Raw genomic sequence first — 72,089 nt, 5'->3', positions numbered from 1 at the left:
ACTGGCAGATTTATGGGTACTGATCCAGATTCAGGCTCCTCCACAGTAAATTCGGTCATCTGGAACACTGAAGTGCAGCACAAAGAGGTGTATTTCATTAACAGTAATATTTAAAATAAAAACACCATCCTAGTTACTGAATTATATATTTTATTTCACTTGATTGCATTCATTTGCACAATTAAAAAAATGTTAATCAGGTTTAAACTTCAAATTGAACTTTCAGTATCATTTTATCTGCAAATAAAATTGGCATGAAAATTCAGCCCCCACCCAAGAGTTTATTCCAACGTATCCATTGTTCAAGGCTAGCCATGATCTAAGTTTTTAGAAGACGGTCAGAAGGTAATTTTTCCCAGTGAGGAAATTTTTTATCATTTTTTATGTCACGTATGGAAAAAATGTGTCAACATATTCCATCTAAATTGTTTCAAATATAAGTCTTTCTTGTATAAAATCTTTAGTTGTTAAGAATGAAGTTAATGAATTATCCATGTGGAATTATTTACTTTTGTCAATTTCCTTTACATTTTGCTGATAAAATGGAATAACTGAAATAAAGTAGGGTACTAAAGGGAGAAAGAGTAAGTCAAATAAAATGGCTGGAAAACATACACCAGAAATACTGAAATAGAAAAAATAAATAGAAAAGATAAATTTCTAAAATGTCATTAAATTTTTGAAATTACCATTTTTTTCTCAAAACCTGTGTAATGAAACTATTTTTGGAAAGTGTCCACAATCCATTTTACTGATAATGATAGAAAGAAGAAAAACTACAATAACTAACAACCAGAACATACAAGAATGCAATTTAAGTCATATTTGTACTTTCCAATTTCCCCAGATATTTAAACCTGCTTTGCCTGATTATTTTGTAAAACAATGACACTGCACTATCTAAACAGGTTTTGGCATGTAAACTTAAGCTTCAAGCTATTGCAGAAATGCAACATTTAGAATAGATAAAAAAATACAAATTAAATTAAAATCCATCCCCATTAGGAGACTCCAAAATCCACCTTCGTCTCACAAAATCTTGATATATAAGTTGACTGAATGCTTCAATTTCGCTATATAAGGGCACCATTTGCCCTTACTTACACGTTTTAATTTAGTTTATCTTATTTTGTCCTTTACTGTGTTCATCCAGACTTCCCTTTTTGTATTCTGAAAATTTTTATTCCATTGCCCAGTAATAACTCACCCACAAATCAGCAGATTGCTACTGGACAAGAGAAAATATGCAAATAAGACTCATTTACCAAAGGATCCAAACGGGTCATCAGAAGCCTCAATGGTTATGACTGCCCTCGTCAAAGATCCAAGCAAGGCTCCTCCTGTCGTTTGATTCAGCAGCTGAACATAAAAGGACTCCTCAACTTCAGGATTGATATCATTAATTATATAAATTGGCACAGCTTTACTTGTTTCTCCTTCTAGTAAGACAACATCTGATGAGGCTACACTGTAGTCCTCACCTAGATTTGTACATGAAAAAATAACAAAACAATCAAAACACAGAAGAATATTAAGGCATTCTGGTTCATTATGAAACATCACTAATGTTTATCAGCACTAATATTTATCTGTTCTTTTTGCATTCCCTTGTGTTCATATGTTGGTGTGTTTTTTTGTGTTTTTTTTTTCTTTATCTTCATACCCAGAAAATACAATTGTTTATTTCCTAGTGCCTTTTAGATATCTGGATGGATGAAAATAAATCTCATCTTGGCCAAAACAGAGTTTACACTGTCAGTCCAAGAAGCAATTACAAAAGGTCCATTATTATCTTCCATTGAGAAGATCACACAACTGTGACATTTCTATATTTGATTTCTGATAGTTGTCTGGCTTTCCAAGAGATAAAATGAAACAGAAGTACCTTTTTCAAAGGAGATTTTACTAAAGGACATAAGGTCACTCCTTCCCTCGTGGAGCTTTTCAGGGATCACCTGAGAGCTTTACCTTTCATTTGCAAAGTAAAAGTCTTCTTGAATTGTGCTTAACATTTGTCTGTTTCACAGAGGAGTCACCAGCTCTCAATTTCCCTCCAAGAAACTCAAATAAGCCATGTATGGTAGGTTGAAATATGTACAAAGGACTAAGTACTAGCTATATATACTACTACAGGATTTTTTATTTTATTTTATTTTTTTGAGAAAGTGAGTGGCCACCAGGGAAACAAACAGCCAATTCCTTTCCTTAGTTTTCTTGCTAGATTCTTCAGTGATGATATCTCTGAGTTTTTTTAAATTTGATGTAAGGTCTCTTCTATAGGACCTGAATTCCTGTCTCCTAAGTACACTCAGTAAGTATCTCACACTTTGGTATTTTTTCTACTTGTTTTACTAGACTGCATTCAATACACACTTGCTTGCTTTGGTTACTCGAAGCATACAGTATGCTCTTTCTGGTTTAACACAGAATGTGTATTTCTGCTATTTTGATTTCTTACCAGCTGTTGCAGTTATTGGCATAGCTTTGAATTTCACAGAAACATCTGCAAAAATTCCCCCAGTTCTGGTCACGTTAATGATTGGTCCAACATAATTTTCAGCAACTCGCACAGCTGAAGCTGAAAGCTGAAGTGTTCCAAAAGCATCATCATTGGCATTGATAATTACATGAGCTATAGTCTCACCCACTGATCCAAGACGAGGAGAATTTACAACTGAAATATGAAAAAAACCTCTTAGAGCAAGCCTGAAATGCCTCCTATATATGGCTATACTGTTCATATACATACACCTGAGTTTAGTGGATGGCCACTACTAGCTTTCAATAAAATTTTCATTTTAGATTTGGACAAAATATAACTACAAACTGCACAAGCATATTTTTGATGTTTGAATTATATTATGTCAGAAAATCCACATTCTTACTAACTTATTATTCTACCCTGCTGTGGAGCATACAAAACACCAGTTCTTTGAAGAGGTGAGGTACTAGCAAAATTACTTATTTATTTGTCCATAGGACAATAGAATTTTACACTAGCAATGATGAACTATAAGTAACCTTTCAGTTTCCCAGTAGAATTTTTTGTAGTGTTTCCCTTAAAAATCAAGATTAATGTGGGAGAGTCATGGGGGAGAGGGAAGGGAAATTAGGCATGCCAAGAAGCTCTTAAGCATAAATAAGGCTGTAATGACCTGAATTTATCTGATCGGGCAAACATCCTCTACGCTAAAAAGCCAGCATGAAGCTGCAATTCTACACCACTTAATGTTTAAAAGGCTTTTTTCGCTTTCAGTAAGTGCAACTAGCTTATTTCCTATCATTGTGCTTTACAGAAACAACAGGTGAGCAGGTATTAGCACACAAAACCAATACAGTAATACAGTTGGCCTAAAACACCTGGGATAAAGCAGATGCAGAAGGGAGAAAGAAATGTCCACCCCTGACAAAATTTTGTGGTAAAGGAAATATATGCTGACACACAGAATCTTCATACTTAATGTGAGATACTCTGACATATAACTTACAGGATTCTTAACTATACAGAGTTAGGCAGAGGTAAAATTTTACTGTAATTTCAATTGCTGCATTTTATCCTATTAAATATAAATATTAGCCTACATATTTAAGCTTTGGGTTTACATATGAAAGACACTTACTTGGCCGATCCTGTACTTTGTCGATCAAAACAGTATTGTTTAGCTCCACAAAAACAGATTCTGACCTCTCAGGATCATAATCATCCAAAATAGGCAAAGATATTGTGGCTTCGCTTTCATTGGCTGCGAAGATCACATAACCAGTAATGGGTATATAATCTTCTCCTTGTATTGCTCTAACAACATCAGGTGGAAGAAAGGGTGACTTTTCATCATCACCTAAAGTTCTGTATGTAACCACTACTGTACCAAGAAGACCACCAAGCCTTACTATTGTCAGGGAGATATTTTTTGTTTCTTCCTCAACTTTTATTGGTCTGTTTCTCTCAGAAAAGATGAACAGTCCATATGGATCATCATTAGCTAAAACTGTTAATGTTGCATTAGTGTGATTTCCAAGACGACCACTGGACACATTGATGATCAAAACTGAAAACACCTGATCCAGTTCAGGCACGTTGTCAGGAGAAACTTGTATGGTAATATTTGCTCTCACTTGGCCAACATCAAATGTTACATTCCCATATGCAGAGACCAGGTCTTCTGTAAGATCACAGACTATGACCCAATACAGAGTCACCTCAGACAGGGCCCCATGAGTTCTCACAACCTAAGTGGAAAACACAAAGATTTATGTATTTCTTTGTACTATAAGAAAGAAGAACATAAAAGTGTAAAATGGCATACAGCAAAGTCACAGAATCACAGAATATCCTGAGTTACAAAAGATCCACAGGGATTATCAGGTCCAACACCTGACTCCACACAGGACCACCCAAAATCAAATCGCATGTCTGACAGAGTAGTCCAAATGCTTCTTGAACTCTGGCAGCTCAGTGCTGTGACCACGTCCCTGGGGAGCCTGTCCCAGTGCCCGACCACCTCTGGGTGCAGAACCTTTCCCTAACCCCCAGCCTGACCCTCCCCTGTCCCAGCCCCATGCCGTTCCCTCGGGTCCTGTCGCTGTCCCCAGAGAGCAGAGCTCAGCGCCTGCCCCTCCGCTCCCCTCGTGAGGGAGCTGCAGGCCGCCATGAGGCCTGCCCTCGGCCTGCTCTGCTCTGGGCTGAACAAACCCAGGGACCTCAGCCGCTCCTCATACTTCTTGCCCTCTAGACCCTTCACCACCATAGTAGCCCTCCTTTGGATGCTCTCTAATAGTTTATGTCCTTCATATATTGTAGCACACACAGTGCTAGAGGTGAGGCTTCGCCAGCACAGAGCAGAGCAGGACAATCCCTTCCCTTGACCATCCAGCATTGCTGTGCCTTATGCTCCAGAACACAGTTGACCATTTTGGCTGCTAAGGCACACTGCTGGTTCATATTTCTCTTGCTGTCAAGCAAAACCCCCAGATCCCTTTCCATGGGGCTGCTCTTCAGCCTCTTGTCCCCAGGCCTGTCCGTACAGCCAGCATTGCCCCTTGCCAGGTGCAGAATCCAGCACTTCCTCGTTTAACTTAATTCCAGTCAACTGTGACCTCTCCAGACTCCAAGACTATTGAAAAATTATTGAGAGAGGTCTTGCAATGACATCAGCCAGCTCTTTCTGTACTTTGGGATTAATCCCACTGGACCCCATAGACTTATATGCATCCAGCTGGAGCAGCAAATCCTGCACAAGTTCAAAGTTGGCTGGGAGTTTATCATCATCACAGTCCTGAAATTCAGAGCTTTGGGTGTCCCCGAGCCCATCATTGGTGTTAAAGACAGAGGCAAAGAAGGCATTAACCTCTGCTTTATTGGCGTACTTATTTGTGAGGTTACCAACCTCAACAAGTAATGGATCAATGTTTTCTCTGCTCCTCCTTTTGCTGTTAGCATACTTTAAAAAAAGCACTTTTTGTTGTCCCCACAGTACTGGCCAGCTTCAACTCTGAGTGAACATCACCTCTGTAGTCCTTGTTCAACTGACCTTGCTTCCAATGCCCACAGATTTTCCTTTTTCGCCTAAATTCTAGAATAAGATCCCTGCTCAGCCAAGCTGGCCTTCTGCCCAGCTTGCTCAACTTCTGACTCTTTGGAATTGCCTGTTCCTGTGCTCTTAAGAGGTGTTACTTAACTAACCAGCACTGATGGACTCCAATACCTTCAAAAGCAGGTTCCAAGGGGACCTCACAAACTAGTTCACTGAGTAGTCTGAAGTCTGCTGTCTCCATAGCTAGGGCTGAACTTTTGCTGGCAGTTTTCCTCCTATTACCAAAGATTTTAAACTCAGCCATCTCATGGTCACTATGGCCAGGACAGCCTCCAATCACCACTTCACCCACAAGACCCTCACTGTTTACAAGCAACAAATCTGGAGGGCACCTTTCTTAGTCAGCTTCCAGAGTAACTGTACCAACAAGTTATTGTTAACGTGCCTCAGGAATTTCCAGTACCTGTTTGTATTGGCTGTATGGTATTCCCAGCTAACATCTGGGAAGTTGAAGTCACCCACAGGGACAAGGGCAGATGACCTAGAGATATCCCTTAGTTCATTATAGAATAATTTGGCAATGTTGTCCTCCTGGCTGGGTGGTCTATAGCAGACTCCCACAACAACTTCATCTTATTGTTATAACTTATTTCCATGTCCCTTAATCCTTACCCGGAGGATCTTAAGCATGTCATTGCCAACTGCAAGCTGCACACAATCCAGCCCCTCCATTATATACAGTGCAAAGTCATTGACATGATGAGTTAAAAATAAACTAATTTTAAAAACAGTGTAATCTTTATCATCTTAGCTTTGCTGTATTTGTTGTGTCATCAGCACTTACTTTAAAATATTCATACCTCAAATGTAAACAAGTAGAAGTAAATTTAAACTTATATAAAACATTTTAGTTTTAAGCTGAAAGATACACTTTAGAAAGTGAAGTATAAAATGTCAAGACAAATGTACATGATAAAGTTAAGTTAAAATGCTGTAGACCTATTATAAAAATATTGCAGAATGCTCTGTAAAATAGACATAAAAGAGGATTGCATAGCAATATGAGACCCAAAACTTTCTAACCTGCAACATAATATTGCTATCTCCATCTTCAGGCTCAGTTCCATTTACCGAGAGTGACTCAGTACTGAACTCAAAGACGCCATGAGCATCATCAGAAGCCTCAATAGTCACAACGATGTGGGATGCAATTCCCAAGCTGGCTGTAAGTGCAAGTGCCAAAATGAGTTATTTTTTTATACCATCTTTTCTTAAAAGCTAAGGAAGTTTGTTACAAAAAGCACACAGAAAAGCATAACTGGAATATTTCTGCTGTTTTGCATTTTGTGGTGTGTTTTTTTTTTGTTTTAAATGTGGAATAATTATCCACATGGATAAGGAACTCACTTTCAATAATGCAGTCCTGGCAGCCCTTCTATGGAACAACACTCCAAAGCAACATATAAAATGCAAATATTTTAAGAGAGGATCAAAAATAAAATTACTTGTCTAATTAAGGAAAATGAACTAGAATTTAGGGTAGGGGAGAGTTACGTGGTAAAACACAGTGTAAGCAGTGCAGACAGGACAAAAGCAGGTACTATTTTAACTGAAGCTGGAACAAAGAAAAAGCTAGTCCAGGAAATTCTACTACTGTAATGATCATCTTGTGTGAGATAACTTGCTGCTTAGAAAGAGAAAGAGCCTGGCATTTTAAAAAAAATCTGGAAACACAGAAGAGGAAACAACACTTCCCAGGAAGTTCCAAAAAGTGGTTAAACCACAGACTTACTCTCAGGTTCAAACTGAACTCCTTTGTATTTTCAAATAAAACAGAAAATCAGGCTGTCACTGTGGAATAAATTATTTGATTTCGATAATGGGTGCTAACACAATATTTTCAGGTCTCTAGGGTTTAATTCAAAATCCGCCATCATTAGCGTTTCCCTCATAGTAGGTGCTTTTGTTTTCATCTTATTTCTGCATATTGTATGTTTTTAATTTTCTCAAGATTAAATTATCTTTGTTTTCTGTATGTTGTGACAAAAATAGACTTCAAAAATGAAAAATAATCAAAGCATTCTTTTAGAAAAAAAAGAGCTAACACCACTTTTTATTAAGAGTATTTTTGAGATGCAGAGATCAAAGCATAAAGCAAGTGGCAAAAGAAAGTATCAAAACACACAGTCAGGTAATTTTTAAATTACCTTAAATTTAAAAAGTTTCTCTCCTCTTTGCTCTCCAGAAAATTTTACAAAATTTACAAACAAAGCTAATTTTTCTAACTACTTCTGGAATAACTACATTGTGTTCTATAAAAATACAGCTTTGAAGATAGAGAAGCTGTTATTTTCTGTATTACGGTTAGTATTGACTGTTGTTGAAATTAAGCCTTTTTTAAAATGGGAAAGAATGTTTTGACAGGACTCTATGATATATCTCAAACCACAAGCAAAATAACACTATGATAAACTGTGTCAGTAGTGTAGTTCATGAGGGATATTACAGTTAGCATAAAGAAATAAAGATTAATCCAAAATGCTTACCATGCTGATGGACAGTTGGAAGGAAGAAATCCATGTTCCCATCACCACTACCACTGCCATCATTTCTAAAGAGCTCAGCAACTTTAAGATGACAGACATACAGATATATACACATATATACATTTATAAATCAGAGCGCAAGCAAAGAGAAATTTAAACTATTCTGGACAACAGGAAAAAAAGAGGGAAGCACTCTAGGAAGGTATCAACTTTGCTTCTGAAAGTGTACAGGAGTTCTAATAAAGACTGAAATATTTACATATGCCACCTCTTACTTAATTTATGACATTGGAAATAGCAATGGGAAGTCAGAATGAAAGAAAACACATACACATAGTTTATCTTTCCTCTCTTTCCCTCTTTGTGTCCCCATTTTGTATTTCCCCTTTCTCACTCCTAACTGAGGCTTGTCATGGAGGAATCTAAATTGAAAAAAAAAAAAAAAAAAAAGGTAGGGGAGACGATAAAGTCCCTCAAGCTCCTTATTCTAATATTTTCTCACAAAGTGAAAATGTTGGGAAAATCTGCAGAAAACTTAACTAATGGGGGCTTCATAAGCTTTGTGTTTGTGTTGGAAAGGCCAAAAAGAAGGCTCATTTTAAAAAGGCTATATAGTTACTGGATTACTAAAGTTAGTTGTAAATTTTCTGTCACAACAATTTGAAAGAGAAAAGTTTGACTCCTTTTAACAAAACAACTATTCAACCAAAAAGACAAAATACGTGAAAAGTCTCAAGACTTTACCAAAAGAATCACTGAGACCATGTTGCACCATAGACACATACAATCATAGCAGAGAGCTGGATTAATTCAAGGAAATCTGATACATCCTCCCAGAAGGGACCACACTTGCAATTTCTGAATTGTTTAAAAAAATAACATCAGTTTAAAAAAAAAAAATCAATTTATGGCTGTCAGTGTTTCTAATTACTTTTCCCTCCAACAAGCTTTACAATCTCCGTTAAAATTTTTCTCAAATGGAAAAAAAAATCTGTAAGGTATTCAGGGGTTTATGTGGCAGCACCACTATGCTTTGCCGTCCCTTCAGACTAGCCCTTCAAACCAATAATTCTTTCAAGTGTTTGTCTTGTTCTTACAGACAGTTATCTACGAGCTACCTCTGCAGCTACAGCTCAGCAAACTCCCTATGGCCCTCAACATCCACAGCCTATTACTGCTATAATCCATTTGACCTATGTATTGCAGTTCTTCTGATTTCACTCATGTGGAAGAAAAAACAAAACAAAACAAAAAAAACCCAAAACAAACAAACAAAAACACAACACTTTGACTGTTTAGCCTTAAATATTTTATAAATATTCCATATTTTTGAAATGCAACATATTGCTAATATATTTTTGCATTATTTTAGTTCTCATTACCAACCATGAAGTTATACAAAGTGAAAAGCAGCAATTGCCTTTAGATGACCTAACAGATGGCAGTGATACACTTTCCCTAATACATGGTAATAATATACTTGCTATGGGATCTGGTTGTTTCCACCAAGGATTAAGAAAAGAACTGAGGAACAGTTCTTCCCTACGAAAAAAGACAGCTGTATGGGGGTGGGGATGTAGAGGTGCTTTTTGTTTGTTTTCAGAAATAACATAGAAAATAATGCCAAGAAAGACAAGATTTTTATGAACGAGTAGAGGTCATGAAAATACAACTAAGGGACTGATATATGTGCCTTACCTCCTCCCTCTGGGTTCAACAGCTCCACTTTAAACGTTTTTTCTAATTCAGGAATAGTATTATCAGTGATGTTAACAGTAATGTACTTGTATCTTTCTCCTGGCTGAAATTCCAGTGTACCCACAACAGCCTGCAATATAAGAGCTCTTCATATTTTTGTTCAAGTCTAATGTTTTCATCCATATAAAAAAAAGAAACAGAACCTTCATTTTGTCTTTTTCAAAACATCTACTTTTCCTCACTTAAGCTTTAAAAAAAAATCTGAAAAATCTGTTTTACAAAAGAAAAAAAAAAAGAAGAAGACATCTAAGTTGACATACTGGTGAGCATCTGCATTCATGTACATTTTTCTTATTTTTCTGCACAAATGATCAGTTGGACAAGCAAGTGCAGATACATGCAGGTTATTTTGCTAGGCATATACAAATCCCAGTATGTACAAGCATAATGTTAACCTGTACATGCACTTGAATAATATGGTCTGTAACAACAGCAAAACTCACAAATTGCTACACTGAAAACTCTGTTAAGAAAAAAAAAAAAAGTTCAAAACCAGAGGCTTTTCCTAGACAATGCAACTTACTGCAGAGAAAAGAATGGAGAAGTCACATGATGTATATTTTTAAGTGAATATTACATATCCATTTGCCACATCACCTTGTAAAGTAGTCTTTCTGTGAAAGAATCATAGCTGGGCTAGAGCAGTCAAACTGAAAGCTATCTCCACGATAAATAACTCTAATTAATTCCAAAACAATTATACCACCTTGGCAGTTGCCATACCTGATAATCTTTGGGACTGAAAGCTGTGACTGGCACTGTTCTGTATTCCACCAGAACTGTTCCAAGAAGGCCTTGTGCACGAACTACCAGTAATCTGACGTGTCCAGCTTCTTCTTTAATAGTAATATGGGGCACAGAAGAGGCTGGAAGAATCATTTTATCACCTGGCTGAGGAGGTGGCCCCACAGAGAACTGGAGCAGACCTGGAAGACAAGAATTACTACTTACATGGCTTTTCATAACAAATTTTAAAGATGATAAACAATTTAAATAAAGTGATTGATAACATATCTTGTGATGGTTCTGAAATTAAAAACCACATATACCAGTATACCCTTAAGCCTCAATCACACTATTTCCAGAGATGTGCTGTGTGCCTTACCCTCTCTCACTGATATTCTTGTCAGTCTTGATAAAAGGCACAGCACAATAATAAAACCTTCTCTTCCCAAAAGAGCCTCACAGGCCACGGTTTTGCGTATTTACTGGTACAAGACATATGGAGAAATGACTCTCATTGTCAGGAATTCTCATTTGATGAAAAACCTGGACAGGATCAACTACATGCAGAGCCTTTATTTGCCCTCACAAGAGAATCATTGCTTGTTTGGGCAGGGAAGATTTGAGGCCTTTTTGTAAAATTATAAAAGAAAACTAATTCAGTATTCATTCATGTATATAAACAATGAATTAATTCAAGTTAGATAAAGTGGAATATATGAGATTGCTTCCTCAACTATTACAACCAAGCAAAGTTTTCATCTGACTGGAAAGAACTACACAATAATCTGAAACAAAGCTGTATAATTCCCATCATTGTTACCGTATGGGTGGTCACTGGCTTTGATGCTGATATCAGTAGTTTCCTTTTCTGGATCTATACTTGCTCCACTGGTAGGAGTTGAACCTAGTTTCCCATCTCCAGACACTGCAGAGACTAATGTCACACGGAAATATTCATTTAACTCCGGAATGTCATCATCAATAACATGCAAATTTAACACCTAGAGAAGGACCAAATCATGGAGAAATCAAACCATGCAACATTCTTTGATTAGTCAGTCAGCTGTATCTGCTGTATAGTTCTGAAAGCAAAGGACACTATTTTTGCTCTCCACATAAATTCAACTAATTTCTAAGATAACATTTTATGTCTAGAATATGCTTTCCAAAAACAATGCTTCCAAGCTACTGGAAATGGAAGGCATATTTTCTGAATTGTTTCAAACTACATAAATAAGTGATAATAAATACTTGTTTGGTTGGTTTTGTATATCTTCACAAAAGCAGAGTTTAATTTCCATGTACTGAACATGAAATATCTGATAAATTTTAAAATCTTTTTGAAATTATGCTTATGAAGAGACATTACAGTGATTAATCCAATTTAGAGAGCAAATAAATTGAGCTTATTATACCACCTGACACTTTGACCTGCAGATCATACGATTTACTAACATAACCTTGCTCTAAACACGCTAACACATTCACTTCAGAAAATTCCATCTTTCTTTATGTTTCGATATGGTCGGACAAACATATAGAAAACATTTAAGTAGCTGATCATATTTAGAGGCATGGTAATGAGTAGATTACAAATGTCAGTTGAAAGTCCCTTAGGATATCCCACCTGAAGAGCAGCTTGCTACCAGCCCGTTTCTTAGAGCCATGCACATTAGCTCCTCTGTATGTATGCAGTAAATTGGACCAGTAAGCTGTGTAGCAAGAGCCTACATCAGCCATTTTCTGCCACTAGATAGAGTAATGTGGGCCTCGTCTATGTTGCCATGCTAGAAAAGCTTTGGAAATTTCTGCTATATATGATTGTATGAAATGCAGTAATATCATTTCACAGAGAAATAAAGCTGAATGAACAAACTATTATAACATGAATGAACTATTTTCAGATACCACACGCTTTTGCCAGTCATCACATTATCCAGATTCACAGTTCTAGTGAAGTCACTGGGATCCCTGCAAATGACTTCAGCGAATTTGAGTCCACATTGACTTCTGCAGCCTGATATAAGTGAAACTGAGGATGGTATTTTCTACTCACAATTCATCCTTATTATACAAACAATAATAGAAAGTGTATGTTGTTTCTACAGTACTGTGGTCCCGCACCACTTCTTCAAATAAATTTAACAATTCTGTGCTGTACATCAGGATTGAATTCATTGAAACAGATTATTTTTATTTCTATTTCTAGCACACGCTGTTTATTACCACAGAATTTTAATCATAGGACAGCCCACGTTGGATGGGACATCAAAAGATGAAGTTCAATGTTTCATGGAAAAAAAAAAATAGATGAAATAATCCAGCACCATGTTCAACTGCATCTTAAGCACCCCTGGTGATGGGAATTCTACCATAGAACCATACATTGGTTTGGGCTGGAAGGGACCTTAAAGCCCACCCAGCGCCACCCCCTGCCATGGGCAGGGACACCTCCCCCCAGCCCAGGCTGCCCTCAGCCCCATCCAGCCTGGCCTTGGGCTCTGCCAGGGATGGGGCAGCCGCAGCTCCTCTGGGCAGCCTGGGCCTGGGCCTCACCGCCCTCTGAGGGAAGAATTTCCTCCTTCGCCCCCTCCCTCGCCCTGCTGCCCACGCTGCTGTTGGTGCAGCCCAGGGTACGGGTGGCTTTCTGGGCTGCAAGCACACATTGCCGGCTCATGTCGAGCTTCTCATCAACCACCACGCCCAGGTCCTTCCCCCCCCAAGGGGTGCTCTCAGTGCTTTCTCTGCCCAGCCTGTGTTTGTGCTTGGGATTGCCCTGGCCCAGATGCTGAGGTCGGGACAACCCGACCCTGTCCCTAAGGAAGTCGTTCCAGTAGTTGTAAAAAATTTCAAGACAAAACCTCTCCCACTCTATCTTTGTACTCTTTGCCCTCTGTCTTCTCCTGTGGTTTCTTGAGAAGAGAGAGCCTCTGTCAACTCTGGAGCTGCCCTTTAGGTACTGTAATAATGGGATCAAAGTCCCCTTCTAAAGGGTGAAAAGATCTAACCCCTTGAGTCTTTCCTTAGAGGACAGGTTCTCCAGCTCTTTGATCATCTTTCTGGCCCTCTTTTGGACCTCCAGTCTGCCCACATAATTTTTTAATTGTGGGCCTCTGTAGCTTTGAATTCCTACTCTTCAGTGTATCCTGGTATCCTGGTATTTCTTTTTTCTTTTTCTTTTTTTTTTAAACTAATTCAGATAAGGAATTTCGTAAGACTTTTAGAAAGCTTTCTCAGAAGCAGCTAAAGCTTCCCTTATGTATCATTTCTCTTTCTCTCCCCCAACTCAGAGATGCAATTCTGATTACCAATTTCAGGTGTCTCTAAGGCCAGAATATTGAATAATTTCCTTATGTTCCAGTTGCTCGCACACTTTATGCAGAGGAATAGATTAAAGCAGACAGTAATCATTTCAGGGAGACTCAAAAACAGCTATTGTTACAAGAACACCTTTAATCTCCTGTTTCTGATTTTGAATTTAAAAGGAGACAGAACCTGGATAGCCTTGAGTGCAAGAACAGCAATGAATCTTACTATTGCCTATTTAATTGTTGTGGACATAAATTTGAGTTACAACACTCAGATCAAACCTGATCATTTTCCAATTTCGAAAGTACATGGACTATCTACACTTTTTAAAGTATATGTACACATACACATAAATACAGTTAATATTTTTTATGTATATGTACATATATCTAATATGTACATGCACACATGGTGACTTTTGAACTGACATATACACAGAGCTACAAATAACACTTTCTTGTTGTCAGGGATGGAAAAAAAGAAAGAAAGAAAATATATATATAACAAAAAAATAACAACATAAAATAACAAAATAAAAAATAATAATAAGAAAAGCCATGTGAAGTAAACACTCTCTAGTATGCAAACCAGCCAAGCACCCTCAGAAGGTATTTTCCAGGAGGTTTGTAAAGGACAGGATGAATTGTTAATAGGAAGGTAGGGTTTACCTCTGATCTCTGCCAAGGAACGAATGTGATAGTGCCACTGCTATTAGAAAAATCGGTAACAGAGTAATTAATGCCAGTGGAATCAACCTGTGAGATAATGTACTTTATATACACATAGTCTAGGGCTCCCCTTGTACGCTCCACAACACAGGATATAGTGGAACCTTCATCAGCAGTCTGGAAGAAAGCAAAAATTTGGAACGTTTATTACTGTCAAAGTAAATCAAGGCAATTTCATTAAATAACACGAAAATATTTAATGCCAGACAAATGTTCAAGTAAAAAATTGCTGTCATGTTACTTTCAGCTCTTTTGGAGTGTTAGGAAGCTGAAACTGACCTTGATGCCAATCAGAACAATCCTAGTGGAATCTGCAAAAGTCTGATGCCTCCCTGAGGACTATTAAGGTAACAAATAACAATACACTGCAGTTCGTCCTGGACACAACCCCTTTCCTAAAACTATGCGTCAGAGACAGAATCAATATGCTTGAAATGTACCTGTCGAAAGCAAATGAAACTATTGCTTTATAATAACGTCAATATTGTAATTTTCCTTAGCAATAATTTAAAGAAAGATTTGGATCAGCACTTTCTCTAACCAGACACACTATGGATAGAAATAAACTATACCATCATCATTCAGAAAAACAGATTTTTCTCTTCTACTGTCCTCCTTACAATTCTGTATCTTCACAGATAACATGACTTCTGCAGCGACAACTTCACATCTCTGGAATGAAGCTTTAATTGGTACTGACCTTCTATTTTAGAAAATAACGTTCATAAAATTAACATAGAAAATAATTTTATCTGAAAGTTATTGGAAAGGTTAAAGCTATCTTATGCATTAGATAAATTTCAGGGCTGCTTTGTAAGAAAGCATAGATACTGTGTGTGACTTCAGCTGCCTAGTAGACAGATATGCACAGTTAAACTACTGGTAAAAAAATGCTGTGTTCCTGCATCACCACTAAGAGCTCTAATACTTCCCTGGTGAAATGGACATATGATAGGTGCAAAACAATTACCGTGCCATATAATTATTTTTTTTCTTCATGGTTGGCTGATGATCTGTGGCATCACAGCGTATCAGAGGTACTTGAACCTGAAGGAATCTATTATCATAGCATATGGTAGGCACACAATAAGCAAACTGAACCAAACTGAAAACTAGTATCACTCAGGCAAGACAGTTATTTTAAAAACATCATAAGCACTTTGATTAAAAAAGAATGTAATTAAAGCTCATAAGAGTTCCCAAATGAAAACTATATTAAATTTTTTTTTCCACAAAATAATCCAATACCAGTAGAGATAGCTATCATGTTATTCCCCCTTATAATTGATTAAAGAAGTAAAGAATGATTTATGTTTATTTCAAGCCTCCTCAAAAAGTAGCAAGTTTACACTCTGCATATAGAATGGATACCACTGAAAAAAGATTTCATCTGTTAAAACTAAAACAACAAAAAAAACCACTACTAAATCAACCAACTGACATCAAACATATGCAAATTATAACTTAGTTTATGACAGCAAATGAAGGTGGAAAAATCCATAACACTTTGTCATTGCATGATCTCTAGTAAAATTATCTCAAACACATCATGTGACACAGAAAACTAAAATAAAAATCTTTGCAATAATCCATTCTCAAAAAAAAACCAGAGAAGTAAATCTTACATTTTAACTGGTAACTCAAATGTAACAGAAGTGAAGGTAAAATATTTTTCTAGAAAAAAAAAATTAAGCCTTAGTCTTCAGTTTATATAGTAAACTAAATTTTCTTAACCATTTTTTTCTTTAGTTTTTTAAAATTATATAGTAAATCCCAGTGGAACTGAGGTTGTATTAACAGAACATATGCATCTCCAAATCCTAGGAAAACTTTGCTTAACCACAAAAGCAAACACTGCAAAATCTAGGGTTTGTTCAGGTCACTTGGTCCTGCCATTTAGCTTTCTGTGCCTGAAATATCACCTACAATTTCCATTATGACCACCTTACCTCAGGGATACATGCTCCAGTGAAGCCAAATAAACCATTAGCATTATCACTTTTCTGTATTCTTAATCTTGCTGTGGTGTTTTCTTGTGAAATTCGAGCTCCACCACGCACAGAAATGAGCTTTAGTATGAATAATTCTTCTCCTTCTTCCTCTTTGTCATCCTTTGCAGACACGATGAATGATTTATTGGTCTCTCCTTGCCAATACTCCAAATACCCAGAGACAGGGTGGACATCACTTTTTGCAGGAGTTGCATGAAGTTCATAGATCTCTGCTCGTGTCAACTTACGCTCATAAAGCCTTACATCCTGCATTAACCCTGTGTACCTACTGCTGCCGTTGATTCCTGCTCCAATTCTTACTATTCCTGGACCTGAGAAGGAAATTATAATTTTTTCTCATGTTATTGTATTTGTATGAAACAGTCAGCAACTGACTACCTGTTTTTCTTAAAAACCAATGGTAAACTGTTCATTGTCCCTGGATGAGGAATCATATTGATCTTGAGATCCAAAATCAGGAGGTTCCTTGAGCCTCATCTCAATGTTACAGGTAAGTCCTCACAGGCCAAACAATTCCATCCTATGCTGTCCAAGTTTTTCATCCTATTAGTTCTAGCAGCACATTATCATCATCCCTCATTTTTATAAGTCTTAGAGACTTGAGGCTCCCTCTTTCCTCCACAGATTTTCAGAGCAGAACTGCAACCCCTTTTAGCCCTTGTTTTGCTGAACAAATCCTACTTTGTTTCCCTCTGCTAGGGCAGCTGATCCATTCTGATGATACTCATGATTACTGCATTAACCCTTCTGGACATCCATTTCATCCACCACACTGTAATTCCATGCAAATTCCAAACTCTTTTTACAACAGCATTTATATTTCTCTGTCTCCAAACTATAGGATCACAGCTGCCTCATATTCATTCCTACTCTATCCTATTCTGTGCCATGCTATGCTCTTGTGCTAAAACACACACATCAGCTGTTTTCAGTTGCCTTTCAGAAAACGAAAGAAAACAAACAAACAAAAAAAGCTGTGCTCTTCAGTGTATTGTCATACATATGACACTGAGTGGCAGTTGTAGAGATGAGCAACCACAGGAACTGATAAAAGTCCCAGGGCACAAAGTGGAGGATGCTGAGAAAAACTGGGCTGCTATGCACACCACTGTGTATTACCCAACATTCAACGGAGAGAGATGACATACTTGCCTTACTATTGCATTATCCCCAGACACACGCCATCCCCACTAATAAAGAAAATTTACAGCACAGACATATCCTTCTAGCAATAAAAGCATAATTGCATTTCACATATATTTGTTCTAGAAACCGAGGGAGGGAAAAAAAAAAAACCTCTCAGCCTCTCAGCTTAGCTACAGTACTGCAAGTGTGATGGAAATTACTAATTGCAGAAGTACTATTCTTTTTACAAATGGAAAATTTGATTTCTTAAACTTCAACCTGGAATTTTAAAAGCAGAAATAAAATAGTACACCATACAATTAATAGTCCTCTACTCTCACTCAACATCGCAGCAGTTTGAATTTTTTAGAACATTCACACAATTTCCATAGGCTTTCTGAAAATCCTCAAAGAATTCTTATCCATTCCTTTCAATTAACTTAACAGATATAATCATTTCAGTGTATTTCTTCCACCTTTGAAGTGGCTAGACTATGCATTTCAGAGCTTTATATATGGAGAAAAATAGCAAAGGCTCACCATCAAGAATTGCTTCTCCTTTTAGACTCTTCATTCCTCCCAGAACTAGAATTCCATCAACGTAAAATTCAATTATACTTTCATCCAGAGTAATCAGAACGTGAAGCCAAGTATTCTCATCCAGGTATTTCATGACTGATGTTTTAGCCATGTATGTCATATTGGACCCTAATGCTGTATAATGAAGCACTACAGAAACATGAGAATCATTTGTCTGAATTTTCACACCATAATATAAAGTCCCATTATCGTTATCCTTTTCAACTATATAGCCATCTGTACTGACATTAGGAATTAACCAAGCTGAAAATGTAAAATTGGTTACTGCATTATTTCCATTGTTATGGGTATTCAGGACCGATAATGCCAAATGCATCCTCTTTTCCACTGAAATACAGAGCGTCTGTTCCACTGTGATGGCGCCTCATGTGGGGCTGTGATTGTACTGAGCTTGGGAATGATCCAAGCAACAAGAAATCTACCATTGATGGCAGTCCAGCTTGGAAGGTACTAGACAGTATTTCCCAACCTAGTCGGACAACACCAAAGGTGCCTTGCTGTCTCCAGATGGTGAAGTCCGTAATATAGGAAAGGTCATCTTCAGAAAGAGTATCTTCCACTATCTCTCTGTCCTGGCTCTCTGGATCTATAACAAACACTCCAAAAGGGTCATCATTGAAAGGGATCATGACAGTTACAGTAGGACTGGTTTCAGATAACTGACCACCAGGACCAGGAGACCCACCTGCGTAATAGAAGTTAGAGTAAAAGTTAATGATTAAACAACACACTCAGAAAAAAGTTTCAAAGTACTTTTTTTTTTTTTTAATAAAACAAGTTTCTAAAAAAACCTCAAACCCTCCTTTAAGATCCTCTGGACTTATAGCAAATGATCTAACTTGAAAATTACATAGGTTAATTGTATTATTCTTAAAACACTGTGCTGATGTAATTTCAGTAGAAAACAAACCCACATGCTATTTTTCAGCTGTAAAACACACAGATGTCTTTCAGGTGAAACATGACAAGGTCCATCTTTTCTTAATTAGCCAATAAGGTAGGTTACCTTTGATTCGTTTGATAAGCATGGGGGCCAAATTCAATTCTTGTATTGCTCAAAGACTTACAGGAATAGAGAATGGCAAAATCTTGCCTGTTGCCTCTGATACAGAAGTACATACACCTTGCAGAAACAGTAACCAGTTGTGTGTTAAAACTGCTGCCCAGTCCTGGTGTTAGTCATCTATCTTTGCACAGTAAGAATTCATGATATGAAGATCATGTTGTGAATGGAGAATCTCCGTGTTCAAAGTGTACAGTGATCTACCTGTTATAAGCAGGAAATCTTTTGTACATCCGTATGGACTTCACTTACAGGAAAGGCCAACACACATTTTCACTTGTATCAGAGCACAGAAGACCATGAATAGTACTAAAGTGGAATTAATCCAGATTAGGAAATGTGTCCAGTAGCAATTTAAAGTTGTAATTTAAGTCATGTGAAGTGGTAACTACAAGTATTTTACCTCCTCTAGGGAAACAAACAAACAAAAAAGCAACCTCTATTATGGTAGACACACATAACCTTTAATACCTTTGTTATTTCTTTGTTAGTATCTTTGTTTTATATTTTGTGCATGGAGATCTATGTATCTGAAATTCAGAACTCTTGGTTTTTGAAATGAAACTTCTGAACTTTAAGAAGTTTAATTTCAAAAACCAAGAGGCATCCCTTTTAAAGTTCAGATCACCAAAATGTGTTTAACAGTAATTCGGGAACTGAGTAACTCTCTATATATGGAAATCAAGATTAAATGAAAAATAAGACCTAAAACCTTACCAGAAAAGCATAGGATATCAAGACATGATTCAAAGCAATGCTCTTTCTAGTGTTGGTTTCTTTTTGATTGATTAAACATAACTCTTTTCTACCAGATATGAAGGAAATGGTGATATGGAAGACAATACCTGAAGCATTCACCAACTTTAGAATGTAAAATTCATTGAATTCAGGAATTCTATCTGAAATGGCACGTAGTGTTATTGACTTCGACCTTTCACCATCCATGAAGCACACAGTCCCATAAGTTTCATAGAATTCTTCTCCTGGCTTCAGTGCAGAGTTATTATCAAACAACTGCCAGGTCAAAGAAACATTGCCGAAGTGTCCTCTGTGTCTCAAAATCCTGTTCAGTGATACAGAAAGAATGAGAGTCCTGGCAGGCATGCATCAGCGTTGAGTAGAAAAGGAAAATGTGGAGACTCCTTTTACTGTAATCTTCCTTACAGTAAGAAGTAATATACTATGTAATATAAAGTAAAATGCTAATATACTACAACTGTTCCATGAAGCCTTCCTTTTAAAGGCAACCACGTTTGCAGTACAATTCTACTCCCGGAATACGTACTTTAGAAAACAGAAGTAGCATACGCAGGTCCATGCAGAATACTACTGTGAAGCTACACATCACTGTGTCTTGTAATTCCAATTTATAATAATAAATATGAATGCATAATAGTTCAGAAAGTTAACATTAAAAATTAATATACTTGGACACTCTTAGACAGGAAAGAGAATCATCTACATTTAACCACAAACGTTTCTCCTTTCAGTCATCAAGTCTACTTAAACTTTTTCTTACACTTGTATTAAATTAGAATTACATTCTGAATTACATTCAGTTTTGAAATGTAGCATGTAAACAAAGAAGTAGCTTCTGAATATAAACCTGTTCCTCTGAAGAGCAGGCACAGCTTCTTGCAGTAGGGTTAATTACCAATTACTGAGGGAACATTGTCATAATATATGCATTTTATAACACCCTCTGGGATAAGATGCTGTTGTTACTCCAGCAGATGATATTTGCAATAATACAGAGGTTGTATTAGTAGAACGAGTAGCTATGCCTTATTGACAGCATTCTGACAATATAATTTTGTATAGGACTTCTCTGAAAAAACATAAGAACATAAGAAAATGTTAGAGCCACAGTACTAAGCCAAGCTGCTTCTGGGATTTGTGGATATCTTCAAAATCTGTTACCTACAATAGCCTAAAAAAGTGACCAGTGACCTAAATGATTGTCCTGAGTACATTTATAGCTAGCTATCTAATAAACGACTTCATGATGGTGAAAACCTATTTTTAATGGGTGTAGGAGCTCCTAAAAATACCAGTGATGATATGTCAGTGCTTTGTGTATGTTGACTATGTTCATTTACAGAAACAAACAAACAACAACAACAACAAAAACACACAAATTGCATTACGTGATACATTTTTATCTGAAATCTTTTAAGGTTTTCATTAGCTGAACTAATTGGTTGCTAGGAAATGTATGCCATCAGTGGACTGGTTTGCGGATTGGATTAACTTGTCTGTGGGAGTTTGATATTTCTATGGTAACAGTTTCTTCATTCTGCTGTGATATTTGATCTGTGTCTGATTGTCTGTTCCTTTTCTTCCTCATTAGTCTGCCTTAATCACAGTGAATGAGCCCAGGGGCAGAAATGAATTTGTGCCGCTCACTCTAATTAGAGAGAGGGGAACCTATGGGACGGTCGTCATAACTTTTGAGGTGAGTTTATCCAAAAGACTTCATACAGTAGTCTGTTGGATTAAACTGAGAGGCTGTAATCATAATTTATTGAAGTGTTTGCAAAAGGGGAAGAAGGACAAAATACCTACATCTACATTAGGTAGATCTGTTTCATAAAAGGGATTCATATTAACCGTCATATAGAAAATACTGTAATTATCTGACTGTTTAATTGACTGTTTAACGTTAAGAGGTACTAGAGAAAACCGAGTATATTCTGTCATTTAGAAAGGTACGTGAGGCAACATCAGTATGTATTACTAGAAAATAATGCATATTAAGTATGTAAGAAGTGTCTTATCTAAGTTTTTTTAATTTTTTTAAAAAATATTTATTTTACATACAAATATTCAAGTGAGTCTTTAATGATTATCCCAACTTTGAACTGTGAGTGCTCAGGATTTGGTGAATTTCTGTATCTATAATCATCTGTATCTTGATCTCTATCTTGAATCCCCTGCAAATGAAGCTTTTGAAATAATTAATCATGTTGAATACTTATCCTGTTATTTACATATGTGATTTGAATGTGATACAATTACTGACTTCATTGCTTTCTTTTTCTTATCTAGCTCAGACTCTATTATTTACTTTAAAATTATATATAAAATCTTTCATATAGATATTTCTGTACTAGTTGCCTGGTCCTATAGGGTAAGGCTTTAATCTAGACCTCAAAGCTTTAGTCTAGACCTGTCAAAACCAGAAAAGCTTTGCACTGGATTTTATTAATACTAAATATAGCATGAATAGTTAAAGTACTGAATATGATTCTCTGTGCAATTTTTTGCAAATATGTTTGTTTTAAGGTACAGTAAATCTTACTCTCTGGACAATTACTTAGGTCTGTCTCACATCATTATATATGTATGTTGAAAAATAATTTACAAAATGTTCTAAAACCAAAAAATCCCATATGACCTTTAAGAGGCTTTGTAGTATTTTGAGTTTGACTGTTAAATTTAGTATCTTTAATATCACAAGTTAAGATAGAAGGGACACAAAACCAGTAAGTACTATTACTTTGTCTTGGAATTTATTATGAAATACTATTGATTCAAACTGAATTTGCATGAATATCCTTTCTGTAATATGAAAGAGTCAGTTATGCATCAGAATATACTAAAGAGTCCCCATAGGCCTATATGGAAGTAGTTTTCTTCCTCTTATTCTGGAAATACGGGATTTCTTCAGAGTGGTTGTTCTGACTTACACTGTCTGCCAGAAAAGAGCAGATTTTCACAACTGAATGTTCATGTAAGTTGTAAGTTGGAGATGGCTGAACAGATAGTCATTTGTTATGCAAGTCACACTGCATATTGGTTATTGTACTTGCACTGGATTTGTATTCCTGCTTTATAGACTTCTCATCAGACAAATCAATTCTTTGCAGATAAAAGATGGTCCAAACCCAGCTGAAGAAGACCTAAGTCCAGCTAAGGGAAATATTACATTCACACCTGGGAGATCAAAGCTGATTTATAATTTAACAGTGCTTGATGATCAGGTAGGAACAAGCTGACTTCATCTTAGGCTTTGATACGTAGAAGGTTAACTGAAGTTCTGGAAAGACTTAGAGTAATAAGTTACAAAAAGGCTTGGCTTAAATAAGGTTAAAAGCAGTTCTATTTGATGAAGTGATGTTAAATTTTGGCTCTCTGGTCTATTATTTTTACTCTTTCCAAGCTCCCTCTTTAATTCTCATCAGTGAATAGTTTTAGTTTATGTGCATATCCTGGCTGAGCAGACATGTTATCTTTGTCACTAAAGAAAGAATATTACACATTGAAGATTCACAGGGAAAAGGCAGATTCAAAAATATTTTTTGTCGTTGTTTGTTTGTGGTTTTTTTTTTTCAAATATGTTTCAGGGTAGAAACATATTTGAAAAAATCCTAAAAATAGATGAGATTCCTGAAACAAACATGCAGTCTTGTGGAAAGCATGAATACTAGGTGATAATTAACATTTTTCTGTTTTCAGATTGGCCAATTGAAAAAAAAAAACAACACACACACAAAAAAACCAAACCAAAACAAAAAAAAACCACAACATAACTCATAGGTTGTGAGGCTTTCTTTTTATCTCAGAGTAAACAAAACATTCTTCTAATTTGCAACTTGTGATTTTCCTTTTTTCTTACCTGCACTTTTCTTTTGTGTTTTTCTTTTCCTTTATAATAAGCTTAAGAGGGAAAACTGAGACATCAAAATAAGTATATATGATGCAAAACAACTTAGTAAGAAATTCATAAGAAAACAATAATGGTGAAAGGTGTGTGTCTCAGAAGTGAGCACAGAACTGTAAAGCAGCTTGTTTCCTTTTTACTCTTAGTTATAAAAAATGTCCTTCCACATTTCTACTGATACTCTAGTGTTAAGAGGCTGTGCCAACCTGGGGTGCTGAAGTGTAGAAACATCTCTTTCCAATTCAATGTAATATTTCAGTGACTTACACACAGAAATAAATTATTAGGGTCTTTTCTCTTGGGAGGATGTGATTTTATTTATTTTTATTCTGAGAAATGCTCTCAAACTTCTGTTTCTAAAAGTTTGATCTGTATTTGGTGTGTCTAGTCAACGTCTTTCCACTCTTTGAAAGTCTTTCACAAGTGTATGTGAAAGATGAATTTTGCACAAAAACCTTTATTGATGATGATGATGATAGAGTTCACAAGAATCCAGTAACACTACTGTCAGAACTTAATTTGAGCTTTTAGGATCTGAGTTAGGGAAACCAATGAAACAAGTATTTTTCTGAATTGTGCAGCCTTACAGAAGGTAGGGGACTGCAGTTCTGATTTCCACAGCTCTGCATTTATAGTACTTTTCCTGTGCAGGTTTCCTTTTTAAGTATAATTGCAACTTTAAGAGAAAATTAAAGAGGCAAGGCAGCACTGGAAATCATTTATACTATTATATTCGAAGTTTGACTCATGTATTTATTGGTCAATCATGATGTAATTGAAAGCTCCACAATGCCTTATTTATGTAGGATACTAAGATTTTATCTGCAACTAAAATGGCATTTACGTTCTGACTGTCAAATGCGTATTTTTGTACTGCAAGACAGTATATGAACTAGTGAACTAAAACAAGCGTAAGTTAACATCAATTTTAATAAGATAAAATAGGAAATAGTAGTGTAGGAGAGAGGTGACAGAGAGCTTGCAAATCTCACGCTGGAAAAAAAAACAAACAACCTGCATCAGTCAATAATATTATGCAAGTTTAAGTGCCACAAGTCAAACAAGGGACAAAATTGGCCTCAGCTACAAAGACAGCGGCGTGCATACCCTTTGTGCCCTGAAACAGGATCTAAGGGTGGCCAATTAACAAATGTGTAAAAAGAGAAGAAATATTGGACCACAAGGAATTCTGAACTTTTTTTGCTCAGTAAACAGAACTACATGGAAAGGATTCATCAGCCCTATAACAAAGCAATGCCATTAGTAACACATAAGCAATTTTGTTGTGGAATTTATCTCAGAAGCAAATAATACTGTTTTTTCTGAGAGTCCACAACAAGAATGAGATGTGAGGATCTTATGTAATATTTAAATATTTCCTTCTAATCTCTCTGTATTAATAAAATAATGATATTTTCCAGTTAAACAGACTTAGCCTATCAAGACTGGGGAATAAAATGTAATAATATAAAGTAAAAAATATTAAATTCTGCAATTCAAGGCTTATAAACCCTTCTTTTTTGTCTGCTGCATCAGTTATTAGAGACTAAAGAGCTAAAACTAAAGTGCAGTTCTAAACAAACCACATGTAGAAATGCCAAAGTCTAATTAATAGATAAGCATCAGCAAGCACATTCTCAGAGCTGTGACTGAAGCTGTGCTGGGAATGTGAGTCTGTCTGAAAGTAGGAACTGTTCTTTTTCCCGTTGAATAGGAACAAAAGGGCCAAGGTAGGTTGTGTTCATATGTTGTTCCTCTGTTCTTTCAGGCATGCATAGATGTAAAATGGTGTTAACATCAGCAAATAAAGATGTCAGACTAAATAACTGTCAGGAACACTTGTGTCCAAGCAGAGCAACTTCCACAAGTTGAGTTTGGATCTCCTCACACTCTCTAGTTGGAAAGATAGAGCTTCATCTGATTCTTGCCTAGTTTTTGTTTGCCCTTTTTTTTTTTTTGTCTTTTCCCACTTTTTCATATTTCCATAGCATAGAAGTATGTCTTAGAAAATGGAAACATTCAGTTTTGAGAAGGGATTTTCAAAGTTGCAAGCGAGTTTCTTTTTGCCTGTTTATTTTAATGTGAAAAGGGTTGTAATGTTTGTATTATTTCCCTTTATTGCTAAATATACATAACATATTTCTAAGTAAGTGTTCTGCATATATTTGAAATGGGACTTACACCCTGTTGCTACTATTATTTTTCCAGATACCTGAAAATGATGAATTGTTTGTTGTTCATCTCAGGAGTGTGGAGGGAGGGGCTGAAATCAACACCACAAGGAATTCTGTTCAGATTAATATTAAGAAAAATGACAGCCCTGTGCGATTTGCTCAGAGCACTTACATGGTGCCTGAGGAAGTCGAAATGCTCACAATTCAAGTGATTCGTGGTAAGGATGACAGTGGAAAATTAATTGGACCTGATGAATGTGAAGTCTCCGTCAGTTACACCATCATAACTGGGAATTCAACAGCACATGCGCAGCTCAATTTAGACTTCCTAGATCTTCAGCCAAATACAACTATTGTCTTCACACCTCTAGTTCATGAAGTATATATGAAATTCAAGATCCTTGATGATGCCATACCAGAAATTGCTGAGACCTTCCAAATTATGCTCCTTAAGGACACGTTACAGGGAGATGCTGTTTTGGTTAATCCATCTGTTGTTCACGTCACCATCCAACCAAATGATAAACCCTATGGAGTGCTTTCAATCAACAGTATCCTGTTTACTCAAACTGTTATCATTGATGAAGACCAAATTTCAAGGTACTACAGATCTTCAAACAGTATCTCGTCATGTTAAGGGATTTGTTTGGCACTGTAAAGCATCCTTAGGATTTCACTGACAGTAATTATAAAATCAGTAGTGAAAAATTAATATAGAAATCACCTACTGTGTAATTATTATAAACGATATAGAATTTTCAAGGGAGAAAATGTCTAATTATGCAGAAGTATTTTAATATTTATGAACTATATATGAGAACTGTAAATATTTAATGACATTATCAAAATACTGAAAAACCCTTAATCTAAAAGATGGATCAGTGAAGTTGTGATGCGGCCACACACCCATTCATACAAGTGGAAAATATATTTCAGGCTTCCTTTCCCAGTAAATCTTTGTCTATACTGTATTTAAAGTCAGTCTCTGGTTAAAAAATGGTGGTGAGTGTCTTCTGTGAAGTACTGAATACCCATAGACTTCCAAAAAAGTTAAATACATGTAATTTTACAGATAAATTAAAAACAAATCTCCACACACATCTTTACAAGCAGAACTAATATCTATACAATATTGCCAGTTTTAGTAAAAATGTCCACTGCTAGCTAGTGATGGTGGTTCATCCCCAGAGAAAGAGGTAATGTATCAACCTATGATTTTATGAACAATTTCTAGTATGTAGAGCCCAGCACTTCAATATTCACTTTTTTTTTTTTCTTTCTTATACACAGATACAGGAAACGTGACATTTCCATAATCACAAATATTGATAAATTATATTTCAGTGCATAGGCAAATAGTTGAGTCACTTTATTTTAAATAAAATCATTATTTAAACACTCATGCCTGACAATTGTATTTTGATATAGTCCATAAAACAGTGTAGAAATTTAGTTGAGAAAAAGTTTTCTGAAATTTAACATCTTTCCTGAGAAAAAATATAAACATGCCAACTTTCCTCTTCTCAGTATCTTTCTTACTGTAAACAAAATAAATTTTAACTAATGTCTTTAGATATATTACTCATGTCTTTATGTATATTATCTCATGAATAAGCAACCTGAGAAAAGTCTACTTCTGTGGTATGATTTCACAAATTTTAAGTCCTGACTCAAATGTCAGTAGCAGCAGTTAATATCGATTCCACTGAAGTCAGTATAAATCTTCCAGGGAACAGATAGCTAAGTAAACCGATATTAATTATAATTGCATGTTACAGATTTTTATTTTCATTCAAAACCACAGGTTTGAAGGGATCACGATCGTAAGAAATGGTGGAACACATGGAAATGTTTCTGTGACCTGGGTCATAACTCGAAATAGCAGTGATCTGTCACCTGTGACTGCAGACCTTGTTCCAGAGACCGGGGAGATACATTTTGATCAAGGACAGATGCTGGTCACACTTTCACTGACCATTATTGATGATAACATACCAGAAGAAGCAGAGCCCTATCTTCTGAAGCTCTTAGCTCATACAATACAGGGAGGCGCAGAAGTCAGCGAACCATCTGAGGTAAGTTTGATTTCAGAACTTGTTTTGAGGAGGTGATAGATAATAATTAGGGAGTAGGATTAGGATTAGGATCCACCAGTTTTGGTGGATTGGCTAAATTGAAGTAGTTGTGCTTGAGTTTAAGTGAAGCAACCTGATGTATTCTCAGTATAAAGAGCCACATCCAAAGTCTTTGGCTTAACATATTTTATAAGGCCAGACCTATTTAATGCAGTAGCATTTAGCTTAGAATATTCCCATCATAAATATCATTGCATAACTGCTATCTTGATTGGTTGCTTGCTAAGAGAAGGTTGAGCATTTATTTTCACTTGCTTATTTGCTGTAGGTACTGGAATGTTTTACACAGAGTAACAGCTTCAAGAGGATGGCTTAGTGATTAAGACTAACCTCTGAACTTTTAAATAAGGGGTAATTAGCATTACTGACAATTCTGTGACTCAGGTCCCTACTTTGCTTTTTGAACATATGATTGGAATGAATTTGGTGAATTAAATGATTTTTTCACAGTCTGAAATATATTCAAATTATTCACTTTGGCTGCTGAACCAAAAATCAGTTATTCAAAGCTCATTCTGACATAGATGAGGCATAGCAGGAAAGTTGCTGCTATCAGTGGTGTGCTGCTTGTGCACAAGCAACACTTTGGGGCTGTCAATCTGATTTCTTTCTTGAGTGCCAATTCACTAACGATAAAAATGTATGATGACAGTCAGGACATACTTTCATGAAAACGTGAAAACTGTGGTGTATATTAATTGTAGCATTGAGTAAGTGATGCTGTTTTCTGTTTTGCAGCTTTTGTTTTACATTCAGGACAGCGATGATGTTTATGGCGTAATAAAGTTTTATCCTTTGGAGAATCAGAAGATTGAAAGTAATCCAACAGGACGCTTTTTATCCTTGAGTTTTGTAAGGGAGAAAGGAACAGTTGGAAATGTGCAGTTAGTTTATACTGCACTGTATATTCCAGCTGGAGCTCTGGATCCTGAGAGAGCAAAAGATGGCATTCTAAATATGTCTAGAAACAGCATCCTCCTGTTTCCAGAAGGAAAAACACATCATACTTTGAGTATACCAATAAGAAAAGATGCATTTCTTCAAAATGGTGCTCATTTCCTCATACAGGTATCTCAGCTGTTTTGTTTTTGTTTTTGTTTTTTAGCTTATTTAATATGAGGAATATGATTCAATAATTGATCCTTCCCCTTGACTGTAATTTAAATGACCATTCCTGTAAAAAAAAAAAAGTGCTTAGCTCTGAAGCAAAGATTTTCTTATTTAAAAAGACATCTTTCATAACTATGCTATAAAGTTTTCTATCCCTAATCATTAGTAATTAAACAAATTTTAAAACTAAAGAGGATTCAGGTACTAATCATGGAATTTATCAAAATGAGATCAGCGTTGTCTGTTGCTTGCCCCTTGAAGCATGTTTCTGCTTGGCCTCTGACTTGGAACGTGAAAAAAATAAGGTTCTTAAAATTAAATTACTGAAGCAGGAAAAATTTCAGAAATGACATGCAAGTAAATGTATCTTGGGCTTGATACAGGTCCTTCTCCAGCAGGTCATCCCCCAGCCTGTACTGATACTTGCGGTTGTTCCTTCCCAAATGCAGGACTCTACACTTGCTCTTGTTAAACCTCATCTGGTTTCTTCCTGCCCAACTCTCCAGCCTGACCAGGTCCCTTCCAACCCCTACAATTCTGTGATACTGTGATCTTTGCTCTTCCAGCTGAACTATTCTAAATTAAAAAGGGTCAAATATACATTATATATTATATGTATATTATATTGCATTTATATATAAATTTGTTAGGAGAACTTACTTTTTTTTTTCCCTGTATAGTTTTCTTCACTTTTTTCTTTCCTTTTTTTTTTCTATCTCAATTTGTAAAAGATAACTTTTATCATCGTTGAAGGTGTTGATGTTATATCCATGAATTTCAAATTTGCCAGGTTTTATATTTTCCTTATAGTCTACCAAAGACGTTGTAATCACTTCTAAGACCTTTGAAAGATTTCCTCCCTCCACATCCTTCTCCCTACATTCTCTTACAGGAGGAATAATGAGAACAAAAAGTTTTGCCAGAATTATATTGTTTATCTAATATGCAATTTTATTTATTTATTTATTTATGGCATTCACAGTTAGATTAGGAATTGCCTTCTGAAATACTAGAACACGTTAGTATGTTTTATGATTGCAAGAGGTTTGAGAGATCCACAAAATTCTTAAATGTCTAATTCCATGTATTCAATGTTTTTTTTTTTTTTTTTTTTTTTGTCCTTTGACTGTAGTCAAGACACACATCTGATAAATATTTCAGAATGTTCAGTCATTCCAAGCACTTTGCCTGGATTTTCAAACTGTAGATTCCAATCTGTTTTTTTTTTTTTCTGTACTTTCTCCATGAACTATAAATAAAATCTTTGTTTGAAGAAATTAAATCAGAGGAGCTTTCCAGCTCAAATAATTAATTTAGAAACTCATAGAGAAGGAAAACACCACTATTTATCACTGTGACAATCCTTCTGCATCGTGAATAAATGATAATCTCAGTGAACATGTTTAGAATGAGTTGTACTTAGGCAAAATAAAGAATTGACTCAGGAATCAGCAGAGAAGCAAATGAAACTGTAGGATGAATAAAGGTACAGGAGATAATGTTAATGTGAGATATATTCCTTAGTGACACCTTCAATTAAATAACGTGCTGTAATCAGAGATGCGATTTTTGGTATAGCTAGGAAGATTAACTCTGAAAATTAAGCTCATAAACTAATTGTTATTGTTCAAATAACTATATATTTTTTTCTCTTTGTACTGGTTTCCTTTAAAAGGTACTAAAGGAAACATTGCAGAAAGAGTAAAATCTCTGTTCTTTATTGATTATTACTTTATTCCAAAGGTACCATACAGGATCCAAATACAGCATACACTTTAAATAGAGCAAATTGTTTTGGCTGTGTAGTATTTCAGAAAGTTTACTGAGCTAATAACCGCACAATGGTGCACTTTCATCCTGTTAATTGCAGAATCGGGGCCTATGCTAGGAGAAAGCTCAGAAAAGAGGAGAAACAAACAGTGCCATCATCTGTTCTTCAGACTTTTGATAACAAGTTGGAATGGTTGAGAATCAGTTACTAAATACAGTATTTGTAAAACATTTCCATCTATCATCAGATAAATGTTCATGCATATTTCTGGGTGTTACTCAAGCAGTTGTGGAACAAAATATGATACAGCCCACATATTTATAGAGTTTGGTTTCAAGAACTGTAAGACTTTAAAAATCATCTTTTGAAATGGTGAACCATGATTACTATATGAATTTAAGAAAGGCCACTATTTTATCCCCAAAAAATAAAGCTTTACTCTATGATAACACCTGATAACTCCAAGAAAAAATGTCAGTGGGAGTTTATGCCCCAGTGAAATGTTCACAGAAATATATGCAAATCTGTTATGGAAACATTTATTGTAATGATGCATGTAGACAGAATCACATGGAATAAATAATATTTAAAGGAAATAATTAAACAAGCAAGTTCTGCTTTCCTTGGTGTGTCACTACTGGTGCTGGGCTTAGCGAGTGATGCTTCCCTTTTAAAGAAAAGGATGAAAAAAAATCTATTTCCTCTTAGTATCTATAATCTATCAGAAATGCAGTGACAAGTAAAATACAGTTTTGAAATACTGTACTGAATTTAAATTCTTAATGTGGCTCTGGTAGTTCTTAGATAGAGAATTCCTTAAAATTTTGTGGAGAGGAAAGAAAAGTGGATTATTATTTGGCTGTTTGATCAAGGGCTGTAAATTATTATGACTTCAGTGATTTCCCTAGATTTTTATCAATGCAAGACACAAAAAATGATGTTAGACAATTGCCTATGCTGCTCATCAGTGACTGTTGTTAATAGCTCTAGTAATGTGTCAGCTGATCTGGAACAGAGTCTCTCTCTCTGGCTTGATCTGTGTTTAATTACATACACTAACATGATTTGTCTGGGAGGTGTACCATTCTGCTGACAGCTCAACAATATCCACTTAATTTCTTTGACATGTCTACTTACAAATTTTTATAACAGCAGTGCTATCAGTAGGAAGAATTTGCTCTGGAGATGTATACTTCCTTTATATGAAAATTACTCTGAAATGTCAGAACTGTTCTGACTTGGTGCTGAGGCTTCTTATTTCTCACTTTTCTTTTACTTTTTCCTACAGCTGGAAGGAGTTGAACTGGTGAATAGAATTCCTCTAGTCCCATCTGTGAGTCCTAGATTAGGCGAAATTCGAAATATTTCTTTGAGGATTACTCCAGATATTGCAAATGGAGAAATAGGCTTTATTAGCAATCTACCGATTATTCTTTCTGAACCAGAAGATTCCCCTGCTACGCTGGTAAGTAAGCCTTTTTATATTGTCTTTTGCTATGGAAAACTTATTTGGAGAAGGTGGAGTTTGCTGTATTCAGTGTAGCATTTGACAATTAATGTGAGGAAAAGCCTTCCTGTAAGTTCTGTCTTATCCTAAATATTCTCTTCTTTAAAAAAAAAAAAAAAATGCTCTGAAATAATCTGTTACTGATTTCCAGAGAACTGAGATTGGTCTTTGCTTTCTGTGTAAGTATCTAAAACCAGTTAGCCCTTGATGCTCACACAGAGCAAAAGATACTGCAGTTAGTCTCTCTCACCAATTGCGAGCATAGTCATGTAAAGTAGGACTGAGACAAATCCTGAATAAGATAGATCATTTCCCATTCTCAAATTAGAACTGGCCAAACTTTTGTTTTTATTATTATTTATTCAAATAGTAATTTGCAAGGGAGTAATCGGTTTTGCATCTACTTTTGCAAGTCACAACAAATTAATGTGTTTCACAGGTTTCCATTGCATTGCATCGAGATGGGACTGATGGTCAAGCAACTGTGTTCTGGAGTTTGAAACCCTCTGGTCCCAATCAAAAGGCGGTAACACAGGATGATATAAGTCCTTTTAACGGCTCCGTGGTTTTCTTATCTGGACAAAGTGATACCACAATTAACATCACCATTAAAGCTGATGATGTACCTGAAATGAACGAAACTGTGTTATTAACTTTGGACAGGTATTGTACCCTATTCTCTATTCATATGTATCAGCTGCGGTACTCGATTTATGCATAACAGATTAGCACAGTGTTAATTACATGGTATTGCTTGCATTGTGTTGATATGTGTCTGAAGAAATAGTGGGCCCTTGTTTCAGACTGTGTATGGGTTCTTTGACTGGAGATCAATGTAAGAAACCATTTTGCATTTATTATCTAATGACTTAACTGTTTATATTTTCATGAAAATTCTGTATGCTATTTAGAAAGTTCTTTCAGTTTTGATCTTTTTTATAGCTCTTGGTTTTAACACTTTTTTTTTTTTTCGGAAAAATAATATTTAGTAAGATAATGGGAAAAACTAAAGTGAGAACTAAAAAGCAATGCAGAACTTTTTCTGTCAGAAAAAACATTTATAACTTGGGTGTCACTGTAGAATTAGACTTGCAGTTTATTTGTTTGATCTGCATGTTCAATATTCCTTGATAATTAGATACTTCTGTCAGCTCATAGCCCCCAGAATATCCCAGTGTGACTATTATTGCAGTCTTCTGCTAATGAGAATGCAGTGGGGTTTCTGAAGCACAGTGTTCTGGTCTCCCTTCTCATCTAGTGGAGGATTTTAGGATAACAGGCTGTAAGGGCCCTCAGGTGATACTATTATCTGCATGTGAACACTGTTCAGAAAACTTAAATTAGTTTATAATCAGGAGTCTTTTCCCTCTTTGAGTTACTAACAAGAGTGTCTTGGCTATATCGTCTGTCCTGCTTCCCACAGCTCAGTTACATAAGTAAATACAGAAATACCACCACACGTGCTCTTGTATTACCTCCTATTTGTCTAAGGTACATTTTCCACTTTTACTGAAAACATACTACAGTGGTCTGCCAGCACCAGCTTCCACACTGAACATCTACTACTTACATAGTCCTTACCTTATGCAGAAGAAGTATTTTTATTCTGTACAGGAAGCGTAGGCTAGCTCTTAGATATCCACAACAGATATCCACAGTGATTCCACATTAGCAAACAATAGGCAAGAAGCTCCTCACGCTGTTGTTGATCACTAGAAGATCCCATTTCAGAAAACATGGTTTTCGAACATCTTTATGGCACACAGGGAAGATGTTATTCCTTTGCGGGATTGGCTTGCTTGATTAAAAGGTGGCTGGTTAATGCATGTAGTTCAGAACTAGTTATTTTATTCTACCTTGGCTACTCATTACATTAAAAAGGCAATCCTTTTCAGAATAAAAACAGAGACTATTGCAAGCAGTTCTCCGCTTTCTTTCTGTGGGAGAAACTGGTTTGTCTCAAGGAATTTTTTTAGAGTCTCTGGCACAAAGGGGGAAACTAGGATTAGAAATGATGGTTCAAGTTTTGAGTGTAAGGTGGCCAAGAATGCAGAGTGGTATTGAGGTAAACAAGTAAGTAGATAGAAGTAAGCAGCATGAAAGGGTAACTTTTTTGATTCACGTGTGTGAAAGTACAGTTTTCTGCCATTTATCCTGAGTTACAACTGTAGGCTATACCTTGAAAATGGTGGCTGCAACAGGGATTGAACTGGCAGCTGAACAAATACAACCAGTGTTCTGCTTTTGCTGTGTATGGTGCAAGCCGTAGGCTCTGTTGATCATGAAGTGGATGGTGAAAAGTGTGCCAACAGTAAGCAGCTTTCCCACACTTGGCAGGGTCAGAGAGTGAACCGAGGAACAGGTGGTCTGTCCTGGAAAAAGAAGTAAGCAAGGAGGAGATAGAATCTGAACTTTTCTCTAGACCTTGGTAGCATCCCTCACTTCAACTAATTAGCAGAAGCCAAGAATGAAATGACTGCAGAGATCATCCTTTCAGTACTAGACATGACTCTTCAAATTAGGGTTGAAGGATACTGGCAGGGTTACGTGTACGCCCGTGCTATTGCTTTCAGCCTGGTTGGTATTTTGTGGACAAATAGAAGATTTCAGTTTCCGAGGCTGGCAGCCAGCACCTCACAGCAGTAGTGAATGAGCATGAAAACAAAGATGCACTGTGCTGTAGATGTGCTTGTACTGTTCCGTAAATTGTAGCATAAGTCAGCGAGAAAAGAAAGCATGTAAGAACTTTAATGAAACTACAGACATAGACATATGTTCATAAGCATTCAATGTATTGCAATTATTAATAGCACGGGTAAAATAATCAAAATAATTAGTTCTAACAAGGATGTATTATTTACGGCTTAGTGGTATTGTCAAGGCAGTTCAATTTTAAATAAGCTTTAAGTGCATCCATAACTATATTTTTTCCAAGCCATTAAAAACAATGTTATCCTTTCTTGCTTTATGCTCTCTATACTTAGACCACAGATATTAAAACTAGCTCTGAATTTTGTCCACAAACTGGAGGAAAATGTATAACATGAAAAATATGATTCCAAAGAACACAGATGAGTAATGATGAGTAATGAAGGAGCAAGAGAGTCTTGTATCTGCTGAAGCTTCTTTATATTTTCTTTTTTTAGGAGCAGATTCAGGTTGAATGCCTGCCCTATCTGAATAGGCCTGAATTGAGACCAAGCATAAATAAAACCAGATGTCTGTAGTGAAATCTATGTGAGAAAGGAAAGACCTTGGTCTTCTTGATGAATGTAGGTGGAACAGGCCATGGAAATTGTGTGTGTGCTTTGTGAGAGCATATATGCATACTAGGGCTGTTCATTTTACCTGGTAAGCACAAACAGAAATCAGTTTTTTTTAAATCTGATTGCTGTTTTTTCCTTCTACACAACGTAATCTCTCACTGGCAGTTATCAGCCCCCCAGTTAAGGTGCAGACAGCTATCAGTTTGGCACCTGGCACAACCAGAGGGCCAGAACCTGCAGGGTATGTGGGCTGGGGACGTGGCCTGTGTTTGTGCTCATGAGTGAGTGGTGGTGAGACTGAGAACTTGGAGACTTTGGGATCTGGGGATAAATCACTTTTATTTTGTGGAAGTGATAATCAACAAACAGACAACTGTTTAGGCAGTCCTTATGCTCCAGCATTTTTTGAGTCTTAACTCATGGAAGTTAGGATGCCAGAACAGATCCATATGCATATGTTACGACATAAATCTCATTTACTATATATAATAAACTGAAGCAACGTTATTTGAAGATTTTTATTGTTCTAGTGATTTCTGTGATGGGATACAGATTTCCATAGGCTGACATTCTGTCATCAGTTTATGTGGAAAATGATTAGACCTATGAGTTATGAAGTAATTTTTTGAAAATTACAAATGTAAAATACAGACTTGACTATTTCACTGTGAAATATCTGGCAGTTTTTAAACATTTTTGGGTTTTAGAGGTTGCTACATGTCAAAAAGTTAGAAAAGCATAGGAGGGCCATTTAAATCACTGTGTAGTGTTGATGGACAGGGCTTAAGGGTTTATGTGTTGTGGGTTACTCACTGCCATACTGCTTAATGGAGCTAGGATTTTCTCCTTACTTGGTAATTCCCTTTGGTTAGTGTCTGTTTCAAAACCATATCTATCTTACTTATGTAAATTTTCATAGAATCACAGAATAGCTTGGGTTGGAAGGGACCTTAAAGATCATCAGTTTCCAACCCCAGTGCCATGGGCAGGGATGCCACCCATTAGATCAGGTCGGCCCACAGCCTAGTCCAACCTGGCCTTGAAAACCTCCAGGGATGCCTCAAGGGTTTGATCAGACTGCGTTTTAATGGGGAAAAAGTCATTTGAAAATAGTAGAATGTTGAAATGAGTGCGCTGGACACCTACTGCTTGTTTTCATTACTTCTCAAAATAACAACATATCTCTCCTGCTATGACTCAGAAAAATTAAAATAGCCTCAAAAATCAAATAAATGATGGATTAAACCTGGAGAGAAGGTGTTTCCTCTGATGAGAGGCACTATGGAAAGTCTAATGTGGCAAATCCTACTTTAATGGAGTTCTTTAGAGCTAGAGCCTGCCTCTAATTAAATCAGTAGATAATCCTGAAAAAATTGAAGAGGGGGTGAACACTGAATGCAAGCAAATTGAGTAATGTTCCACAAGCAATTTCACTTCCCCCTTTTTGAGATACCCTGATAGAAAAGAAAGTCTTTTAGAGAAGTGTGGTTTAATAATGACAGCCATGTAGATTCACAGTGGAAATTAAGTTTCTCATGTGTCTTTCAGAACACTCAGGTTCTGCAGAAATTCCAGATTTTGTCAAAAGTTATTAACTTCAAAGCTATTTTTCATTTATTTATTTAATTATTTTGTGGTTCTAGTTAGTTCTTAACATTGAAATTCTCATGGTACCTTAAACTTAGTCAAAACTCTAATTTCTCCTATTTTCTTGTACTGCATGTTTAAAAAAGTGTAAGAAACATTTTGAAGCTCCTGTCAGTTGTCCTAATTCATCTGTAGTTCTTGCTACATAATAATTATGATTTTTTTTACTGAAAGAATTTCCCTAATGATCAGTCATTTCACATTAGTCTTGTTGTATAAGAAATGCTTTACACACTTTGAGGTTGTATTTCTTTTGGCAGCATCATAAGCATTGCCAGGGTTTACTGTCTGTGACGATATGAAACTTCATGTCCATACATAGCCATTTTACAGGAAAAAATAAGCTGAGGATAAAAACAGGGAAGTGGCTTTCCCAGTGACTGGTATCACCTTATTCCTGGTCAAGAGTTCTTTTCACTAGCTGGAGGAGCTGCTGGCCACGGTTAAGCCACCATGTCAAAGCAGCTGTTTTAACTTTTATTGCTGCTTCTGAATAGCCCTCTTTGTCCTGTTTCCATACTGCTGTCAGAGGAACACCTAAAGAGCTGGTTTCACATACCACGAGGAGTGAAACGGGACTGAACTGGACCCGTGTAGTGTCAGGCAGTCTGGGAGCATCTCCTCCGTGGTGTAAGGGTGGTATATGAACGCCCCTCTGTTCTTCGAGGTTGGAAGTGCACGTGGCAGGGGATGGGGCTGGTGTCCTGGCAGCTCTCTGGTGGCACGGACCCTGTGTCCAGCCCCGTAGCTCCTCCGGGTCGATCTGAGCTGGCTGCTGGAAGTATTATGCAGCTATTTGCTGAACGCTTCACCTTGCCTGGTTTAGCCCTGTATGGACTTAGGTTTAGCACATGAAGAGTACACTGAACCGAAAAGCAAGCATTTGGATTAAAAGGATAAAAGTTTGCAGGATGTGAGTATGATAATTGCATTACAATGTAATTGTTCAAAACAATAGAATTGGGATTTTTTTTTTTTTTATTATTCCTAGAAAAAAGTAAACCTGTGAGAATACTTTACAACAAACATTTTGGATTTAAATTTAAAATGTACTTTCCTAATTTATCTTTGTTCTCTTAATTCTTCTTTTTTTTTCAATACTATTTTTTAAAAATTTCTTGTTAGGGATATGCATTCTATGTTATGAAAAGTTACATGTATATGCCTTAGAGTATAGATATAAAGAATACTACTGAGTGCACCATTCTTCGAATCACAGAATGGCTCAGGTTGGAAGGGACCTTAAAGATCATCCACTTCCAACCCCTCTGCCATGGGCAGGGATGGCACCTACTAGATCAGGTTGGCCACAGCCTCATCCAACCTGGTCTTGAATACCTCCAGGGATGGGGCAGCCACAGCTTCGTTCATTCATTGTTTGCTTAACAGCATCTTGGAGCTGGAAACCTAAACCTAGCTGCTTCTATTAAGTTTCTGCATAGGATGTTTTATGACTTTTTGGAGAAGTAACTAACATTACTGTGCCAGGGCAGTGATAGCGGTCTGACCACTCATGGTATCAGCCAGAGAAAAAAAATGACCAGATAATAAATAAATAAACAAACAAACAAACAAATAAGTAAATAAATAAAAGGATCCAGGTGTTCAAGATGGGGTTTGTATGGAGAAACCACCTGAACAATGTTCTTTTTTACCAGTTGATGGACTGAATTTTACTGGTTGCTTCCTGACCTGAAAGCTGTCTAGGTTTAATACATATCAAAAGCTCACTTGATATAGTGATTCATTTTTATTTTCTGTTGTAAATTATTTTACTAACAGCTTAGCGATATAATTAAATTTTAGCATTACCAACTCTGGAATCTTCTCCTTGATCTTTTCATTGTGTTAATATTTTGCTGTTTTTTGAATGCTTTTGCATGTTTCTGAGGGAAGGGAGAATGTCTCAATATATACCTAGCTTCAGTGAATATCAATAACAAATTTCAATTAATTCAGACTTCCTATTCGAAAGAACGTCTGTGAATGTATTTACTTCTCAGAATTTAGAGTGAACTCTTGTCTGTATTGAATTCCAAATTTAAATTATTTTTGAGATTAGTGGAGCCCAATTATCACCTTACAAACACTGTTTTAATCTGTTTTTGGTGCTTTGATAGACGATACAGTTTTTGTATTTAATGTATTTTTGATTAAGAAAGCCAAAATACATGATTACTATTGCAGAATAATGCTGCCCTTTTGACTGACTTCATGTGGCAGTTTTGTTATAAATGCTTGGTTGAAACTTGATTTAATTTTTTAACCTTTGATTAGCAAATACCTTTTCCTTTCCCCTTTTTCTTTTTTTTTTTTTGTCCCTTTATTTCCTTGTCCCCTCTTTTTCCCGTTTTTCTCCTTCTGCTTCTCTTTCTTATATTTGTATTTATGTTATACATGTATATATACTACTTTGGTAATCTGATTAACTAAAAAATTGTTGTAAATGAGGTTTGCTGTGATTTTGTGCCTAATTACTTTTCCTTGTGTACCCATCAGTACTCTTTCTGTGCTTATCTGTTTTTATCATTACTTTGTCAGACTGATGAAACACCATATCACAGAGGCACGTAGATGTATTTCCCTAATAAAGGGTTATAATCGTGGATGGCTGCTGCAGTTGTGATCACGCAGTCAGTAATCAAGCTCTTTGAGGAGGGCTTGGTAGGGAACACCTTGAGTGGCTCTTGACATGCTGAATTGGTCATGGGGTCACTCCTCCTAAGTGGGAACTGCCCACTTGCTGGCCTTTGTCAACAGGAAAATGCCAAGCAAGCAGGGTTCCCATAAAAAGAACATTATAAACTTTTGGAAAGTAAAAAGAAAGCCTTCTTTTTTTTCTTTTTCTTTTTTTTTTTTTTGTCCCTTTTGTTAGTTTTTTGTTCTTTTATAAGATGGGTAGTATTGAAATTTTAGTAAGTGGCACTTTCATTACTTTCTACATCCTCTTTTTTTTTTTTTTTTTTCCTCTGTGTTGACAGGGTAGAGACAGAAAGGTTTGTCGTGTTCTTTGGGTAAGTGCGGTGAACTGTTTTCTGTCCTCAGTGAATCAATGCTTTGTTTTAGAAGTGGTTGGTTTGGACAGAAACTGTCTTTATCATTTCTTTCCCCCCCAAGAATCACGTCTCTGCATCTCTTCAGACAACGCATGCTTCCCCTTTGGTGTTTCGTTTGATGGCATGGGGTTCTTGCTTGAAGGCATTTCTTTATGTAGGATCTGTGAATGATGAAAGTTATGAATGCATGGCTCAGTGTTTGATATTTGAGTGTTTCATGGAATAATGAATTAATTGTTTTAAACTGCTACAAATACAGTTTGCCCCAACTAAATGGCTGAACTGATTAGAGTTACAGAGTAATTTTCTCTAGTCAAAGACAAGGAAAGTTATCTTGATTTAGACTAACATGCATATAATTTATATAACACAGGTTATTTTTTCTACCGACTTTTTTTTTTTTTTAAACATGTAACAAACATGAGCACGTTACTCTATTAAATAGGTATTACCTATTTTGCATCCTGTACCCTGTCCTGTAGACTGTGCTACAACAATGCTAAGTTGTTTTTGTGTGTGTAGGTTCCAGTTACTTAAAACGTGCTTCTGGACACAGTTCTGGGCCTGATTTCAAAAACTGGATATAATAGATCACATTTCTTCATGAAATAGTGTTTGATAAAGTCTAGGTTGTAGCACAGTGAAAGCACAAAAATATGTACAGTATGCAGGACCACGATTTCATTGAAAAATACAATACTGACAGGAAACGTGAAAGATGCAAAGGAATCTAAGTACCTAAAACTACATGTAATAAATCATATGCAGACCATCAATCTGAAGGTGTATTCTTGATGCATCCTGCAATAGTGCTTCTCTGGAATTTTTAATATAAGAAATTTAAAATGATGAAAATTACTGCTTCTGAGGAAAGGCAAGCAAGTAATATGCAAGGTTCATTACTGTTATCAGATACTGCCCATTCCTGTCACAGAGTACGATCAAGATGGTGTAGGAGAAGCCCAGAGAGAGAAATCCTTTACTGAGAGGAATCTGAAGTATGCGTATTTGGTCAACGTACTTCATTCTTGCACCATTCAGCATGTGCTTTAAAGGAGTAATGAGAAAGGGGAATGAGTCTGAGCTACTGAGAGCAGGTCCAACATTTTGTAGAGTCAGACAGGGATCCTACAGGTAGTCTCCACATCTACAGAAGGCAGGCTAACACAGAGCTGAGGATGAAATCCATGGTATCGAGGGTCAAATTTCTGCCTCTTTATGTCAGTAGTAAACTTTGACAAACAAAGCAATAATGGAAATTTATGCTTTTCAGTGTAATCTCAGCATAGGTGATTTTGGAATTTCCTTTATACCTTGATCCAAGTACAAAGTAGTTCTGAATTTAACTAACTTTTTTTTTTTTTTTTTCCTGGCACTATTCTGTTTCTTTTCCTGTGTGTTGTGTGCATGTGTTATCAAAAACAGACAAACAAACAACAGAGTTACTAGCTATAAAAAGCTAATCAGAAACAAACAAACAAAAAGTTACTTCAGAGGCAATTATTTATTTTATTTATTTATTTATTTATTTTTTACGAATGGATAAAACATTCTGATGTTGTATCATTCTTAACTTGTTTTAATCCTTGTAGGTAACTGTTGGCTTTCATAATTTATTCATAAAATTTGTCAATATCCTGATCTCCTCTGTATGGATTTGCTAAACAGAGTTGCAACTTGAAAAAAACCTCTTACCTTCCTTTCTCAGGGTCAGTGTGGAAAATCAGATACTGAAATACGGGTTTACTACTTGTGAAATTACAATTTTGGAAAACGATGATCCTGGAGGAGTGTTCGAATTTTCTTCCTCTTCCAGAGGTCCCTACAGCATCAAGGTAGCTATCCGAGTAACGTCACTTAAACATTACAGACGACTTAGTTCTAACAGAGTGCTAGAAAAAGATTAATTTTATTTTTTTGCAGGAAGGGGAGTCTGTTGAGCTGCAGATTGTTCGCACTAGAGGAAGCCTCATCAGACAGTTTCTGCGCTACACTGTAGAACCAAGAGATAATAATGAGTTTTATGGAAGCACAGGAATTCTGGAGTTTAAGCCTGGTGAAAGAGAGATCATAATTACTCTACTGACAAGGATGGATGGGATTCCAGAGGTAAGAATTAATATTTTTCTCTCTTTAAATTGCATTCACATACATATTTGTTTGTCACTTACTAAAATATAGATGGTTTCACCTGTAAATACCAGCAATTTTTCTGTAACATTTGAAGGCTTTCTTTTTCTTAAGTGTGAGAAATAGATAGAGGAGGAGTGACTGAAAGGCCTATAAGATAGTCAAGCACCATATGAAAGCACTTTATATCAATACAAATCAGGTCTTGTCAGTCTTGCCTGAATATTCATTTCTCTGATATCTCTATTGTTTTGTAATCCCAGAAATCTGCACAATTTGAGGCATGTGTCTGTTGCTTTTCTCTTTGCTTTCTGCTTTTCTGTAGCTTGTTCCCTTTCCTGTGCATCAGCCATCCTGGATTCCATCAGGAAGTTTGCAAGGGTTTGATTTTACCACATTTATGTTAACATAAATTTTAGCTGCTGTGATTCAGCATTTTTTGCTGCCTTTACATGCACATTCCTATGCTGTATTTTGCATAAGCAGTTAGTTGTGTTTGTCTGATCCTGCTAATGAGCTGATCTAGGAGTAAGATGTCAGAAAGCCAGCTTTACAAAACACAAAGGTTTTAGGAAGGTTAATAATCTTTTTGTAGGGCCAGGTGGTCATCAGTCATGGATTGAAGGAGGGATGGAGGACCATATGATGAGGAAATCAGGGGATCACAGCAACTCCAACTTCAATTGCATAGGCTGCTGTAGAAATTCAGGTTTCTTTTCCCTACATACTCCAAAGAAAGGAGACATAAGAAGTCTGAACTCCACTACAGAAGCCAGGAACATAAGTTAATCTAGTAAAACTTAGGCACTAAAACAGCGGGTTATTTAATAGTTCCATTCCCAGTTTTTACTAGTTCATCAGCAGGCTGAGATAAAAGTATTTCCCTGCTTACAGCAGTATTATTAGACTAGGTAAGTCATCCTGCTGAAATGCTCAGGCAAAAACATACGAATTGTAGTGTCAGGACTAAAAAATAAGGAGGTCCTTTTATACTCTTCTATCTCCAAGAGTGGCCAAAAGCCACATACATGAGCAGGACATATATAATCACTTTCCTCCAGAATGCCATCCCAGCCTCCAATGGTGGGCAGTCCAAGGATGTCTGGAGTAATGGATGGTATCTTTGGGTGCCTTCAGATTTTCTTTCTGTTAATTGAAGCAGTTACGCTTTGAACGCAGGTAAGGTTTTAGCATCCATGACATTCTGTAGTACTGAACACCATTGTTTAATTGAATTGTATGTGAAGAACCAGTTCATGTGTGTTTCTTTACTGCTAACCACCAGCCAGTTTCACTGAGTTCTCCCCAGTGTAGAGTAATGCTGTTTTCTAGATAGATAAATGCAATATTTTTTTCTAATGTTCTCTGATACTTTTTTGAAAGTACCATGTCCCATTAGATTAATAAAGCCAGTTGATCAATTCTTTCTAAATTAGCATGCTGTCCATGGTTTAAAAATCTTTGCTTTACCTGTTACAAAGCCAGGAATCTTAAGAAGTCTTGGAGGAAAGAAAATTTACATTTCAGAGTGTGTTACAAACATTACTTGTGAAATTATGCGATTCTAAATTAAGTACACAAAATAAGTCCTTGCTTATAATAATAATAGACTCTTGGAGAAACTGATGCTTTTAGAGATAGAAAGTTCTAACAATTTCCTTTATTTGATAGCATTATACAAACGTTTATTGCATGTAGAATGTGTGTGATTTCATTTTAAGTTTGTATCCCTTTCTGCCTGATGGGGGACTGTGGACTATAGACCATTTTGTTTTTGATGTGGATGTTGAATATGTATTTTTGTTCTGACTGAGTTTCCCTCTTCTAGCTGGATGAGCTATATTCTGTGGTACTTAGTGGCTACAGTGAAATGCCAGGCAAGTTGGGGAATGCCACAATGGTCAATATAACCATTTTGAAGAATGATGATCCGCATGGTATCATTCAGTTTCTACCTTACGAACTAACAGTAACAATAAGTGAAAGCAAAGGAGAAGTCATCCATACCGGTAATTCCTTTTTATTAGAGTTACTTCTTTATCTGCTGTCTGCTTCTGCAAGTCTTATTTTCCCTGTTCTAGGATAACAGAAGTCTAGGAGACTTCTTACTAAAATCTCCACTCAGGACTTTACAGATTGGTACAATGCCAAGCAAGATGAGCAGCGGAGAGTGAAGTGGAGAAGTATGGGTGTGGAAAAACAGAGGGATTAACTGAGTAAAAAGGATTGCTAGAGAATTTTCCAGACAGGAGGGATGGAGTACTGATGTATGTGCAAAGTGCAACGTGGAGGTAGTAGCTCTGTTTGTGGAGAATGAAGAATGGGGTGTTATATAAGAGAAACATAGAGTTAAATCTTCCTATGGGTGATTTTAATTGATCTATTCAGTTATCAATTACTTTTACAGGCAAGAATTAACATGTGAAATTAAAGCAGTTTGCACTGCTTTAGTAATCTGTCTTTGTGTGTCCTTTTCTGTAGCACTCCAACATGTTACTGGTTTCATAAGAAGTGAAATTGGTTATTATTGTATTTCCTTTTTCTCAGTTTCAGATGTTTCAGATGTTCCTTTTTGATTTCTGTTGCTCTGAATATGCACACTGACTCTGTTTATGTTTTTTAGCTGTTTACAGAGTTGTAAGAAATCAAGGAAACTATGGAAATGTTAGTGTGTCTTGGGTTGTTGATCCAGCATGTACCAATGACGTCTATCCAGAGCAAGGGACTATTTTATTTGATAATCTGGAGTTTTCAAAAAATATCACCATTTACTCACTGCCAGATGAGGTAAACACTTTTACAGTGTTTTGGGGTGAGAATATGGGACAAAGAGTAAGTACTAAAACATTAGAGTATAAGGAGAAAAAAGGAATGTGTGTTTCTCAAGAGCCTAATAACTTGTAGGAAATATCAAAATACTTGGGTAGAACTGAGATAATGTCTGCAAATCATAGAGAAATTTCAGAAGCTGTGCATACCTCTAAACAAAAAAGGTAGAAGCTGAGAGTAATTGTACTGTGGTAAAGTTATAGGAAAGTTTGACTGAAACTCGTATCTTGATAACTGGAATCCTAATTTCAATCCTAATCCTATATGCTGATAAATTTGAAGTAATATAAGAAAGATTACACCTAATGATAAATAAATAAAGCTGTAAAAAAAACTACATGTATCAGAAACATAAAACTGGAAGGTAACTTTTGGGTCATCTGTGCAAGATAAAGAGGAAGGGACTTACTTACAAAAACTGTAGATGGATGATAATTTCTGTATAACTGTATGAATTATCATCCCTCTTGAGACACATAAGGACTGACAAATAAAAACAACACTCAGAAATCTCTGGCTTATTAATCCCCCTAACTTTTCATTTTAAATTCTTCAGTGTTTTGTATGCTAGAAATTAATGTCTTAATACTTTCAGGTGCCTGAAGAGGAGGAAGTATTCACCATCAGTTTATTCAATGCTACCGGTGGAGCCAGGCTGGGCAATGTAACCACTGCAATTTTACAAATAACAAAGAATGATGATCCCATTTATTTTGCAGGTTAGATATTATTGTTTATAAATGTGGAATACATACACTACCTAAAACGGATTTTTTTCACAAACCAGATCATTGCGAAATCGTAATCCCAAAAGAGCAAGTGGAAAAGCTCCCCAAACTTTTTTTTTTTTTTGTATTTAATTTATATTTGTTTCCTTCAGAACCTTCCCATTTTTTTGTGTGTGTCATTTTTCTCTTTGTTGATGTTGAGATCAGTTAGGAGGCAAGGTACAAAATATTCTCTCGTACCTGAATTATTTCCTACCTTTATCACATACATCTTATTGTTTCATTGAAGAGGAAGATCCTACTAGAGAGAATTAAGAAAACAGAGCAAATGCAAGCAACTCAGGCTTGAACTCAGACAGATTTGTTGCTTTTGTATTTTCAGAACCTGTGACAGTGAGTGTTCAAGAAGGAAGTGTTGCAAACTTTACAGTCCTAAGGAATGGATCTGCTGATGTCGCTGTTGTTGTCCAGTATATTACTGTTAATGGAGATGCAACAGCTGAAGAGGGAGACTTTGTTCCCAGTGGAAAGAACAGTGTCATTTTGTTTGATGTTGGAGAAAGGGAGCAGAATTTATCTGTGTATATCAACGATGATGATACCCCTGAAACTGATGAAACATTTTATATTATCCTTTTCAATTCTACAGGTAAGTCTTCCTTTTTTTTTTTTTTTTTTTTTGCTGGCAATTTCTTAGTATCTTGGTCTTATCATAAAGCAATATTTAAATGCCAAGAATTATACGAATAATGTTTGCTTCAAGATTTTTATACAATAAATGCATACTGTGTTTGAATTTTCATCCTTAATTATTTTATTGGAAACAAAAATCAAATGATAGAGTTGATACTTTGCCTGCAAAAACAACTGGAGTGAAAGTCCCTTTTCAAATATAAATGCTCCAAATTAGATGGACTTCAATACAAAAACACAAAGCAAAAAAAAAAAAAACAAAATTTAGTACCCAACAGTCTTAGGAAAAGAGGTATTCTTTTAGTTATTTTTTTCATGCTCCAGAGTGTATTACAAAACTACATGATTTTTGTAAAAACAAACAGAACTGCCATATTTTGGAGGAAGGGTATGTAATTGCTCTATTTTATTAGTAGCGAAAAGTATGCATACATTTTTTTCACTCTGAGACTATAGTTTTAAAAGGCTTAATTTGCAGAAAAATATATGTCACAATTTACCCAGGGGACCACCTCTAAAGAAAGGATTTATTACCTTAGAAATAACGTATTTTTGTTTATTTATTTATTTTTCAAAGTTTACACTTAAAAAGGAATGACCAAAATTATTCAGCCCATTCCTCACGTTTTTGAAATACATATCTTTTAGAATAAATTATCACTGTTATGTAATATACATGAGAAAATAAAAGTGAAGTATAAGAAATTCATAATTTTTCCAGAGCCCTAAGTATTTAATAAAGACCCTCCCCACACCTAGCTCCAACAAAACTCATGGTGTTGTGGGAGAGTCATTTGCAATTGTGTTATCAAATTTTAATTTACTGCCCTTCATTTTTTACTGTTCTCTAGTTGAGAGGTAATAACAGGCTCTGAATCTGCTGCAAATCTTTGCAATGCAAAGCAAAGCTGTATTGAATCAGCCATTGAAACCTGAGGGGCTGTAATTTAATAAAGCAAAGAAAGATGATGGCAATTAACCATCAGACTATACCTTCAGATTGTGTGACACGTTCTCAAAGTAAAATACCTACCAGGTATTCAATTCAAGATTAGGAAACCTAAAATTAGATTTCTTCATCTGTAAGCACGCTAAGCATCTTAGTTCTCATTACAGTCTCTGATGGTCTTAGTCTTTAGCAGTCGATAAGACTGAAGTGATTGAGGTCATGCTACAGTGGACACCCTGCGGCTGGCCTGTGAGTTTCTCACAAGGCAGCATTGATCTTGAGTTGAATCCTTCCCTGAACATTGGTAGCAGGCAGCCAGAGGTTGACAGGGAAAGCAGTAATTTGAGTATAAGGCAGCTAAGCTATTTCCCAAGGTCGGCTGGTATTCACTGTAGTACCCAGGTCTCTTATAAAATATCAGACTAGGGAAAGGATTAGACAAAACCATTCTTCTTCCTTCATAAGTTTTCTCTTTTGTTGTCTCTTTCTACTTTAATAACTTTCTTCAGGATCTACTGGTAGCTCCCAATACTACCCCATTGGGAACATATCATGGCTTTTCTCCTAGCACATGGGGAATGGGTATCCATAGCCTCCTTTTTCCTCTAAAATGAGCATCATATAGTTTTACAGCCATTCTAGAATCACTAAGAATAAAGAATATTTCTATACATATTCCTGAAAGCAAAAGTTGGTTTTCTTTCTATGATTGGTTACATACAGTGGCCTTGACTGTTCTGAAATTTTTTTGGGGACTGTTGTTCCTGAGAGAAAATACAAATAGAGGTATATGAAGTGAGAGGAATAAGCACATTGTTTAACGTGGAACAAAATTTAGTCGGACACTTTCAAAGAAGACAAAAAATGGGGTGGGTGTGGACACATTATGTTCATCTATGGACAATGCAATGGAGTTAGAATTAACATCCCTTAATATTTACCTGTACTAATATGCACACTGAAATCCTGCTAGCTTCCCATCTACATAATAAGAATCTTATGTTTCTTCCTTTTAGATATTCTTTGATATGGGAGTGAATAAACTCTTAGACATTGCTCATAGCTTGTATTTAGTTTAAATGCAATACTTTTCTTCTAGGTCTAAAGAAGGTCGGGGCTCTCTGAATACCTTACTCTTTTATTCTGTACCTCTGAATATCTTATTCTTTTGACTTGTCCAGATGATCAAACAGAAAATGTTACCTCACATAACAACTACATGCAAGGATACTGTGTAGTAAGAATCACATCTTCTCAGTTCATGTCATTTTTCCTGAAAATCTTACGTCTTGCTCTCTGGATGGTACACTACTTAAATACTTTTACTCTGATTTGCCTGCTGCTGAATACCTCAAATTCTGTTTTTCACTGACTTTTATAATTGTCCTTTTCTTTGTATAAAAGCAATTGTAGTGAGTAGAAAACATAATTGGATTTAGAGTTACCTACATTTCTGATTCCAATTTTAATAATAATAATTGTCCTCTTTTTTAGGAGATACAGTTATCTTTAAGGCTGGAATGGCAACAGTTATTATTGAAGCAAATGATGATCCTAATGGAATTTTCTCTTTGGAACCTTTAGAGAAGCCAGTTGAAGAAGGCAAAAGTAACATTTTTTGGTAAGTAACGTTTAAAGAATATCTTTGCACTCTTTTGGAACTGGTGTATGTGGTACTTTATAAATAGCACTTTGATTAAATCAAATGCACAAGTGTGCATTGATAGAAGTGCACTATAGAAAAACAGTTTTACAAAATTTTGGATTAAATGATTTGTAATGTGTTGAAGACATCACCTGTAATACTATGGAGTACACAGTAAATATTAAAAAGTGCACAGAAGCTCATGTTGAAATGTAACTAAATAAGACTTCAGCATTGATGTTCTGTTATAATCTCAGGAACCTGTAGATACAGAAAAATCTGAATGATTGAGCACAATATAACCTAGGCTGACAGAAAAAGAAAAAAAACCACTCAACAAATAGCTAAATAAAACTGTGTGGCACTAGGTGGCTTTTTGTACCCATCTTTGAAATTTTCAACTGCAAACTACTGTATTCTTTCTTTCTGTTTTTGTATTTTTTTTTTCTTTTATCTGTTAATTACAGATTGAAATCTATACTTAAAGTCCGGATGTGACACTCTTCATTAGTCTGACCTTTGAAAGTATTTTCCTTTGTGCCACCATGATATATTGAAGAATTAGCAGGGTTAAAAATTGAATGCACTTGGCATCTCGCCTTGTTACATTCATTTCATAAATTTACTATGGGGTTTTAATTGGATGAAAAAATGATTTTTCGTTAAGAAATCTTGAGACAGGCTGTAAAGAGAAGTTAGGTCACAATAAATGCGATAGTGCAAATAGTTAGGGAAGAGGTTCTTCTTGCATTTAAAAAATCATCCTTTTTTTTTTGTCTGTTTGTTTTAAAGCCTTGAAGCAGATGCTTATGGCTGTGAATTGGTTCTTTATGCTTGTGTCAATACATCTGAAATATGAATAGTCTCAAGAAAAGAGGATATTAAGTTCATTGTGTGTTTGTTGTTGTGCTGTTCACTGTTTTGGGCTTTGTTGTTTTTTTGTCCTTTATAGTCTAATCTGCAGGATAATTTTTGTGGATTTGGTGGTGTTAAGAATATTGTTTTGATGTAAACATGCTTATATACAGGTGCTTTATGGAATTATAGGATACCAAGATCTCCAACATCTGAGGAACCTGCTCAGTCATCATTGATAAAATATATTTACTAGGGATCTGTCTCTTCCATACTGTCACTACTTTGACAGTTGTGTAGCATATAAAAAAGTGGTCAAAGTAGCATGTAACCAAACCACCGAAAACACAGAGGTTTTAATGAGGTAATTGGAGTTAGTGCAGCAGCGCTACACAGCTGGGATAGAGCACCCTGGTTAACGCCACAGAAGAAAAACCTTTGGAAGCAGAAACAACATAAATGTGTTGCTGTGGCTGGACTAGTTTAGCTGAACTAATTCTTCAACCTGATATAATCTATTTATAAGGCATTTTATGTCACCGTGCAAACCGACAGAAGCAAACTTCCTGTATGTAAGCGCACTCTTAATAAAGGCACTGTATGGGTCACTTTTTATTTGTAGTGCCTTTTTGAAATTAGTGTAATTGTGTTAGCAGATAGTTACCAAAAAAAAAAAAATCTTTTCATTTACTACGTTCTTAATCACAAATAACAGTAGATTTCTGAAAGCCGTAGAATGTAATTCTAATTTAATACAAGTGTAAGAAAAAGTTTAAGTAGACTTGATGACTGAAAGGAGAAATGTTTGTGGTTAAATGTAGATGATTCTCTTTCCTGTCTAAGAGTGTCCAAGTATATTAATTTTTAATGTTAACTTTCTGAACTATTATGCATTCATATTTATTATTATAAATTGGAATTACAAGACACAGTGATGTGTAGCTTCACAGTAGTATTCTGCATGGACCTGCGTATGCTACTTCTGTTTTCTAAAGTACGTATTCCGGGAGTAGAATTGTACTGCAAAAGTGGCTGCCTTTAAAAGGAAGGCTTCATGGAACAGTTGTAGTATATTAGTATTTTACTTTATATTACATAGTATATTACTTCTTACTGTAAGGAAGATTACAGTAAAAGGAGTCTCCACATTTTCCTTTTCTACTCAACGCTGATGCATGCCTGCCAGGACTCTCATTCTTTCTGTATCACTGAACAGGATTTTGAGACACAGAGGACACTTCGGCAATGTTTCTTTGACCTGGCAGTTGTTTGATAATAACTCTGCACTGAAGCCAGGAGAAGAATTCTATGAAACTTATGGGACTGTGTGCTTCATGGATGGTGAAAGGTCGAAGTCAATAACACTACGTGCCATTTCAGATAGAATTCCTGAATTCAATGAATTTTACATTCTAAAGTTGGTGAATGCTTCAGGTATTGTCTTCCATATCACCATTTCCTTCATATCTGGTAGAAAAGAGTTATGTTTAATCAATCAAAAAGAAACCAACACTAGAAAGAGCATTGCTTTGAATCATGTCTTGATATCCTATGCTTTTCTGGTAAGGTTTTAGGTCTTATTTTTCATTTAATCTTGATTTCCATATATAGAGAGTTACTCAGTTCCCGAATTACTGTTAAACACATTTTGGTGATCTGAACTTTAAAAGGGATGCCTCTTGGTTTTTGAAATTAAGCTTCTTAAAGTTCAGAAGTTTCATTTCAAAAACCAAGAGTTCTGAATTTCAGATACATAGATCTCCATGCACAAAATATAAAACAAAGATACTAACAAAGAAATAACAAAGGTATTAAAGGTTATGTGTGTCTACCATAATAGAGGTTGCTTTTTTGTTTGTTTGTTTCCCTAGAGGAGGTAAAATACTTGTAGTTACCACTTCACATGACTTAAATTACAACTTTAAATTGCTACTGGACACATTTCCTAATCTGGATTAATTCCACTTTAGTACTATTCATGGTCTTCTGTGCTCTGATACAAGTGAAAATGTGTGTTGGCCTTTCCTGTAAGTGAAGTCCATACGGATGTACAAAAGATTTCCTGCTTATAACAGGTAGATCACTGTACACTTTGAACACGGAGATTCTCCATTCACAACATGATCTTCATATCATGAATTCTTACTGTGCAAAGATAGATGACTAACACCAGGACTGGGCAGCAGTTTTAACACACAACTGGTTACTGTTTCTGCAAGGTGTATGTACTTCTGTATCAGAGGCAACAGGCAAGATTTTGCCATTCTCTATTCCTGTAAGTCTTTGAGCAATACAAGAATTGAATTTGGCCCCCATGCTTATCAAACGAATCAAAGGTAACCTACCTTATTGGCTAATTAAGAAAAGATGGACCTTGTCATGTTTCACCTGAAAGACATCTGTGTGTTTTACAGCTGAAAAATAGCATGTGGGTTTGTTTTCTACTGAAATTACATCAGCACAGTGTTTTAAGAATAATACAATTAACCTATGTAATTTTCAAGTTAGATCATTTGCTATAAGTCCAGAGGATCTTAAAGGAGGGTTTGAGGTTTTTTTAGAAACTTGTTTTATTAAAAAAAAAAAAAAGTACTTTGAAACTTTTTTCTGAGTGTGTTGTTTAATCATTAACTTTTACTCTAACTTCTATTACGCAGGTGGGTCTCCTGGTCCTGGTGGTCAGTTATCTGAAACCAGTCCTACTGTAACTGTCATGATCCCTTTCAATGATGACCCTTTTGGAGTGTTTGTTATAGATCCAGAGAGCCAGGACAGAGAGATAGTGGAAGATACTCTTTCTGAAGATGACCTTTCCTATATTACGGACTTCACCATCTGGAGACAGCAAGGCACCTTTGGTGTTGTCCGACTAGGTTGGGAAATACTGTCTAGTACCTTCCAAGCTGGACTGCCATCAATGGTAGATTTCTTGTTGCTTGGATCATTCCCAAGCTCAGTACAATCACAGCCCCACATGAGGCGCCATCACAGTGGAACAGACGCTCTGTATTTCAGTGGAAAAGAGGATGCATTTGGCATTATCGGTCCTGAATACCCATAACAATGGAAATAATGCAGTAACCAATTTTACATTTTCAGCTTGGTTAATTCCTAATGTCAGTACAGATGGCTATATAGTTGAAAAGGATAACGATAATGGGACTTTATATTATGGTGTGAAAATTCAGACAAATGATTCTCATGTTTCTGTAGTGCTTCATTATACAGCATTAGGGTCCAATATGACATACATGGCTAAAACATCAGTCATGAAATACCTGGATGAGAATACTTGGCTTCACGTTCTGATTACTCTGGATGAAAGTATAATTGAATTTTACGTTGATGGAATTCTAGTTCTGGGAGAAATGAAGAGTCTAAAAGGAGAAGCAATTCTTGATGGTGAGCCTTTGCTATTTTTCTCCATATATAAAGCTCTGAAATGCATAGTCTAGCCACTTCAAAGGTGGAAGAAATACACTGAAATGATTATATCTGTTAAGTTAATTGAAAGGAATGGATAAGAATTCTTTGAGGATTTTCAGAAAGCCTATGGAAATTGTGTGAATGTTCTAAAAAATTCAAACTGCTGCGATGTTGAGTGAGAGTAGAGGACTATTAATTGTATGGTGTACTATTTTATTTCTGCTTTTAAAATTCCAGGTTGAAGTTTAAGAAATCAAATTTTCCATTTGTAAAAAGAATAGTACTTCTGCAATTAGTAATTTCCATCACACTTGCAGTACTGTAGCTAAGCTGAGAGGCTGAGAGGTTTTTTTTTTTTCCCTCCCTCGGTTTCTAGAACAAATATATGTGAAATGCAATTATGCTTTTATTGCTAGAAGGATATGTCTGTGCTGTAAATTTTCTTTATTAGTGGGGATGGCGTGTGTCTGGGGATAATGCAATAGTAAGGCAAGTATGTCATCTCTCTCCGTTGAATGTTGGGTAATACACAGTGGTGTGCATAGCAGCCCAGTTTTTCTCAGCATCCTCCACTTTGTGCCCTGGGACTTTTATCAGTTCCTGTGGTTGCTCATCTCTACAACTGCCACTCAGTGTCATATGTATGACAATACACTGAAGAGCACAGCTTTTTTTGTTTGTTTGTTTTCTTTCGTTTTCTGAAAGGCAACTGAAAACAGCTGATGTGTGTGTTTTAGCACAAGAGCATAGCATGGCACAGAACAGGATAGAGTAGGAATGAATATGAGGCAGCTGTGATCCTATAGTTTGGAGACAGAGAAATATAAATGCTGTTGTAAAAAGAGTTTGGAATTTGCATGGAATTACGGTGTGGTGGATGAAATGGATGTCCAGAAGGGTTAATGCAGTAATCATGAGTATCATCAGAATGGATCAGCTGCCCTAGCAGAGGGAAACAAAGTAGGATTTGTTCAGCAAAACAAGGGCTAAAAGGGGTTGCAGTTCTGCTCTGAAAATCTGTGGAGGAAAGAGGGAGCCTCAAGTCTCTAAGACTTATAAAAATGAGGGATGATGATAATGTGCTGCTAGAACTAATAGGATGAAAAACTTGGACAGCATAGGATGGAATTGTTTGGCCTGTGAGGACTTACCTGTAACATTGAGATGAGGCTCAAGGAACCTCCTGATTTTGGATCTCAAGATCAATATGATTCCTCATCCAGGGACAATGAACAGTTTACCATTGGTTTTTAAGAAAAACAGGTAGTCAGTTGCTGACTGTTTCATACAAATACAATAACATGAGAAAAAATTATAATTTCCTTCTCAGGTCCAGGAATAGTAAGAATTGGAGCAGGAATCAACGGCAGCAGTAGGTACACAGGGTTAATGCAGGATGTAAGGCTTTATGAGCGTAAGTTGACACGAGCAGAGATCTATGAACTTCATGCAACTCCTGCAAAAAGTGATGTCCACCCTGTCTCTGGGTATTTGGAGTATTGGCAAGGAGAGGCCAATAAATCATTCATCGTGTCTGCAAAGGATGACAAAGAGGAAGAAGGAGAAGAATTATTCATACTAAAGCTCATTTCTGTGCGTGGTGGAGCTCGAATTTCACAAGAAAACACCACAGCAAGATTAAGAATACAGAAAAGTGATAATGCTAATGGTTTATTTGGCTTCACTGGAGCATGTATCCCTGAGGTAAGGTGGTCATAATGGAAATTGTAGGTGATATTTCAGGCACAGAAAGCTAAATGGCAGGACCAAGTGACCTGAACAAACCCTAGATTTTGCAGTGTTTGCTTTTGTGGTTAAGCAAAGTTTTCCTAGGATTTGGAGATGCATATGTTCTGTTAATACAACCTCAGTTCCACTGGGATTTACTATATAATTTTAAAAAACTAAAGAAAAAAATGGTTAAGAAAATTTAGTTTACTATATAAACTGAAGACTAAGGCTTAATTTTTTTTTTCTAGAAAAATATTTTACCTTCACTTCTGTTACATTTGAGTTACCAGTTAAAATGTAAGATTTAATTCTCTGGTTTTTTTTTGAGAATGGATTATTGCAAAGATTTTTATTTTAGTTTTCTGTGTCACATGATGTGTTTGAGATAATTTTACTAGAGATCATGCAATGACAAAGTGTTATGGATTTTTCCACCTTCATTTGCTGTCATAAACTAAGTTATAATTTGCATATGTTTGATGTCAGTTGGTTGATTTAGTAGTGGTTTTTTTTGTTGTTTTAGTTTTAACAGATGAAATCTTTTTTCAGTGGTATCCATTCTATATGCAGAGTGTAAACTTGCTACTTTTTGAGGAGGCTTGAAATAAACATAAATCATTCTTTACTTCTTTAATCAATTATAAGGGGGAATAACATGATAGCTATCTCTACTGGTATTGGATTATTTTGTGGAAAAAAAAATTTAATATAGTTTTCATTTGGGAACTCTTATGAGCTTTAATTACATTCTTTTTTAATCAAAGTGCTTATGATGTTTTTAAAATAACTGTCTTGCCTGAGTGATACTAGTTTTCAGTTTGGTTCAGTTTGCTTATTGTGTGCCTACCATATGCTATGATAATAGATTCCTTCAGGTTCAAGTACCTCTGATACGCTGTGATGCCACAGATCATCAGCCAACCATGAAGAAAAAAAATAATTATATGGCACGGTAATTGTTTTGCACCTATCATATGTCCATTTCACCAGGGAAGTATTAGAGCTCTTAGTGGTGATGCAGGAACACAGCATTTTTTTACCAGTAGTTTAACTGTGCATATCTGTCTACTAGGCAGCTGAAGTCACACACAGTATCTATGCTTTCTTACAAAGCAGCCCTGAAATTTATCTAATGCATAAGATAGCTTTAACCTTTCCAATAACTTTCAGATAAAATTATTTTCTATGTTAATTTTATGAACGTTATTTTCTAAAATAGAAGGTCAGTACCAATTAAAGCTTCATTCCAGAGATGTGAAGTTGTCGCTGCAGAAGTCATGTTATCTGTGAAGATACAGAATTGTAAGGAGGACAGTAGAAGAGAAAAATCTGTTTTTCTGAATGATGATGGTATAGTTTATTTCTATCCATAGTGTGTCTGGTTAGAGAAAGTGCTGATCCAAATCTTTCTTTAAATTATTGCTAAGGAAAATTACAATATTGACGTTATTATAAAGCAATAGTTTCATTTGCTTTCGACAGGTACATTTCAAGCATATTGATTCTGTCTCTGACGCATAGTTTTAGGAAAGGGGTTGTGTCCAGGACGAACTGCAGTGTATTGTTATTTGTTACCTTAATAGTCCTCAGGGAGGCATCAGACTTTTGCAGATTCCACTAGGATTGTTCTGATTGGCATCAAGGTCAGTTTCAGCTTCCTAACACTCCAAAAGAGCTGAAAGTAACATGACAGCAATTTTTTACTTGAACATTTGTCTGGCATTAAATATTTTCGTGTTATTTAATGAAATTGCCTTGATTTACTTTGACAGTAATAAACGTTCCAAATTTTTGCTTTCTTCCAGACTGCTGATGAAGGTTCCACTATATCCTGTGTTGTGGAGCGTACAAGGGGAGCCCTAGACTATGTGTATATAAAGTACATTATCTCACAGGTTGATTCCACTGGCATTAATTACTCTGTTACCGATTTTTCTAATAGCAGTGGCACTATCACATTCGTTCCTTGGCAGAGATCAGAGGTAAACCCTACCTTCCTATTAACAATTCATCCTGTCCTTTACAAACCTCCTGGAAAATACCTTCTGAGGGTGCTTGGCTGGTTTGCATACTAGAGAGTGTTTACTTCACATGGCTTTTCTTATTATTATTTTTTATTTTGTTATTTTATGTTGTTATTTTTTTGTTATATATATATTTTCTTTCTTTCTTTTTTTCCATCCCTGACAACAAGAAAGTGTTATTTGTAGCTCTGTGTATATGTCAGTTCAAAAGTCACCATGTGTGCATGTACATATTAGATATATGTACATATACATAAAAAATATTAACTGTATTTATGTGTATGTGTACATATACTTTAAAAAGTGTAGATAGTCCATGTACTTTCGAAATTGGAAAATGATCAGGTTTGATCTGAGTGTTGTAACTCAAATTTATGTCCACAACAATTAAATAGGCAATAGTAAGATTCATTGCTGTTCTTGCACTCAAGGCTATCCAGGTTCTGTCTCCTTTTAAATTCAAAATCAGAAACAGGAGATTAAAGGTGTTCTTGTAACAATAGCTGTTTTTGAGTCTCCCTGAAATGATTACTGTCTGCTTTAATCTATTCCTCTGCATAAAGTGTGCGAGCAACTGGAACATAAGGAAATTATTCAATATTCTGGCCTTAGAGACACCTGAAATTGGTAATCAGAATTGCATCTCTGAGTTGGGGGAGAGAAAGAGAAATGATACATAAGGGAAGCTTTAGCTGCTTCTGAGAAAGCTTTCTAAAAGTCTTACGAAATTCCTTATCTGAATTAGTTTAAAAAAAAAAGAAAAAGAAAAAAGAAATACCAGGATACCAGGATACACTGAAGAGTAGGAATTCAAAGCTACAGAGGCCCACAATTAAAAAATTATGTGGGCAGACTGGAGGTCCAAAAGAGGGCCAGAAAGATGATCAAAGAGCTGGAGAACCTGTCCTCTAAGGAAAGACTCAAGGGGTTAGATCTTTTCACCCTTTAGAAGGGGACTTTGATCCCATTATTACAGTACCTAAAGGGCAGCTCCAGAGTTGACAGAGGCTCTCTCTTCTCAAGAAACCACAGGAGAAGACAGAGGGCAAAGAGTACAAAGATAGAGTGGGAGAGGTTTTGTCTTGAAATTTTTTACAACTACTGGAACGACTTCCTTAGGGACAGGGTCGGGTTGTCCCGACCTCAGCATCTGGGCCAGGGCAATCCCAAGCACAAACACAGGCTGGGCAGAGAAAGCACTGAGAGCACCCCTTGGGGGGGGAAGGACCTGGGCGTGGTGGTTGATGAGAAGCTCGACATGAGCCGGCAATGTGTGCTTGCAGCCCAGAAAGCCACCCGTACCCTGGGCTGCACCAACAGCAGCGTGGGCAGCAGGGCGAGGGAGGGGGCGAAGGAGGAAATTCTTCCCTCAGAGGGCGGTGAGGCCCAGGCCCAGGCTGCCCAGAGGAGCTGCGGCTGCCCCATCCCTGGCAGAGCCCAAGGCCAGGCTGGATGGGGCTGAGGGCAGCCTGGGCTGGGGGGAGGTGTCCCTGCCCATGGCAGGGGGTGGCGCTGGGTGGGCTTTAAGGTCCCTTCCAGCCCAAACCAATGTATGGTTCTATGGTAGAATTCCCATCACCAGGGGTGCTTAAGATGCAGTTGAACATGGTGCTGGATTATTTCATCTATTTTTTTTTTTCCATGAAACATTGAACTTCATCTTTTGATGTCCCATCCAACGTGGGCTGTCCTATGATTAAAATTCTGTGGTAATAAACAGCGTGTGCTAGAAATAGAAATAAAAATAATCTGTTTCAATGAATTCAATCCTGATGTACAGCACAGAATTGTTAAATTTATTTGAAGAAGTGGTGCGGGACCACAGTACTGTAGAAACAACATACACTTTCTATTATTGTTTGTATAATAAGGATGAATTGTGAGTAGAAAATACCATCCTCAGTTTCACTTATATCAGGCTGCAGAAGTCAATGTGGACTCAAATTCGCTGAAGTCATTTGCAGGGATCCCAGTGACTTCACTAGAACTGTGAATCTGGATAATGTGATGACTGGCAAAAGCGTGTGGTATCTGAAAATAGTTCATTCATGTTATAATAGTTTGTTCATTCAGCTTTATTTCTCTGTGAAATGATATTACTGCATTTCATACAATCATATATAGCAGAAATTTCCAAAGCTTTTCTAGCATGGCAACATAGACGAGGCCCACATTACTCTATCTAGTGGCAGAAAATGGCTGATGTAGGCTCTTGCTACACAGCTTACTGGTCCAATTTACTGCATACATACAGAGGAGCTAATGTGCATGGCTCTAAGAAACGGGCTGGTAGCAAGCTGCTCTTCAGGTGGGATATCCTAAGGGACTTTCAACTGACATTTGTAATCTACTCATTACCATGCCTCTAAATATGATCAGCTACTTAAATGTTTTCTATATGTTTGTCCGACCATATCGAAACATAAAGAAAGATGGAATTTTCTGAAGTGAATGTGTTAGCGTGTTTAGAGCAAGGTTATGTTAGTAAATCGTATGATCTGCAGGTCAAAGTGTCAGGTGGTATAATAAGCTCAATTTATTTGCTCTCTAAATTGGATTAATCACTGTAATGTCTCTTCATAAGCATAATTTCAAAAAGATTTTAAAATTTATCAGATATTTCATGTTCAGTACATGGAAATTAAACTCTGCTTTTGTGAAGATATACAAAACCAACCAAACAAGTATTTATTATCACTTATTTATGTAGTTTGAAACAATTCAGAAAATATGCCTTCCATTTCCAGTAGCTTGGAAGCATTGTTTTTGGAAAGCATATTCTAGACATAAAATGTTATCTTAGAAATTAGTTGAATTTATGTGGAGAGCAAAAATAGTGTCCTTTGCTTTCAGAACTATACAGCAGATACAGCTGACTGACTAATCAAAGAATGTTGCATGGTTTGATTTCTCCATGATTTGGTCCTTCTCTAGGTGTTAAATTTGCATGTTATTGATGATGACATTCCGGAGTTAAATGAATATTTCCGTGTGACATTAGTCTCTGCAGTGTCTGGAGATGGGAAACTAGGTTCAACTCCTACCAGTGGAGCAAGTATAGATCCAGAAAAGGAAACTACTGATATCAGCATCAAAGCCAGTGACCACCCATACGGTAACAATGATGGGAATTATACAGCTTTGTTTCAGATTATTGTGTAGTTCTTTCCAGTCAGATGAAAACTTTGCTTGGTTGTAATAGTTGAGGAAGCAATCTCATATATTCCACTTTATCTAACTTGAATTAATTCATTGTTTATATACATGAATGAATACTGAATTAGTTTTCTTTTATAATTTTACAAAAAGGCCTCAAATCTTCCCTGCCCAAACAAGCAATGATTCTCTTGTGAGGGCAAATAAAGGCTCTGCATGTAGTTGATCCTGTCCAGGTTTTTCATCAAATGAGAATTCCTGACAATGAGAGTCATTTCTCCATATGTCTTGTACCAGTAAATACGCAAAACCGTGGCCTGTGAGGCTCTTTTGGGAAGAGAAGGTTTTATTATTGTGCTGTGCCTTTTATCAAGACTGACAAGAATATCAGTGAGAGAGGGTAAGGCACACAGCACATCTCTGGAAATAGTGTGATTGAGGCTTAAGGGTATACTGGTATATGTGGTTTTTAATTTCAGAACCATCACAAGATATGTTATCAATCACTTTATTTAAATTGTTTATCATCTTTAAAATTTGTTATGAAAAGCCATGTAAGTAGTAATTCTTGTCTTCCAGGTCTGCTCCAGTTCTCTGTGGGGCCACCTCCTCAGCCAGGTGATAAAATGATTCTTCCAGCCTCTTCTGTGCCCCATATTACTATTAAAGAAGAAGCTGGACACGTCAGATTACTGGTAGTTCGTGCACAAGGCCTTCTTGGAACAGTTCTGGTGGAATACAGAACAGTGCCAGTCACAGCTTTCAGTCCCAAAGATTATCAGGTATGGCAACTGCCAAGGTGGTATAATTGTTTTGGAATTAATTAGAGTTATTTATCGTGGAGATAGCTTTCAGTTTGACTGCTCTAGCCCAGCTATGATTCTTTCACAGAAAGACTACTTTACAAGGTGATGTGGCAAATGGATATGTAATATTCACTTAAAAATATACATCATGTGACTTCTCCATTCTTTTCTCTGCAGTAAGTTGCATTGTCTAGGAAAAGCCTCTGGTTTTGAACTTTTTTTTTTTTTCTTAACAGAGTTTTCAGTGTAGCAATTTGTGAGTTTTGCTGTTGTTACAGACCATATTATTCAAGTGCATGTACAGGTTAACATTATGCTTGTACATACTGGGATTTGTATATGCCTAGCAAAATAACCTGCATGTATCTGCACTTGCTTGTCCAACTGATCATTTGTGCAGAAAAATAAGAAAAATGTACATGAATGCAGATGCTCACCAGTATGTCAACTTAGATGTCTTCTTCTTTTTTTTTTTCTTTTGTAAAACAGATTTTTCAGATTTTTTTTTAAAGCTTAAGTGAGGAAAAGTAGATGTTTTGAAAAAGACAAAATGAAGGTTCTGTTTCTTTTTTTTATATGGATGAAAACATTAGACTTGAACAAAAATATGAAGAGCTCTTATATTGCAGGCTGTTGTGGGTACACTGGAATTTCAGCCAGGAGAAAGATACAAGTACATTACTGTTAACATCACTGATAATACTATTCCTGAATTAGAAAAAACGTTTAAAGTGGAGCTGTTGAACCCAGAGGGAGGAGGTAAGGCACATATATCAGTCCCTTAGTTGTATTTTCATGACCTCTACTCGTTCATAAAAATCTTGTCTTTCTTGGCATTATTTTCTATGTTATTTCTGAAAACAAACAAAAAGCACCTCTACATCCCCACCCCCATACAGCTGTCTTTTTTCGTAGGGAAGAACTGTTCCTCAGTTCTTTTCTTAATCCTTGGTGGAAACAACCAGATCCCATAGCAAGTATATTATTACCATGTATTAGGGAAAGTGTATCACTGCCATCTGTTAGGTCATCTAAAGGCAATTGCTGCTTTTCACTTTGTATAACTTCATGGTTGGTAATGAGAACTAAAATAATGCAAAAATATATTAGCAATATGTTGCATTTCAAAAATATGGAATATTTATAAAATATTTAAGGCTAAACAGTCAAAGTGTTGTGTTTTTGTTTGTTTGTTTTGGTTTTTTTTTGTTTTGTTTTGTTTTTTCTTCCACATGAGTGAAATCAGAAGAACTGCAATACATAGGTCAAATGGATTATAGCAGTAATAGGCTGTGGATGTTGAGGGCCATAGGGAGTTTGCTGAGCTGTAGCTGCAGAGGTAGCTCGTAGATAACTGTCTGTAAGAACAAGACAAACACTTGAAAGAATTATTGGTTTGAAGGGCTAGTCTGAAGGGACGGCAAAGCATAGTGGTGCTGCCACATAAACCCCTGAATACCTTACAGATTTTTTTTTCCATTTGAGAAAAATTTTAACGGAGATTGTAAAGCTTGTTGGAGGGAAAAGTAATTAGAAACACTGACAGCCATAAATTGATTTTTTTTTTTTAAACTGATGTTATTTTTTTAAACAATTCAGAAATTGCAAGTGTGGTCCCTTCTGGGAGGATGTATCAGATTTCCTTGAATTAATCCAGCTCTCTGCTATGATTGTATGTGTCTATGGTGCAACATGGTCTCAGTGATTCTTTTGGTAAAGTCTTGAGACTTTTCACGTATTTTGTCTTTTTGGTTGAATAGTTGTTTTGTTAAAAGGAGTCAAACTTTTCTCTTTCAAATTGTTGTGACAGAAAATTTACAACTAACTTTAGTAATCCGGTAACTATATAGCCTTTTTAAAATGAGCCTTCTTTTTGGCCTTTCCAACACAAACACAAAGCTTATGAAGCCCCCATTAGTTAAGTTTTCTGCAGATTTTCCCAACATTTTCACTTTGTGAGAAAATATTAGAATAAGGAGCTTGAGGGACTTTATCGTCTCCCCTACCTTTTTTTTTTTTTTTTTTTCAATTTAGATTCCTCCATGACAAGCCTCAGTTAGGAGTGAGAAAGGGGAAATACAAAATGGGGACACAAAGAGGGAAAGAGAGGAAAGATAAACTATGTGTATGTGTTTTCTTTCATTCTGACTTCCCATTGCTATTTCCAATGTCATAAATTAAGTAAGAGGTGGCATATGTAAATATTTCAGTCTTTATTAGAACTCCTGTACACTTTCAGAAGCAAAGTTGATACCTTCCTAGAGTGCTTCCCTCTTTTTTTCCTGTTGTCCAGAATAGTTTAAATTTCTCTTTGCTTGCGCTCTGATTTATAAATGTATATATGTGTATATATCTGTATGTCTGTCATCTTAAAGTTGCTGAGCTCTTTAGAAATGATGGCAGTGGTAGTGGTGATGGGAACATGGATTTCTTCCTTCCAACTGTCCATCAGCATGGTAAGCATTTTGGATTAATCTTTATTTCTTTATGCTAACTGTAATATCCCTCATGAACTACACTACTGACACAGTTTATCATAGTGTTATTTTGCTTGTGGTTTGAGATATATCATAGAGTCCTGTCAAAACATTCTTTCCCATTTTAAAAAAGGCTTAATTTCAACAACAGTCAATACTAACCGTAATACAGAAAATAACAGCTTCTCTATCTTCAAAGCTGTATTTTTATAGAACACAATGTAGTTATTCCAGAAGTAGTTAGAAAAATTAGCTTTGTTTGTAAATTTTGTAAAATTTTCTGGAGAGCAAAGAGGAGAGAAACTTTTTAAATTTAAGGTAATTTAAAAATTACCTGACTGTGTGTTTTGATACTTTCTTTTGCCACTTGCTTTATGCTTTGATCTCTGCATCTCAAAAATACTCTTAATAAAAAGTGGTGTTAGCTCTTTTTTTTCTAAAAGAATGCTTTGATTATTTTTCATTTTTGAAGTCTATTTTTGTCACAACATACAGAAAACAAAGATAATTTAATCTTGAGAAAATTAAAAACATACAATATGCAGAAATAAGATGAAAACAAAAGCACCTACTATGAGGGAAACGCTAATGATGGCGGATTTTGAATTAAACCCTAGAGACCTGAAAATATTGTGTTAGCACCCATTATCGAAATCAAATAATTTATTCCACAGTGACAGCCTGATTTTCTGTTTTATTTGAAAATACAAAGGAGTTCAGTTTGAACCTGAGAGTAAGTCTGTGGTTTAACCACTTTTTGGAACTTCCTGGGAAGTGTTGTTTCCTCTTCTGTGTTTCCAGATTTTTTTTAAAATGCCAGGCTCTTTCTCTTTCTAAGCAGCAAGTTATCTCACACAAGATGATCATTACAGTAGTAGAATTTCCTGGACTAGCTTTTTCTTTGTTCCAGCTTCAGTTAAAATAGTACCTGCTTTTGTCCTGTCTGCACTGCTTACACTGTGTTTTACCACGTAACTCTCCCCTACCCTAAATTCTAGTTCATTTTCCTTAATTAGACAAGTAATTTTATTTTTGATCCTCTCTTAAAATATTTGCATTTTATATGTTGCTTTGGAGTGTTGTTCCATAGAAGGGCTGCCAGGACTGCATTATTGAAAGTGAGTTCCTTATCCATGTGGATAATTATTCCACATTTAAAACAAAAAAAAAACACACCACAAAATGCAAAACAGCAGAAATATTCCAGTTATGCTTTTCTGTGTGCTTTTTGTAACAAACTTCCTTAGCTTTTAAGAAAAGATGGTATAAAAAAATAACTCATTTTGGCACTTGCACTTACAGCCAGCTTGGGAATTGCATCCCACATCGTTGTGACTATTGAGGCTTCTGATGATGCTCATGGCGTCTTTGAGTTCAGTACTGAGTCACTCTCGGTAAATGGAACTGAGCCTGAAGATGGAGATAGCAATATTATGTTGCAGGTTAGAAAGTTTTGGGTCTCATATTGCTATGCAATCCTCTTTTATGTCTATTTTACAGAGCATTCTGCAATATTTTTATAATAGGTCTACAGCATTTTAACTTAACTTTATCATGTACATTTGTCTTGACATTTTATACTTCACTTTCTAAAGTGTATCTTTCAGCTTAAAACTAAAATGTTTTATATAAGTTTAAATTTACTTCTACTTGTTTACATTTGAGGTATGAATATTTTAAAGTAAGTGCTGATGACACAACAAATACAGCAAAGCTAAGATGATAAAGATTACACTGTTTTTAAAATTAGTTTATTTTTAACTCATCATGTCAATGACTTTGCACTGTATATAATGGAGGGGCTGGATTGTGTGCAGCTTGCAGTTGGCAATGACATGCTTAAGATCCTCCGGGTAAGGATTAAGGGACATGGAAATAAGTTATAACAATAAGATGAAGTTGTTGTGGGAGTCTGCTATAGACCACCCAGCCAGGAGGACAACATTGCCAAATTATTCTATAATGAACTAAGGGATATCTCTAGGTCATCTGCCCTTGTCCCTGTGGGTGACTTCAACTTCCCAGATGTTAGCTGGGAATACCATACAGCCAATACAAACAGGTACTGGAAATTCCTGAGGCACGTTAACAATAACTTGTTGGTACAGTTACTCTGGAAGCTGACTAAGAAAGGTGCCCTCCAGATTTGTTGCTTGTAAACAGTGAGGGTCTTGTGGGTGAAGTGGTGATTGGAGGCTGTCCTGGCCATAGTGACCATGAGATGGCTGAGTTTAAAATCTTTGGTAATAGGAGGAAAACTGCCAGCAAAAGTTCAGCCCTAGCTATGGAGACAGCAGACTTCAGACTACTCAGTGAACTAGTTTGTGAGGTCCCCTTGGAACCTGCTTTTGAAGGTATTGGAGTCCATCAGTGCTGGTTAGTTAAGTAACACCTCTTAAGAGCACAGGAACAGGCAATTCCAAAGAGTCAGAAGTTGAGCAAGCTGGGCAGAAGGCCAGCTTGGCTGAGCAGGGATCTTATTCTAGAATTTAGGCGAAAAAGGAAAATCTGTGGGCATTGGAAGCAAGGTCAGTTGAACAAGGACTACAGAGGTGATGTTCACTCAGAGTTGAAGCTGGCCAGTACTGTGGGGACAACAAAAAGTGCTTTTTTTAAAGTATGCTAACAGCAAAAGGAGGAGCAGAGAAAACATTGATCCATTACTTGTTGAGGTTGGTAACCTCACAAATAAGTACGCCAATAAAGCAGAGGTTAATGCCTTCTTTGCCTCTGTCTTTAACACCAATGATGGGCTCGGGGACACCCAAAGCTCTGAATTTCAGGACTGTGATGATGATAAACTCCCAGCCAACTTTGAACTTGTGCAGGATTTGCTGCTCCAGCTGGATGCATATAAGTCTATGGGGTCCAGTGGGATTAATCCCAAAGTACAGAAAGAGCTGGCTGATGTCATTGCAAGACCTCTCTCAATAATTTTTCAATAGTCTTGGAGTCTGGAGAGGTCACAGTTGACTGGAATTAAGTTAAACGAGGAAGTGCTGGATTCTGCACCTGGCAAGGGGCAATGCTGGCTGTACGGACAGGCCTGGGGACAAGAGGCTGAAGAGCAGCCCCATGGAAAGGGATCTGGGGGTTTTGCTTGACAGCAAGAGAAATATGAACCAGCAGTGTGCCTTAGCAGCCAAAATGGTCAACTGTGTTCTGGAGCATAAGGCACAGCAATGCTGGATGGTCAAGGGAAGGGATTGTCCTGCTCTGCTCTGTGCTGGCGAAGCCTCACCTCTAGCACTGTGTGTGCTACAATATATGAAGGACATAAACTATTAGAGAGCATCCAAAGGAGGGCTACTATGGTGGTGAAGGGTCTAGAGGGCAAGAAGTATGAGGAGCGGCTGAGGTCCCTGGGTTTGTTCAGCCCAGAGCAGAGCAGGCCGAGGGCAGGCCTCATGGCGGCCTGCAGCTCCCTCACGAGGGGAGCGGAGGGGCAGGCGCTGAGCTCTGCTCTCTGGGGACAGCGACAGGACCCGAGGGAACGGCATGGGGCTGGGACAGGGGAGGGTCAGGCTGGGGGTTAGGGAAAGGTTCTGCACCCAGAGGTGGTCGGGCACTGGGACAGGCTCCCCAGGGACATGGTCACAGCACTGAGCTGCCAGAGTTCAAGAAGCATTTGGACTACTCTGTCAGACATGCGATTTGATTTTGGGTGGTCCTGTGTGGAGTCAGGTGTTGGACCTGATAATCCCTGTGGATCTTTTGTAACTCAGGATATTCTGTGATTCTGTGACTTTGCTGTATGCCATTTTACACTTTTATGTTCTTCTTTCTTATAGTACAAAGAAATACATAAATCTTTGTGTTTTCCACTTAGGTTGTGAGAACTCATGGGGCCCTGTCTGAGGTGACTCTGTATTGGGTCATAGTCTGTGATCTTACAGAAGACCTGGTCTCTGCATATGGGAATGTAACATTTGATGTTGGCCAAGTGAGAGCAAATATTACCATACAAGTTTCTCCTGACAACGTGCCTGAACTGGATCAGGTGTTTTCAGTTTTGATCATCAATGTGTCCAGTGGTCGTCTTGGAAATCACACTAATGCAACATTAACAGTTTTAGCTAATGATGATCCATATGGACTGTTCATCTTTTCTGAGAGAAACAGACCAATAAAAGTTGAGGAAGAAACAAAAAATATCTCCCTGACAATAGTAAGGCTTGGTGGTCTTCTTGGTACAGTAGTGGTTACATACAGAACTTTAGGTGATGATGAAAAGTCACCCTTTCTTCCACCTGATGTTGTTAGAGCAATACAAGGAGAAGATTATATACCCATTACTGGTTATGTGATCTTCGCAGCCAATGAAAGCGAAGCCACAATATCTTTGCCTATTTTGGATGATTATGATCCTGAGAGGTCAGAATCTGTTTTTGTGGAGCTAAACAATACTGTTTTGATCGACAAAGTACAGGATCGGCCAAGTAAGTGTCTTTCATATGTAAACCCAAAGCTTAAATATGTAGGCTAATATTTATATTTAATAGGATAAAATGCAGCAATTGAAATTACAGTAAAATTTTACCTCTGCCTAACTCTGTATAGTTAAGAATCCTGTAAGTTATATGTCAGAGTATCTCACATTAAGTATGAAGATTCTGTGTGTCAGCATATATTTCCTTTACCACAAAATTTTGTCAGGGGTGGACATTTCTTTCTCCCTTCTGCATCTGCTTTATCCCAGGTGTTTTAGGCCAACTGTATTACTGTATTGGTTTTGTGTGCTAATACCTGCTCACCTGTTGTTTCTGTAAAGCACAATGATAGGAAATAAGCTAGTTGCACTTACTGAAAGCGAAAAAAGCCTTTTAAACATTAAGTGGTGTAGAATTGCAGCTTCATGCTGGCTTTTTAGCGTAGAGGATGTTTGCCCGATCAGATAAATTCAGGTCATTACAGCCTTATTTATGCTTAAGAGCTTCTTGGCATGCCTAATTTCCCTTCCCTCTCCCCCATGACTCTCCCACATTAATCTTGATTTTTAAGGGAAACACTACAAAAAATTCTACTGGGAAACTGAAAGGTTACTTATAGTTCATCATTGCTAGTGTAAAATTCTATTGTCCTATGGACAAATAAATAAGTAATTTTGCTAGTACCTCACCTCTTCAAAGAACTGGTGTTTTGTATGCTCCACAGCAGGGTAGAATAATAAGTTAGTAAGAATGTGGATTTTCTGACATAATATAATTCAAACATCAAAAATATGCTTGTGCAGTTTGTAGTTATATTTTGTCCAAATCTAAAATGAAAATTTTATTGAAAGCTAGTAGTGGCCATCCACTAAACTCAGGTGTATGTATATGAACAGTATAGCCATATATAGGAGGCATTTCAGGCTTGCTCTAAGAGGTTTTTTTCATATTTCAGTTGTAAATTCTCCTCGTCTTGGATCAGTGGGTGAGACTATAGCTCATGTAATTATCAATGCCAATGATGATGCTTTTGGAACACTTCAGCTTTCAGCTTCAGCTGTGCGAGTTGCTGAAAATTATGTTGGACCAATCATTAACGTGACCAGAACTGGGGGAATTTTTGCAGATGTTTCTGTGAAATTCAAAGCTATGCCAATAACTGCAACAGCTGGTAAGAAATCAAAATAGCAGAAATACACATTCTGTGTTAAACCAGAAAGAGCATACTGTATGCTTCGAGTAACCAAAGCAAGCAAGTGTGTATTGAATGCAGTCTAGTAAAACAAGTAGAAAAAATACCAAAGTGTGAGATACTTACTGAGTGTACTTAGGAGACAGGAATTCAGGTCCTATAGAAGAGACCTTACATCAAATTTAAAAAAACTCAGAGATATCATCACTGAAGAATCTAGCAAGAAAACTAAGGAAAGGAATTGGCTGTTTGTTTCCCTGGTGGCCACTCACTTTCTCAAAAAAATAAAATAAAATAAAAAATCCTGTAGTAGTATATATAGCTAGTACTTAGTCCTTTGTACATATTTCAACCTACCATACATGGCTTATTTGAGTTTCTTGGAGGGAAATTGAGAGCTGGTGACTCCTCTGTGAAACAGACAAATGTTAAGCACAATTCAAGAAGACTTTTACTTTGCAAATGAAAGGTAAAGCTCTCAGGTGATCCCTGAAAAGCTCCACGAGGGAAGGAGTGACCTTATGTCCTTTAGTAAAATCTCCTTTGAAAAAGGTACTTCTGTTTCATTTTATCTCTTGGAAAGCCAGACAACTATCAGAAATCAAATATAGAAATGTCACAGTTGTGTGATCTTCTCAATGGAAGATAATAATGGACCTTTTGTAATTGCTTCTTGGACTGACAGTGTAAACTCTGTTTTGGCCAAGATGAGATTTATTTTCATCCATCCAGATATCTAAAAGGCACTAGGAAATAAACAATTGTATTTTCTGGGTATGAAGATAAAGAAAAAAAAAACACAAAAAAACACACCAACATATGAACACAAGGGAATGCAAAAAGAACAGATAAATATTAGTGCTGATAAACATTAGTGATGTTTCATAATGAACCAGAATGCCTTAATATTCTTCTGTGTTTTGATTGTTTTGTTATTTTTTCATGTACAAATCTAGGTGAGGACTACAGTGTAGCCTCATCAGATGTTGTCTTACTAGAAGGAGAAACAAGTAAAGCTGTGCCAATTTATATAATTAATGATATCAATCCTGAAGTTGAGGAGTCCTTTTATGTTCAGCTGCTGAATCAAACGACAGGAGGAGCCTTGCTTGGATCTTTGACGAGGGCAGTCATAACCATTGAGGCTTCTGATGACCCGTTTGGATCCTTTGGTAAATGAGTCTTATTTGCATATTTTCTCTTGTCCAGTAGCAATCTGCTGATTTGTGGGTGAGTTATTACTGGGCAATGGAATAAAAATTTTCAGAATACAAAAAGGGAAGTCTGGATGAACACAGTAAAGGACAAAATAAGATAAACTAAATTAAAACGTGTAAGTAAGGGCAAATGGTGCCCTTATATAGCGAAATTGAAGCATTCAGTCAACTTATATATCAAGATTTTGTGAGACGAAGGTGGATTTTGGAGTCTCCTAATGGGGATGGATTTTAATTTAATTTGTATTTTTTTATCTATTCTAAATGTTGCATTTCTGCAATAGCTTGAAGCTTAAGTTTACATGCCAAAACCTGTTTAGATAGTGCAGTGTCATTGTTTTACAAAATAATCAGGCAAAGCAGGTTTAAATATCTGGGGAAATTGGAAAGTACAAATATGACTTAAATTGCATTCTTGTATGTTCTGGTTGTTAGTTATTGTAGTTTTTCTTCTTTCTATCATTATCAGTAAAATGGATTGTGGACACTTTCCAAAAATAGTTTCATTACACAGGTTTTGAGAAAAAAATGGTAATTTCAAAAATTTAATGACATTTTAGAAATTTATCTTTTCTATTTATTTTTTCTATTTCAGTATTTCTGGTGTATGTTTTCCAGCCATTTTATTTGACTTACTCTTTCTCCCTTTAGTACCCTACTTTATTTCAGTTATTCCATTTTATCAGCAAAATGTAAAGGAAATTGACAAAAGTAAATAATTCCACATGGATAATTCATTAACTTCATTCTTAACAACTAAAGATTTTATACAAGAAAGACTTATATTTGAAACAATTTAGATGGAATATGTTGACACATTTTTTCCATACGTGACATAAAAAATGATAAAAAATTTCCTCACTGGGAAAAATTACCTTCTGACCGTCTTCTAAAAACTTAGATCATGGCTAGCCTTGAACAATGGATACGTTGGAATAAACTCTTGGGTGGGGGCTGAATTTTCATGCCAATTTTATTTGCAGATAAAATGATACTGAAAGTTCAATTTGAAGTTTAAACCTGATTAACATTTTTTTAATTGTGCAAATGAATGCAATCAAGTGAAATAAA

At 36.3% G+C, this 72,089-nt stretch overlaps 3 protein-coding genes across 3 annotated transcripts; all 3 read left to right on the top strand.

Annotated features, from left to right (window-relative positions):
* Nucleotides 1–22,672: 22,672 nt before the first annotated feature.
* Nucleotides 22,673–33,482, top strand: LOC310891587 (adhesion G-protein coupled receptor V1-like; the record flags this gene model as incomplete). Its single annotated transcript, XM_083853844.1, has 6 exons — nucleotides 22,673–22,686; nucleotides 23,240–23,384; nucleotides 26,273–26,838; nucleotides 28,043–28,313; nucleotides 29,112–29,225; nucleotides 33,285–33,482. 6 exons carry the CDS (start codon nucleotides 22,673–22,675, stop codon nucleotides 33,480–33,482), a joined length of 1,308 nt encoding a protein of 435 aa, XP_083709970.1.
* Nucleotides 33,483–42,395: 8,913 nt separating this feature from the next.
* LOC310891582 (adhesion G-protein coupled receptor V1-like) lies at nucleotides 42,396–51,237 on the top strand. Its single transcript, XM_083853840.1, has 7 exons — nucleotides 42,396–42,565; nucleotides 42,654–42,839; nucleotides 44,689–44,869; nucleotides 45,484–45,647; nucleotides 46,285–46,408; nucleotides 46,800–47,066; nucleotides 49,554–51,237. The coding sequence occupies exons 2-7, from the start codon at nucleotides 42,822–42,824 to the stop codon at nucleotides 49,682–49,684; spliced, it is 885 nt and encodes a 294-aa protein (XP_083709966.1). The 5' UTR covers nucleotides 42,396–42,565; nucleotides 42,654–42,821; the 3' UTR covers nucleotides 49,685–51,237.
* Nucleotides 51,238–53,782: 2,545 nt separating this feature from the next.
* On the top strand, nucleotides 53,783–58,175 carry LOC310891584 (adhesion G-protein coupled receptor V1-like). Its single transcript, XM_083853841.1, has 3 exons — nucleotides 53,783–53,961; nucleotides 55,316–55,689; nucleotides 57,522–58,175. Exons 1-3 carry the CDS (start codon nucleotides 53,802–53,804, stop codon nucleotides 57,789–57,791), a joined length of 804 nt encoding a protein of 267 aa, XP_083709967.1. The 5' UTR covers nucleotides 53,783–53,801; the 3' UTR covers nucleotides 57,792–58,175.
* The last annotated feature ends 13,914 nt before the right edge of the window (nucleotides 58,176–72,089 follow it).

The sequence above is a fragment of the Anser anser genome, assembly GCF_964211835.1.
Source record: "Anser anser genome assembly, contig: HAP1_SCAFFOLD_360, whole genome shotgun sequence".
NCBI lineage: Eukaryota > Metazoa > Chordata > Aves > Anseriformes > Anatidae > Anser > Anser anser.
Note: the sequence above shows the minus strand (reverse complement) of the source record. Positions and strands in the feature narration are given on the sequence as shown.

What these genes read in the sequence shown, in the direction of transcription:
- LOC310891582 (XM_083853840.1), top strand. An exon ending in AGGAGAAGTCATCCATACCG is followed by an intron (nt 44,870 to 45,483) that starts GTAATTCCTTTT and finishes TATGTTTTTTAG; the next exon opens with CTGTTTACAGAGTTGTAAGA. An exon ending in TTTACTCACTGCCAGATGAG is followed by an intron (nt 45,648 to 46,284) that starts GTAAACACTTTT and finishes TAATACTTTCAG; the next exon opens with GTGCCTGAAGAGGAGGAAGT.
- LOC310891584 (XM_083853841.1), top strand. Translation starts at nt 53,802, where the DNA reads ATGACATACATGGCTAAAACATCAGTCATGAAATACCTGGATGAGAAT. An exon ending in AGGAGAAGCAATTCTTGATG is followed by an intron (nt 53,962 to 55,315) that starts GTGAGCCTTTGC and finishes TTTCCTTCTCAG; the next exon opens with GTCCAGGAATAGTAAGAATT. An exon ending in CTGGAGCATGTATCCCTGAG is followed by an intron (nt 55,690 to 57,521) that starts GTAAGGTGGTCA and finishes GCTTTCTTCCAG; the next exon opens with ACTGCTGATGAAGGTTCCAC.